This window comes from Tasmannia lanceolata, unplaced genomic scaffold, assembly GCF_043159265.1.
Source record: "Tasmannia lanceolata isolate RefF3 unplaced genomic scaffold, GAP_Taslan_0.1 ptg000007l, whole genome shotgun sequence".
Taxonomy (NCBI): domain Eukaryota; kingdom Viridiplantae; phylum Streptophyta; class Magnoliopsida; order Canellales; family Winteraceae; genus Tasmannia; species Tasmannia lanceolata.
Window position 1 is genome coordinate 3,168,522 of NW_027518684.1, and position 70,521 is coordinate 3,239,042.

Consider the following 70,521-nt stretch of genomic DNA (forward strand, 5'->3'; position numbering starts at 1 on the left):
CGAGATTCTTCTGGTCTATTCTCCGTGAAATCCTTTTACAGTCATTTAGTGCCTGGTGGTGCATCTTCGATTTCTGCAAAGGTATGGAATCTTCTTTGTCCTCCGAGGGTTAGTTTTTTTGGGTGGGCGGTTAGTCAGGATCGAATCCAGACCACAGAGTTTTTATGGAAGCGGGGTATGTCCTTGATTAATCATTGTCCCTTATGTTTGAAAGATGGGGAATCCGTTAACCACCTCTTCATTCACTGCTCCTTTGTTAGAGAAGTCTGGGGATTTATTCTGATTAGATTTGGGTTGACTTGGGTGTTTCCGAGTTCTATTCTGGAGATGATTTCCAGTTGGGATTTGGTGCCATGGGGAAGAAAAGGTAAGGTGTTGTGGAAAATGTGTTTGCTTGCCTCCTGGTGAGCAATTTGGGGAGAGAGAGGAATTCTAGGGTCTTGGAAGGGATATCTAAATCTCCATATCGCATATATATAAAAATTATTTCGTGGATTATTTCGTGGGCTAGAAGTCTCCATTTGTTTCGTTTTGTATCGGCTTATGATTTGTGGGAGGGTTGGAAAATTGTGTGCATGGATAAGGAAGTGTGTTCTAAGGTTTCTCCTCAGTGGAAGCCCCCTCCGCAGGGTCTTCTTAAAGTTAACTTTGATGGGTCGAGTTTAGGGAATCCGGGTCCGGCTAGTATTGGAGGTCTATGTCGTGATGCGCTTGGAGAGGTGCTTTGGTCCTTTTCTGGGCCACTTGGGGTCTGCGACTCTAATGAGGCAGAGGTTAGGGCGATGTATACTGGAATCAAGAGAATTGATAAGGAGTTGTATGATAAGATAATAGTGGAGGAGGACTCTAAAAATGTAATCAGGTGGTTATTGAGGTCAGCGGCTCCCCCTTGGAGGTTCTGGTCTTTTTTCGACGAGATTGAGGATTTAACAGCCGGTTCTTCAATGGTGTTTCATCATGTCAGGAGATCTGGAAATTCCGAAGCAGATTCTCTTGCGAGGTCGGGGGTTCATAGGAATGTACTGGAGTGGTTTGATTTTCTCCCTCCGTAAGGTTTTTATTTTGTTGTTGTTGTTTTTCCTCCTTTTGTTCTTGTACTCTCTTGAGGCCCTTCTCGGTCCTCTTTTCTCTTAATATATTGCTATTTCAAAAAAAAAAAAAAAAAAGCCTCGCAACAATACGGTAGGGGTACCGCCCTTGATATTTGATCCAACAGCAGCTCACTTTTTGAGCTTTTTGAGGAGCTGCTGTTGGATCAAATGGCAAGGGTGGTACTTCCACCGTACAAAGGCCTTATTGTTGTAAGGCCTTACACCATATAATTTCTCTGAGTAAAGAATATGTGTTTTGCATATGAAGTCAAAAGAACAGCTTGTAAATAAAAATATAAAGAATAAAGATAAAATAAAATGAAGCTTGAGAGAGTTTTGAGGATGGGAAACATTTACCATCAAGAAACAGAGTATCTACAAAAAAAATTAGTTACTACAGTATTTTTTTTTACAGTTTCACTGAAAACCCATTAGAATAAAAAAAATTTGTGATGACTCATTGGTGGCTTTGTTCGTAAAGTAACGGGGCAAGGAATTTTGTGAAAAGAAAATTACTAAACTTAATATCAACATTACAATAAACCATCAGTGGTGCATCGGTGGCAATATTTTACATCATTGGCCGACATATATTATTTTTCAGCAAATTTAATGGAAAGGCACCAAAATTTTAACTGGAAAGGAGAAGAAGAATCTGGTTGACTGACTTTTACCCACCACATGAAGAGAACTAGGAATAGCACATATGACCTCACCTGAAAGTCTGAAACTATGCATACCCATCAGACACCCTCATCTTAAACTTTTCAAGGAACCATATTCTAGTCACATGAAAAGCTTCTCAGCGAGCTGTGGCTACTGTCATTTAAGAATTTTGATGGCTGGAGTCATTTGATGCATAACTGAATTCAGATCTCACTATTAATGCAGGAATGCAGATTATCAACATTCGAAAACAATTAATTCGATCGATTAAGTAGTTTTTTTTTTTTTTTATTTACTTTGAGAAGAGTCAAGTTTTTATTGCAATCTATGAATACAAAAACAAAAATGAGAAAGTCCAACTCCATTATTAAGCAAAGGGGATGGGTGGTGATTCTCGGGTACCTTGGAAGCCACATCCAAGGTCCTGTATCTGATAAAATTAAGGATTTCACTAAATCTTGGATAAATTACAATGGGCCTAGTGAGTGTTTATATAAAACACTCAAACATAGAAAGATAATTTTGATTATGGAAAGAGATAAAGATAGAAACATCCTAATTTAACCTAATTACCACATCTAGCTTAGTTGCCTAATCAATCTAGGTCTACCACCAAGATAATTCAACGGTCAATCTCAACCTAATCCAAGTCAGTCCCTTTGTTAGCTCAATGAATAACTTTCCAAGAATTGCCCTCAACTTTCAACCACAACTGTGAGAACCTCAAATCAATGTCACAAATATTGTTCTTGGGAATTTCTTGGCAAGAGAAAATCTCGGGATATTTTATTTTATTTTATTAAATTTTTTTGGCTTTATATCGAGAAAAAAGCTGTAAAAAAAATTAATTTTCAAATATATATACACTTTTTTAATTTGGAATTAGGGTTAGGTGGAAAGTATTAGGATGTTTGAGAGATTTTTAGAGTGAACCATGTTGAAGGGTGCCATTTCACATTCCAAACTCAGTGACCCAGCTCTCTTCTTAAATTCTCCTTCTACATATGAATTATCTCTCCACTTCCTCCTTTTCCGCCCCATGTTATTCTTTTGAGATTTGAACCACGTTGAAGGGTGCCATTTGATTTGTGTGTATTACCTTTTATGTGTTTCCTTTTTTTAATGGTGTACTGTTAGCCAAATTAGTATAAGATGCTCCTAGGCTCTTTCCTTCTAGTGTCCGTCGGAGATGGTCTCTTGCACGTCAGATCAGACCAGCCACACAGGCTCACTTTACAGTAGCTTTTGTCTTCATTCATGAGGTGACTCATCTGACATGCAACAGACCATCTGCTAGCAAATCCCATTAGAAAATAAACACCAGTATGAAAATGACGGTTGATATGGTCATTTTCCCGTGATATTTTGCAATCCGTGGAGAAGCGAGCTCACAATCTTGTCTTATTGCCCGTGTGTTGGTTCAAAGGACTTCGTCTTTTCTAGACAAACGAAATCCCATTTTGCTTGCAGCCATCTGTAATGGAAGGACCAATTACCAGTAGGGGACGAAAATTTGGTGGAATTATCAACAGGACCCATGCTTTTCAGAAATTATTAACGAGGTACAAAAGAGGTCTTGTCAGAAAAAGCTGGACGAAAATGTCTTTTTCTTAAGCAACAGGTTATGCTTTTCCACTTTTCCCTCTTCTCTCTTCTTTCCCTCTTTTTTTTACTTTTTCATTTTCAACTTTGTTTTTTTTACCTTACCAATCATCTTCTTCATCATTTAGCCACCATTGGAGGCGGGAAAGCTCGAAAATTTGAAACGTGAGTTCATTCTCATCTATCTCTCAATATCTAGGTTTTGTTTTTCATTTGTTTTAGGCTTTCTGCATTTCTCCTTCTCCCTTTCAATGGAGGATGAAGAAGATGAATCGTATGGTAGAAAGAAAAAAACGTGAAATTGAACGAGTAAAAAAAATCAGGAAGTAAAAACATGTTCATAAGTGACTTGATAAGCCCATTCGGAATTTGGTAACCCCATTTTGATACTGGATAACCCCAACCCCAGAGACTTGAAAACCCCCTTCCAAAACTCTAGTACCCTTAGGCAATTTTAAGGGACTTGATAAGCCCATTCGTAAATTGGTAACCCCATTTTGATACTAGATAACCTCAATCCCAAATACTTGAAAACCCCCTTCCAAAACTCTAGTACCCTCGGCCAATTTTCAAGGACATGATAAGCTCATTCGGAAATTGGTAACCCCATTTTGATACTTGATAACCTTAATCCCAGAGACTTGAAAACCCTCTTTCAAAACTCCACTACCCTCGGCCAATTTTCAAGGACTTGATAAGCCCATTCAGAAATTGGTAAACCCCATTTTTTATACTGGATAACCCCAATCCCAGAGACTTGAAATCCCTCTTCCAAAACTCTAGTACCCTTGGCCAATTTTCAGGGACTTGATCACCCCATTCAGAAATTGGTAACCCCATTTTTTATACTAGATAACCCCAATCCTCGAGACTTGAAAACCCTTTTCCAAAACTCCAGTACCCTCGGCCAATTTTCAAGCACTTAATAAGCCCATTCGAAAATTGGTAACCCTACTTTTGAGAGTTACTAACCCCCTTCCAAAGAGTTGATAAACCCCTTCTACTACAAAACCCCTTGCCTATAACAACTCTTCTAATGGCATTACAATTCTAGATAGCAGTACCAAGAGGGAAACAAGGAAAAAAGATGCTACTCCAGTGAACTACCCAAAACAGCTGACATTATGTGGTTAGCCAACTCTGTGCGTGTATTGTTTAGACGCATCCAATCATATCGAGACTTTGAATCTTTTTTCTTTTTTTTTTAAATGAATTAGGACTTCAAGTTTGATGGTGTGCAAAAGAAACAAAATGGCCACAAGAAACAGCATAAACTTCAGGGAACGGGAAAAGCTTTGTCAACTGCGTTGAATTGCGAGTTTGAGTTTAAACACTACAATCTTTCGATTTCTTTTCAGAAAAAGAATACAAATGAATTTGCAAGTTTCACACCTGTCATGGGAAATTTGAACGATTACTGAACTGATAGTGATATGGCAGCAGACCGAAGCTTTACACCATCTTCTTCCCATTTTAACTGTGGGGCAGATGCTCCAGCAATGTACACCTGCAACATGTTAGATAAAATAGCAAAATTTATTGATTAGTAAAAATTACAACGACATAGAAAGAAAAAAATATATAGTGGATATCATAGTTACTTTTTTTTTAATGGTAATATATCATAGTTACTAGAAGCTCCCTAGTAGGGTTGGAAGCAAAATTCTTCCCGCTTCCAAACTGTAGCAAAAGCAAGCTTCTATTCTTTTAAAATCAGATTATATATATGATCCATTTCTCAAAAAATACGCCATGCGCATGATATAAATGTACTAAAGCGGATGGGTAGTTACTGTGATCCGAATAAAAATCCTAGAGCGTGCCTACCTATAGACGGGTGGTAGGGTTAAACGTGCAGTCAATGTTGCCGGCCGATATATATATACACACACACACACACACACAAAGAAAAAGAAATGAAAGTGAAGAAAATGGGGGAGAAAATGTCGCACGACCTTGGGGTTAGCCGTCTCATGACACTCTAGTCCAACACACATCACGTGGATGTTGCATATTCTTTTAAATTGTTCATGCATATTATTGCTCTTATTTTCTCATTAATATTGTCTCGAAAATGGTTAGTTCATAATGATAAATGCATAAGGAAATTTTATTGCAAACTTCAGTTCTATTATTATTCCCTATTATCTTGCTTTGAGCTGCTATAGAATCTTGCTCTAACCTTGTTTACATTACAGGTTTTGTAGGTGGGGGTGAAGGAGCCTTTGATAATGAAGAGACCTAGAAATAAAAAGGGGTGTGCAAGAGCGAGGACAGAGTATTTGGTGTGGCCAAGTGGCCTTGGCGGGAAGCCCGCCTTAGTTTAATTCTATTTCAATTGTTACTTGAATTCTTTGTTATATATATATAGTTTCTTTTGTGGTATATTTTAATTGGGACTTATATCGTTTCTTTTGTGGTAGCAATTCGGATTTTGGGAATTTAAAAAATAAATTGCCCCCAAAAATCTGGGAGTTACATTTAATGAATCTGACTTTAATATATTGATTCTCGCTTCAAATAATATTTTTTCTTGTTTGAAAATGTTAAATCTATGTTGATTTATGCCACAACCTTAAATAAAGCAAATCTCTTTTGCAAATGCCAAAAAAAATTTTAAAAAAATAAAGTTCAAGGTATTCACGTGAGCATGGCACAATATAGACCCCATACCGGCCCCGTATCGTTCATATCATCTGGTACACCGTGCATATTGTCTAGATCATCCGATATACATGCTAGTTTTGTCGGCCCCGATACAGGGGTTTATATCGTATCAGGGCCCCCCCGATGAAGATAAGTATTGGTCAATACGTATCTGTATTGGCCAATATTTTGAAGCAACTCTAGTGGAGGTCACAGGCTCCAGTTCTGAAGGTTATCCGGCTTCGATATGCTCAAAGCAACTTATGCTACAGAAAAAAAAATGTAGGAAAATAGTATAGAGCGGTTAACAATAAAAAACAATGCAGAATACCTTCCCACTGCTGACAGCAGCTACTAAAGCAATATGCTGGTCATCTACTCCGAACTCGTAAAAATAATAAGTCCTGAACACAACTCAAGGTGTCAGAACAACATCAAAGTACAAAGAGTACTGTAAATTACAGCAGTTTTTATAATAAGAAGACAGGTTATTAAAACAGTAAGAGGTAAGGAAATTTATACAGACTAAAAGAAGGCTAAAACGGAAAGTTGCAAGTTAGCGTCGAGATATTAAATTCTCCACATTTTTTATTTTCTCAATTGAAACGATATGGATATCTAATCATTCGTTCTAGAGTCTGATTATATGATGACAATGGTTTTAACTTCAGCATAAAGTTACCTAAGGCCTTCAGCTTCCTTAATTTTTATTGTACGGGCAGAGTACAAGGTTGCTCCACCTGAAATTAAAATCAATATCATGGAGGTTGGATCAGTGCTAACTGAAATCACATAAATTAGTGACTAGTCATAAGGTAGACAAGTTTTGAGAAGACATTGATTGTAGCACACATATCAGGAGAATACAGGATAATGGTGTTATCCAGCATTCTACTACATTTCCTAGTTCTTCTGTTTCAGATATATTTGAGAAGGAAAATGATAGGGGAACCGAGCGTATAACCGGCTTGGTATCCGACAACCAAAGTCTGCCATGTGTACAAAAAAATTACCTTTTTATGACTTTCCCAATTTAAGATAAACAAAAGGAAGCAGTTGCTTGTCTCACATGATTTTGGGGCAATAATACATTTTTTCGGTTTCCTACTCGGTCATAAAACAGGTTTCCATAGCATTACTCAATTAAGAATTTCCAAAAGTATCATAGGACTAATCTAACTCCTAATTATTCTTGTGTTCCAAAGCATTCATTTAGAGAACTATTCATGTGACGAAAAATCCTAATGCACATGTATCTGATACAGAACCAATAGAACTGCATTACTTCAGTTCGAGGGTTGCAAGTCATGCTCATTATAAATCAAATATGTAATCTCATCAAACAAGATGAAAAGACACATATCAAAAGACTGGCAATTTCTACTTGGCAAATAGGCTTCTATTGGATCCGCTGAATTCTTCTTAGTCAATCCCAGCTTTCCAACACCTGATGTTACAGCCGAAATCCACAAAGATCATCTGTTTTTCTTTTCATCTGCACTCAGCAAGGCTAGATTTCTTCATTCCAAAAAACAACCTATGAATTTGACTGATATATGAATTAAATGAACCCAAAAATATTACTAAATTGAACCATGGCAATCAAGAATTGCATCTGGCTCTAAGTGTGTCTTTGTGCTTATTCAATTTTGAGATGTTTTTAAACCATTATGAATGGTTGTCTTGCTCATGTGATAGTTTCTAAGTGTGTATTTGTGCTTATTCTAGCATTTTCTGAAGTTTTATCTTTAAATTCTATCATTTGCATATGTTTCCATATGTTTATGTGATTTTACAGGATTTCTACCAAAATTTCCAACCGAAACCAATATGCTTCTGTTTTCATGGTGACTAAAACCAAAATTTAAAACCTTGCCAAGGATATGATATACCTTTGTTGAGGATATAATATTCTTTTTCAATAAATGTGAGGATCATTAATAGATCGCCATATATTTATTAGAAAAGGAAAATATAATAGGATAAAGATTAGGAGTATTCAAGTTATGTCCTTGACCCTTACAAAAGTATCCCTACCTGAAACTTCGATACTCTAGGCTTGGTTTTTTTCTTTTTTGAATGGTTTCAATTTCATTCAATAAGAAAAAGGGAGACAGAGGAGGTCAACCGGAAAGTACAAATAGAAGCCGCAAGGAAAACATAAAGAAGCAAAAAGAAAACAAGGATCATGGGGGAGGAACCAAACATCTCCAACCCTTGCTTCCCCACGCCATCTCTAGCAAGTCTATCTGCCACACTGTTAGCGGACCTTCTGGTGTGTTTAAAAATGATTGACACCCCTTCTACCCGGTCTTGAATCTCGTTGAAGAACTGGACGAGTCTCCAATGAGGAATAACAGATCCACTTAGCCACCGGATGACATTTTTGGAGTCTCCCTCTACTATTGCCTTATCTCTAGGCTTGTTAAGAATCCAAGTATCATTAAATGAAAGGACTCTAAAGCAGAATAAACTGATCACCATACTCTTGAGCCTTTTCCCATAGAAAGTTTCCTACACACCCACCGACCCATCCTTGGCCTTCACAATTTTGTTCCATGAGGTCTCATTTTCTTCTACAAACCTCCAAAGCTACTTGCCTAAAGTACATTTATTCACCATATCAAGGGTTTTAACTTCATGCCTTCCTACTCACTCCAATAGAAAATCTCTTTGCATCTTTTGCAATCTCAATGCAGCTTTATGAGAGATCTTTAACCAAGATATAAAAATAAACCACGAGGTCCGGTATAGACGTTTTCATGAGTTTTTTCCTTCAAACGATAGGTAACATTTCTTCGACAATACAAGCTTCCTTCTACTCTATCGTCGAAGCCCAAAGGGACAACCAGGGAGAGCGTATAAAAACAGGTAAAGCGAAATATGTAATTGGGAGTTTGTCCACTACACACACTAACACCAAGGCATATTCTTTCATTCTTTCTTCAACATTAATGCCCGCCACCGAGCTTTTACCTAAGTTTATTCAAGGCCCAAAATGATCTCGAACCATCTCAAAATAGAGAAAAGGCATCTGTCTCTTCCGGATTATCATTGATCAACAATTAAGTTATCCATGAATCAAAGATGAGAGATCTTGGGAGCATTGCTAGTCTCACCCTTTTTCTATTTGTAGCAGAAGTCCTAAGTTTGTTCTTTATTCGGGTGGAAGAAGAAGGTTTAATAGAGCGTTTTCAAGCTAGTGGGAAGTGAGAGATGATCCCTTTACTTAATGCCCCCCTCACTTGGAAGGGATCACACCAGAGACTTGCAGAAGAAGAAGATGTCATATTCACGCCGGAAGACATTGGGTGGGAAAATCTTGAAGCACCTACTGCTGTGGTTGGGGCCGGGGACGACGACGACGACTTTCTCATGCCTCTTGAAGAAGATGTCCCTACTGGTGGTCCAGGTGGTGATGACGGCGGCGACGACGACGAAGAAGACATCGAGTATGATCATCCGGGTTATGATGACTGAGAGTTGTTGCTACTAGTTATTATCTATGTTTCACTTTCATGTATCTTTTTTTTTTTTTATGTTTTTCTATGTATCAGACTATCAGTTGGACTTGTGCAAGACTTGATGTGTTTAAGTAATGAATATGCCTTTTGGGACACATATTTTGGACTATTTATTAGTTTTTCATCTTTTTCTATTGATTTTATATTTTTTTGGATTTTTCTCATATTTTTTAATATATTTTTTGTGTGAACGAAAAGTTTCGACCGAAATGCACCCAAATGACCGAAATTCCGTTTCGGTGGCCAAAACGAAATGGCGACCGAAACGGAATTTACAACTATGCCAGAGAGCTATTAATTAGTATAAAAAAGGAGATGATGAAATACATGTGCGAGCAATTTCAAAAATCACTCTTCTTCGCTTTAGGCAAGTTGAAGTTTTGCAGTAAAATACTTGTAAGACACATCTGTCAGACAACACTTATCTCCATGTCCATGCAACACTGTATAACATTGGGCAGCCCACTACACATGACCTCAAAATAAGTGAAGTGCATTCCGGATTTGGCTTTTTTTTTGAGACACCACTATATCATGTATTTATGTGTATGATAAGACATTATGAAACATTAGCTATGATTTAGCCGACACTTTTAATTTATTGCTGAAACACGTGTCCTGCCGTGTCTGACACGATACGCGTGTCCACCCGTGTCGACACTCCTTTGGACACTTCTAAATGTATTGCTATGAGTTTTAGAGTTAATGTGAGTGTGTGGACACATATTTGTGTAATAATCAATAATTTTATGTGTATGTATGTGTCACCATTTCAAGATTTTTAGATGTTGCCAGTGCCACATCAGACAACTCATCCATGTCGAAATTCAACTCACGTACCCATATCAACAAATTATAATTCTATATACTTTCCATTTTAGCCGTGTCCCCGTTTCTAAATTTTGGGGGTTTGCCGTGTCTAACACTCCGTGTCAGTGTTGACATGTGACACTCGTGTCCGTGTGCACAGATCATAGAACATTAGTAACCCGTATGTGGTCAAAGAGTAAATATATAGTACTTATATTCCATCTGCACATTTTCACCCCTAAGAAAAAGAAAAAAGACCACATAAACGAACAATATTGATGACAGTAGCATTCTACAACATAGCTTTCTGAAAATGATTGTGACATAGGAAGTTCAGGTTAAACGTTTACCAGGAACAAAGATACGGGCGGCCCCTTTCATTGAACCTAAATCTGTGATATCTTTGGCCTGTGCAAGTCAGTAAACAGTAAATGAATTAAAAATAAAATGTCAATATAACATTGTTTCCACGAGGGTTCCTATCCTCTTAAAAATAAGAACAGTCGTTAGTCTTGCCTCTTGACACCGTGATGCTATATGGGAATACGAAGCATGTAAATTTGGAGTGAATTTAACCATTCAAAGTGAGACTACTTCCTACATTTACATGTCTTTACAGGCCAAATGAGATAAGCAATGCAAATAAAACCATGACCACAAGCAACTACCAACTATAGAATGTAAATATTATGAATCCAAACATCCTCCAACAGCTCTGGGATTTAACAAGTAACAAAGAGCTGCTCCTTTAATTCACAATTCATTATTAAGATTAAACACTAGCATTATATTAAACATGATAATATAGCGTACCACTGCTATGCTACAATGATAATAATATTGTATCAATTTCAAGAGAAAAAACCGTCATGATACCCCTTTGTTTGGACATGTCCTAAAAATGACAAGGTTACCCCTAAAATGTCATTTTCGAGATGTGTCAAACCCACCATGATTCATGAGATCATGGTTGATGGTACCGTAACATTAGCTGAAAACACATAGAAGCATGTTCAACAAACCTCTAGGAATGTGATCTTGAGCTGATTTGATGGGCGAATTACTACACTCAAGGTTTCATATCTGCATCAATAAATAAATGTGAATATTAAGGGAGCAGCTAGGATAGACAAGCAAGGTATTAAATTTTGACGGAAATCAAAATTGGGTAAACTCGAAACGTTACAAAATTTCAACCGAAATTTCAGTAATTTCGTTCAAAATTTTGTACGAGATAAAATATTATTTTATTTTATTTTGTTAGATTTCGTCCGAAATTTCGAAATTTCAGCCGGTGAGGTACGAAACGCATTCCAAAACTGAAATTTGAAACCTTGTAGACAAGTGAGTACGACTAGAACTAAAGAAATCCAACCAGCCAATACAATAAGAAATTCCAAATCTATGCTTCTATTGATAGAAATTTCATCACTGGGGAGGGAAAATGAATTATGGTAAGAAGTGTATACTATAATACCTATTTACAAGTACATATTTCAAATACAACAATATGCTATTAGAACAATTTACAAGTTCGGCATGACACCAAAAAATAAAGAGATTAATGAAGCATAGTCATAGCGGATTTTTGAAATTACGGGAATTAATGAGATGCCAATTGAAAAGAAAATTCTAATGTAATTTTTTAATCACTATAAGTTCGCCAATGTAGGGTTGTGCATTGATAGGTTTGATGAAATTAAATATTTAATATTAATTAATTTTATAAAAATTACATCTCTAATTGTCAGCAAAAAAAAATCTACCAAAACAAAATTCTATTCTAAGTTCTAACACTATCAAACGTCAAGTTCTATCAAAGTAATTATATTTAATTATCATGCTTCTGTTGAGTGCTCTAAGCATACTCAAAATAAATACTAAGTTTGAAAACAATCAAGAATAACATAACAAATTACTCAAGTCTAGTTAGCACACCACAATGAGTCTAGAGTGTGGCCATCCATCACTACATCCCATGTAATGCCTCTTTCACACCGCTTCTTGAGTTAAGTATAAAGTGTATAAAAACTATAACGTATAACAGCATGCATACAATTCAAATTATTCTAAAAAGATGCATGTTAGCCCATACTTTTGTTGAATTACTTTTCAATCCCTCGCTCATGTGTATATCTTTACATGTTGTGAATGAGTGCGGCACAGGATAAGCCAATCCTACAGACAAATCCATGAGTTGCCAATCCTACATACAAATCCATGAGTTTTCTCAATCACCTTAGAGTCAACCATCTTTGGGAGTTGATCAATTCAGACATACCCTAGCAGAAGAGTCCAAGTACCACATATACGGGCTAAATATTCCATTGGAAGGCCTCATGATCCTATCACCACATGATGTATTCTGTCGACTTATCTGGGGTTAATTTGGTCAGTCTGCATTTCTCACACCTCACTCGTTGTGGAAATATAATCCAAATCGGCTTGGAGGGTTTTTTTTTTAAAAATCATCCTATACACGATGTCCCAAGTCAGAAGAAAGATATAAGAATAATGACGATAAAATTATGTTGCACGGCCACATCCACATCCACATCCACACCCCCCACGCCCCACCCCACCCCCACCCCAAAAAAAAAAAACCTTAATAACTGCAACACTTTCATTCATTAATATAAATAGGAGTACCACATTTTTTTCCCTTGAACACTCAGTTTGTTTAATTATAATTTTTTTTTTAATATTACGCTCTGCTTGTTTAATAAGCTCTATACTGAAATTGTTGTATATACTGAATATTACACACTCTGTTGGATCAACAATTTAATAAGCTGTATATACTGAAATTGTTGTATGTACTGAATATTACACACTCCGTTTGATCAACAATTTAATAAGCTGTATATACTGAAATTGTTGATCAAACTGCACTTGCTCACTATAGCTTTGAAGGAATTCAACTCAACGTAAAAGAACTACACAAGAAAGGTCAGATGAACCCAGGTCAAGGTAACAATCAATCCAAAACCCATTCAACAAGAGAGCTAGATAACAAGATAAATTGCATAATCTTCCAAATAATTTCTGGCAGCTCTCCATAACTTGCACAAACAAAAGGAACTCAGAAGTATATACCTATCAGGAGATGCAAAACGTGCACCAAAGACCTTGGGCTTTGCCTTATCCCCATAAAAAGATAATCCAGCATTGTAATCCTATTCATATCAGTCAATGGACCCAAGTTAAACCACAGAAATGTAGTAATTTTAAAATGTACAAAAGGGGAGAACCTCAAACCGTCACACAACCTCAAAACAAATAAATAATCTTACCATTCAAGAGAAAAACAACTAAAATATCTTAGCAATACATTTGTTCTTCAGCCCATGGCACCAATTTTAATGGCATTATGACCATTTGCAGGGATAGTTTAGTAAAAAAAAAATTGAACCGTAGGCGTAGTTTAGTAAATTAAAGAAAAAAAAGACATTAACAAATCTGTTCAGAGATGACATAACATGACTACCAAACCTGCCTAGTTTTTTTTTTTTTTTTTTTGAAAAAATAACCAATAAAACGAATTGACCATGGCCAAATAATTTCTCAAATTAACCGAACCTAACCGCCCGATCCAATGACTTTTTCACCATGAATTCAGCCCACTGCTCCTTTTGGTTCTAACTTCTAAGCTTCTAGCCATCCAATTACAGGCCACTGATCAGACGGTCAGGATCATCCAATCAGATCGATTATTCGGACAACTCTCAATTGATGGTTATATCCCTTAATATGAAAGAGGAAAAAAATCAAATGAGCAAATATACCCCAATAAATTCAGAGATTTTATATCTTATAAGCCTGTATAGTATAGTATTTTTCAAAAATTACTGTATGGCCCACACCATAGGATGATCCAAACCGTCCATTTGATGGGCCACAACGCAAATAGGTTTTGGCCCAAATTTCATTTCTATAGGATGATCCCAACCCTCCGATCTATAGAGGTTTCCATAATATGCAGTTCCTCTATAAATCGGAGGACTAGGATCATCCTATGGAAATGATTTTTTGGGCCCAAACTCTTTACATTGTGGCCCATCAGATGGACGGTCTAGATCATCGTATGGTGTGGCCTGTACAGTATAAAAACTCATAAATTCGAAAGGAAGGCAGAATGATTATTCCTAGGGCTATTTTATTGAATGGAACAACAAGTTAGAAAGTACCATTAAAAAAAAGAGATAAAGAAAGTTTTCAAAAATATTTCTAAAATTTACTACTTTTTGCTCACTAAAAAAGAAAATTAGAACAAACCCTGTATAATTTTGCACACTAAAAAAGAAAATTAGAACAAACCCTATATAATTTTATTTTATTTTTTTTATTATGAGAGACCTTCAAATTATGATAATTTCCCACCAAATAAACCATAATCATGTCATTTCCCTCCATATCTTGTAAAGAAAAAAAAATCCAAGAAATTTTTTTCCATCAGAAATGTTTTTCCTGCAACGGAATTTGAAAAATGGCCTCACCTCGGGCTCCATAACGTCTTCAAATTGCGGCGGAACGCGGATGGAGAATCCGTCGCCAAAGAATTGAAACCATGATTTTGTGCTCGCAATGCCAGAGAGAATCGCTTTTTGAGGCGAAATTACTGAAGAAGAAGAAGCAAAGGCATTGGGAGTTAGGGTTAGGGTTAGGGTTAGGGAGAGGATGGAGAATGCAGCGGTTTTGAGAGCAAAATCTCGCTTGGAGGAGTCACAGAGAGTGTTGGGTTTAAATCTGAAGAAGGGTTTAGGCTTAGGGTTTGGGGGGAGTTTTGGATAGGAGGAGAGGAGGGGAAGAATGGCCATGGGAGAAGGATGACGTCCATGGTGGGGAAGAAGATATGTGGGTCAGGAGCTGGGGACTTTACTGAGATTCTGATGAAGGGTAATTTTGGTATTGTTGGGAGAAATGTGGGGCATTTCCGTCATTTTAAAGGTGAGATCTTGGACATACGCACTCCCTACTCCCTATCATATCAGTCAAAAATTCTCAGACATTTTGGACAGGGACATGTTATCAGTATTTTGATTTTGATGAGGCCACTCCTCACTTTATTAAAAGTACTGCATGGCCACACCATAGGATGATCCAAACCGTCCATCTAGCCACATCCTGATAGGTTGTGCCCAAAAATCATTTCCATAGGTTGACCCTAACCCTCCGGTCTGAATGTTAGAGGCTTGATCTGTGGCCCATTTAATGGACGGTTTGGATCATCCTATGGTATGGGCCATACCGTACTTTTAATAAAGTGAGAGTTCCCTCATCAAAATACAGTAGTGCTGATGACAATTCCCTTTGGATGAGGAGACGAGGAGTTTTTTTATTTAAGTGTGTGGTCGTTAGTCTGGTATTTTTCAAAAAGTACTGTATGGCCCACTCTATAGGATGATCCAAACTGTCCATTTGATGGACGAGGAGTTTTATTTTACAGTGTGTGGCCGGATGATCCAAACCATCCATTCAATGGACTGCAGTTAGACCTGGCAAACGGATTGGGTGAGACCTGGCAAATGAGTAGGGCCAGGCCAGGTTTCACCCCACCAGTACGGGCCGAGTGAACCCGCGGGTCACCCGGTTTTTTTTCTTTCTTTGTTTTTTTTATTCCCACACTATAATAGGATGATCCAAACTGTCCATGTGATGGGCCATAACGGAAATAGGTTGTGCCTAAAAAATCAATTACATGGGATGGTACTAGCCCTCTAATCTATGGAGGAAATGCATATTATTATTTATGGAAACCTCTATAGATCGGAGGCCTGGGATCATCCTATGGAAATGATTTTTGGGGCACAACCTATTTACATTGTATTCAATCACATGGACGGTCTAAATCATCCTATGATGTGGTCCGTACAGTACTTTCTAAAAAATATAGGACTACAGGGCTTACACTATATAGAATCTCGATCGTTTGGGATTTTACGAGCACTTGTCTATCCGACTTGGCTCAATTTTGACGGGACCAGTACTGGTCGGGTCAAATTTCAACAGGTCACTAATTTAGTAATCCGGACTCATAAAATTATGGGTGAGCCCGATCTGTGGGTCCGAGTCACTTTTTGCTAGGTTTAGCTGCAATGTAAGTAGTTTTTGCTAGGTTTTATTTTTCCACATAAAATGCGTATCTACACAAGGAAGGTGGGGGGGGTCTACACATATAGCCCATGAACTTTCTCTCTCTGCTTCTTATGTGGGACTATTATAGTGCCCAAATAATCATTTTCCCTGAGATGATCCCAACCCATTGATCTATAATATGCTATGGAAATGAAACTATGGAAACATTTATAGATAGAAGGTACAATCCAGTATTGGTATAGGATGACCCAAGGTCCCAAACTCTTCATTTGATCGGCCACAACGTAAATATGTTTTTGCCTGAAATAACATCTCCATAGGATGATCCGATCCCTCCGATCTATAGAGGAACTGCACATCCGAGGGTTGGCATCATCCTATGCAAATGATTTTTTGGGCACAAACCTATTTACCTTGCCCGATCAAATGGACGGTTTGATCATCCTATGGTGTGGCCGTACAGTACTTTTTGCAAAATACTGGACCACAAGGGCAAACACCATATAAAATCTCCTCACTTAGGGTTTTTTTGTTCTTTCTAGTTGAGTCTGTTCATGATGGAGTCGAATGAGTGTTTGAGCAGTCCCTCTCTACATTTGATCTCCGCTTTTTTCGCCATGGAACCCACGGATTGCTTAATCTCCTTAGCTCGGTATGTTTTTTTCTTCTTCCTTTTTAAATTTCTAATATAACCCTCTTTTTTTTTTTTCAATTGATTCTCTCCACGAAATCGCAACCCTAAAACCCTAATTTTTTGGCTCATTTGTGTGTAGTCGGTGGATTTTGTATCTGAGTAGCTTTCAGAGGCTATTCTAACGTTTTGAAGTTCCAAGCATTGAATTATAGATTTTTTTCTCATTATTTCTTGTTCTTCATTTGTCTTGTGTCTCTGTAAACCCAAGGAAGGAGGCATTGGCATTAAGTCGTTACGGGATGTTAGTAATGCCATCAAGATCAAAACAATGCATACACTAAATATCAATTCTAATTGATGGAGTGACTTTTTGAAAGCCAAGTATCTAAAGGGAGGAAGCTTCTATCTTATGGAAAGGAAAACAGGTGATTACAGGCAATGGAATGATTTGATTTTGATGAAAGATGAGTGGATTAGTAACAATAGATGGATTATAGGGGAAGGTAATGTTGCCTTTTGGACTGATACATGGTTTAGTAATTATCCATTGATTAATCATGTTTTCAACTGGCGGCACTTAAATGGTTTAGTGCTTCGAGCTATAAAGAGAAAAAGTAAGTTAACTTTTGGTTTTGTATTGAAGGTTATTCCTTCACTTATAACCTAGGAGATATGGCGGGAGTGGTGTAATTGGTGCATGGAGAATTCTTCTAAGATAATCAGTTTGTTAATTGAAGTTGTGACTACCTGGGGAATGACATTTGCTAATTTTCGCTCTCCATCTTCGGATTGCTCTCCCCGGACTGCTTTTCTTGGGAAGAGATGACTCTTGGCTATCCCCAAGCTAGGTGAGCTAAAAATTAAATACTGATGGAGCATCTAAGGACAATCCTGGCTTATCTAGGCATGGTGCGATTCTTAAAAACCATGTTTCTAGGATTATCGTTGCATTTTCTCATTATTATGGAGTGAGAAACAATATCCAGGACGAAATTAGAAGCATTCTAGACGGGCTAAGATATTGTAAAGCCTTTGGATTCTCGAAGGCTCGGGTGGAATCAGACATCAAGGTCTTAATTGCCATGATCGTTTCTAACAAGGACCCTACTTTGTCGATTAAATAGTATTGGCAAGAGCTTCAATCCCTTGTCCTTGATTTGAAGCCTAAAATGACACATCAGTTTATAGGGGGTAGCCAGGTTGCAATTTACTTTGCTAACTGTGCTTGTAAGTGTAAGAAAAATAGTGTGTTTTGGCTTTGTAGAGATCTTCATACATTAGCTAAAGGTAGTGTGAGATGTGATTTCTTGAGAATCCCTAGCATTTTAGCTGGTAAGATTTTTGGGTATTTGTTGTTTTTTTTTAATTTCTTGTGGTAAGGTGGTGTTGTCCTCATTTACTTTTGTGACTTCTTGGGCATTCCAAGTATTCGTGGCAGGCAAGTTTTTTGTATTAGTTTTGTGTAGGGTTGCAACTTGGGCGGGCGGGCGGGTCGCGTTTTCTAGAACCCTACCCTACTCGAGAAAGTATCTCAGGTCGGCCCGGTTTGGTTTTCTTTGAGAAAACCCTAAATTCATAAACCCGACCCTAACCTAGATAGAGTCTCGGGTTGGTTCGGGTCGGGTTTTTATTATTTAGCGCAGGATAATGACTAATTTCAAAGATTGTAGAAAACAACAATTTTTCATCCTAAAAATCTCTAGATTTATATCATCAAGTGTATAAATTTAAGAACGAAACTATTTTTTCACATCACAAACATAATCAGCCCAATGAAAACAATTATACCAATATATTAGAAAATAATTCGCCATGTTATTCAAGAGATATTTAAGAAGGTCATACTACACCTATAAGAGTTGGGTCGGGTTTCGGGTTTTTTTTCTTTGAACACTACCCGACCCAAGATTGAGTCGGGGTTTCAAACCTAAAACCCTACCCAACCCAAGACCCATGATTTCTAAACCCGACCCAAGTTATATTCAGGTCGGGTTGATGCCTTGCACCCCTGGTTTTGTGCATATGGAGGTATCAGTAAAATTTAAGGTGCCGGACCGGGTTTCTAGATAAATTCCGGGTTTAATAAAAACTAGCACATGGTATCCATAACTTAATTATATAAGTGGTATAACATACTATTGCATCAATAATGATTTAAATAACAGCATTCTTGTTGGTTGCATGCTCAACATTTTGTTTATGCCATTGCCATGGCTCATCATGCTGGGTTATGGGGTATGAGGCACTGTTTCTGTTCATTTTTTTTCGTTTAGAAACAAACACAAATCATTTAGGCATGTTGCTGGCTAAGGGTGCTCCACATGTCAAATATCCCATGTGGCACAGCTGAGCAGAGGCATGTGACCTGAAACCTGTTTTTTCTTCTTCTACCTGGCACATGGCGAACCAATAATGTGGTATATGCCACATTATGGTCACCGAGGCATTGTACTAGTTGAACATTTTAGAACTGTAAGAAGGTATTTTTGTGTCGATGCCATTACTCTTCATAATATGCCGTGGCACTGTTTAAATGCATCTAATGGGACACACAACAACATGCTTACTTAAAACATAAACTTCTGTATCATTTTATGCATATGGTTTACTTTCATTTTTATGTTCTTATACAAAAAGATTATGCTTAATTGTACTTTTGGTATGTAGAGAATCTGGTGGAGGCCTAATTACGAAAGGAGTTCAAAGTTTCATTTGGGAGCATTGTTTTAAAAACGTTGTAAGTGCCTTGGCAGGTTAAAGTGGTCGTACATTCTACATAATCTTCTGTTAATCCTATTGTTTCTACTTCCTTCTGTTAAAGTGTACGTCACTTTGCAAATGCTGTGGCTGACAGGCTTGCTAGGGAAGGGGTTGAGAAGGAACGCTTGGAGATCTTAGATTTCTTGCCTCCTTAGTTCTTTTTTAATTTTTCATTGTATTTTTATTCTTTTCCTCTTTCTTTGTACTTGACCATCTCGGTCTTTCTTTAATGAAATTCTTTACTATTAAAAAAAAATGACATAAACATCTTTAACTTTTCAAATACAGCAGGTGTAAGTTAGATGTGCATAATTTCTGTTATTCCTATAGTTTTTATTTTATTTTCCAGTGTAATTATGGGAAAATCACCTGAGCATTTCATCTTGTAAGTATCTGAGGGCATCTCATATTGTTCTTCTTTACTTGCTGATAAGATAATCATTGTGGAACTCTAGAAGCATTTACAAAATAGCAAAGAGATAGGAAAAGAGAAAGGCAAGGAAGATTTTGTGCAGGGGATGCGTCGAGAATCTTATAAGGACAAGTAGAGAGGGTGCACGATAAATAAAAAAATAGATATGATCTTCATATCTTCCTCCATTCCCATTCAGTGTACAGTGAATAAGTTTAGAAGTTCATGCCGAGTTTGTAGGGACATATAATCTTCATATCTTTCTCCATTCCCATTTGGTCTCTTGTGATTGAGCTCTAATATCGGGTGATAGGACTCATCTTCTCTATCTAGTTAGGTATAAGTTCGATGTACATAATTTCTGTTATTCCTATACGTGTTTTTAAAAAAAAAAATTTCAAGTGTAATTATTGGGAAATCACTTGGGCATTTCATCTTGTAAGCATCTGAGGGCATCACATATTTTCTTCATTACTTGCTGATGAGATAATTATTTTTTTGGTTAATTTTATGCAGGCTGGGAAAAGTAATGCACCGACCCATTTATATGCAAAAAGATTTTTGAAGAAGGTTATCGATGCTGTTGAATCTAGCTGTCATGATGTGTTGGACAGCTTGTATGAACAATATGCATACTATATGACATCATCGAAGGTAAAAGTGCCTTTCAATTAAAGATGTGCATCGCATATTTCTCTCTCTTCTCTCTCTTAACAAAGGTACATTACATGGATCTGGAGGTCGTGATTCGTGACTTTCAATTCTTTTTGTGGAATCAACCTTCATGTGAGTCAAGAAATAGCCTTCTTTGAAGTTTTCAATCCACACTACAATCTGATGCTTAATCAATGGTAGTCACGTGTGAAACACAATTAATGGCTACCTTTAAAAAAAAGGAATGAGAGAAAAAGAAACACAAGCACTGGCTATTATATGATAAATGGAAACTATGAATTTTTTAAACCCTGGAATTATTATATTTACTTCCTCATTATCAAACTAGGACTCACTATAATTTAATCATTTGTATGTGTTTCCATTTGTTTTCGTGATTTTACAAGATTTCCACTGAAATTTCTAACCGAAACAGAAATGTTACCGCTTCCGTGTAACTGACCAAAATTTAAAACCTTGCTCGTAAGTGACACTTCCAAAACCTAGAAGTACTACACATGAATACATTTTATGTCTAGAAGCACTACATCTAGAAACAGAAATGTTACCGTTTCCGTGCAACTAATCAAAATTTAAAACCTTGCTCGTAAGTGGCACTTCCAAAAACCTAGAAGTACTACACATGAATACACTTTATGTCTAGAAGCACCACTTCTAATTTACTACTTGAATTTAGACGAACATTTTCCATTTTTTATTCCTCTCAACCTTTTCTTTCTCTTGTCTTTTTTTTTTCAAAGCTGTTTTTTCCGTTGGTACGGTTGGAGAGAGAGAGAGAGAGAGAGAGAGAGAGAGAGAGAGAGAGAGAGAGAGAGAGAGAGAGAGAGAGAGAGAGAGAGAGAGAGAGAGAGAGTTGGTTGTCTTTTTTTTTTTTCTCTTCTAAAATTAGAGCGGAAAAACAGAGGGAGAAGGTGCATCTTCTTTTCTTTTCGAAAGTTATTATGGGTATAAAAAGAGAAAAGACATAGCCTTTTGGAGAAATACCAGCTGGTAGTGTATGAAAATAGTACAAGTCCTTGTATTTTAAAAATGAAATGGTAAAGACACTTCTTGTTGAACAAGTTTAAGGGATCCCATACCCATTCCCGCTTTGTATTAGGTGTGTCTATACATTTCAGGGTAACATAGTCCCACATGCAATAGCATCCCGCTAAATTCATGAATTTAGTTTCTCTTCATCTCTTAATCTGTTGCAGTCATGTCTTCATCTCTTAATCTGTTGCAGTCATGTTTACTTGGCCTCTACCTCCTTGGAACTCACATAAGGAATTTCAGTCTCCACTTTTGGCACCACTCTTCCTTAACACATGCTAAAACCTTGATATAAAGGTCCCTCTGGTACAAGAAAAAGACTGCTCCCACTTTTTTTTTCACTTTATGCCATTAAGACTTTGCTGAAGTCTCAAAACCTCCTCCTTTCTCTTCCTCCTTCCTTATCCACCCTTCGTTGCCTCAATTGACCCCCATTACTTATTTCTGGTGGAACTTTATATTTTAAGTAATCGGCAGTCAATTTCAGTTTAAAATTCTAGCGTATGGGGTTTGTTTGCAAGTGTTTGTTGCAATCCACAATACTCCATCAATCAACATGCTCATATGAGAAACTGCTAGATACAATTGCGAGATGACTGAAAATCAAAAACTATTCTGAGTTGTGTAGCACTAAACAATCGTGATTCTAAATGCTGGTTGAAATTGACATGAAATGGCCGATATATTACCGTTTCCAATCTTATTAAAACGAAATCCTTCGGTCGGCATGTATGATTTTGATAATGTTTCAGTCATATCAACCGAGACGCTATGACTTTAGTATGTAAGTTACAGAGCTTTGGTGGACATGTTGAAAATATAACCAAAGTGCATTGAGAAAATTTTGTTTTCACATTTTTGCTTTTTTTCAATTATGGTGCGAATGTATCAACTAATTGTTGATTTCATACATTTTGCACATAGATTAGTGCATGAATTTTCATTTTTCATGGATTTATGGTTTGAAATTGGGATTTTATTATTATTTTTGAATAAAAACTAACCACATATGTATCTTAGTTTCTAATTTTATTACCTGTGAGTTCTTGCCCGATCTACGGATTGACCGAGTCATTTTTTTTCTTCATTTCGAAAATTAATTATTTTATTAATTTTTTTAGAAAAAACTTTAAAATTGGGAAAAACCATATTTACAATAAAAAAACTTATCATATATGCATATTATGGTATTAGTTTCTAATTTTTTATTAGCGAGTTATTCTTGCCCGCTCTATCGATTAAACGAGTCAGATTTTTTTTTTTTTTTTTCATTTTTAGATTTAAATATATATTGTACTTTGTTTATAAAATTAAAGAACGGAGTGGCTTTTTTCTTACATTTTGTGTTTATTTGAAGCATACGTGTATGTGGTTGTATACATTTTCAGTTTAGAATGAACCTTACTATTCTTAACATGTACGATAACGAATGTCATTAGGTGTTTGATCTTGTTAAACTATTTTGGATGATTGTCTTGGTTATGTGATGATTTCCAAGTATGTATTTGTGCCTATTCCAGCATTTCTTGAAGTTTCATCTTAAATTTCATCATTTGCATGCATTTCCATTGAAATATGTTACTAAAACCGATACTTTTCCATTTTTGCGGCGTTCGACACATTCCAGTACCGACATTTATTATCATGCTTACATTTTTTAATCCCTATCTTTTCCTAAGTGCATTTTTTATTTTCTTTTTGTTATGTCCTATGCCTCACATGCACACCTTGCAAATGCACCAAAGGGTACCCAAAAGCTTCTATTATCGAACTCTATATTTCCTATTGGAGCTTGAGGCTGTTCGATCTAAATTTGGGCTTCCTGTTTTGAGGTTTTGAAGTTGGTCTTATTAGCTTAACACCTGCTTGGAATGCTATATTAGTTGTTTGTTATTTCGTGTGAATAAAGTTTAACTTGACTAATGGTGCTCAAATTTCTTTGAGTAGGATGATAATTTGCTAGGGACCATTGGAAGGGTCTACAAAAGAATTTCTTTTCTCTTTCCTAATGGTAAGCATGGCTTTGCTTTTGTTATGTTACATCCTCCTTGCTTTTGGTCATGTTGCTTGTGCTTTGATTTTGTTAATGATTTTCTACTTTTGTAGGTTTTTCTAAAGACAAAAACTTTCCACGTTCAATGAAAGTGGTTGTTCCATTGCAATGTGCCCTTAACATGCTTGAAGGCGATACAGGGTATGCATCTACTATTTTATTTTCTAAACTTGTGTTTATTATCTGTGAGACTATCTCATTGTTGAAGATTTTTTCGAGTGCTATGATACAATTTACTTAAGAATATTTTTATCACTTTCTAGGTACTTTTAGTTCATACTAATACTGTTTCTTTCTGGATTTTATTCACAGAGAAACTTTTTTGCTCTTGTTCGGATGTCAAGTTCTTCCAACCAGTGGCTTAGTTTTTGTTTTTATTCGTGAAATTACAAAATGGGGGCTACATTTTGGTTGTTATGCAATTTATATCAACAAATTTGAATTCGTATCTCGACAAATTCATGCTTCTGTATTGAAAAACGTAAATTCCTTTCTCAATAGATACATGAATAACCTACGCTCATGAATTGATCTTATGATCTGTGATTCATTATCAAAGAGTCTTTACTTGGTACATATAATCACGACTCGATTTCATTGCATATGTTAATTTTATATTTGCTTATGTTGACAAATTGATATTGCTCCAAGCTCCTTTTTTTCTGAATGGTAAAAGAGAGGGGTGGTACACGAACACCAAGCTCTTTATAGTTTTCCACTGTTTTAATAAAACCTATATGAATTCTTTTAATCAGAAAAAAATTACTGTGAGTTACAACAATTTCACACAGTGGAAGAATGTCCTTGATTGGTCCCAGTTTTAAACCTTATGTATAGGTCAGAGTTTTAAACCTTATGAATATGATTTGTGGGAACACTTAAATATTTTTTATTATCTATTACAAGGTATTCAAAATAACACATTTCATTTCTTCCCCATGTACTTGTGTCTACAATAAAATTAGACTGTACTATATGAATAGTTAGATGGATAGTGCTTGTCCACTCCATTTTTACTCCATTGTCTCCCTCATGGGTTTAGTGGGTGCTCGATCTCTCTGTCACCCAACCCCTGTTCAATTATCAGGCATCCTCTTCCACCGTACCTTCTCTTATATCTCCTTCTATTTAACCTCTACTTGTCTCTAAGAAAATTTCCAATGATTATTTCCTTCTCTGAAAATGCCAGGTTTTTCCATTGCTCGGGGACATGGAATTCTTGATAGCAATTCTCTTCATCCAGGAGAATATGTGAAAACATCTGAAGGACATGAAGATGCTACAAAGATCTGATGGACTTGCAATCCAGACTTTGAACCTTGCATGCTTAAAGACTAAAACTTAAATCCCAAGTCACTGTTCATGTCACTATTCATGTGAATCGACACATCGCACGTGATTGTACCTGTTTAATATTGAATATATCAACAAAGCTCAAGCTCAAAAAAAATAAAAATAAAAATCGTCCCATGCAGAATTTTGAAGAAAGTCAATGACAATGCCTATAAAACTGAGCTGCCAGATGATGTTGACATTTGTGTTCATGTTACTATTCTGTTTGTTCCTCTTCTTCCCTTCCTATTCCTTCTGGTTTGACCTACTAAGGAGCAGAATAATAATCCTTTCTCTAAATAATATCACAAAACTGTACATTGCAATTTGATATTTTATCTTCCAGGACTGCTGCTGACGAGGACGATTGATGGTCATGAAAACAGTGTCTTTTTACCTTCTCTATCCTTGAAGTTTACTGCTAAAGTTGATCATTGCCATTGTTAGAACAAAGACATGGTGTCCAGGTGACATCGTCGATTTTGCTCGTCTTAGTCCCTCTTCTTTTAGTTTTTGTGATGTTTATGGATGAAGTTTCAAGCATTAGTCACAATTCACAATATTAGACACAATAACATGTCCCTAATGGAAGTTTCTAATACAAAGTATGTGGTTGCTCATACCTTTTTAAGGTTAGTTCTGAGCTGTCTTTGCAATATGATAAATTATACGAGTTATACATGGTAGATGATTGTATCTATTTTTTTTATTAGTTTCCATTTCTTGGGTAAATTCTAAGCAGTGAAATCTTTAGAATCTGTGATCACTTAATTGCATGCTTTTATCTTCTGAAGAAATGTCCAGCTCCAGAATCATAGAAATTGTATCAGGTGAAGAATTACAAATATATATATATATATATATATATATAGAGAATAGAGTTCCTAAGGTGTCACCTCATATAGCTTATATGAGGTGGCGCTCACAAAACATAAGGGGCCCACATTTTTGGGGTGATCCAAACCACTCATTTGAAAGGCCCTTAGATGGATATAGTGCCTACAAAAAATCAGGTCCATAGGATCATCCTAACCCTTCCATTTATGGAGGTTAAAAATAGGCAAATTTATGGAGGTTTATACCCATCCATTTCAACCTCCACAAATGGAAGGGTTAGGATGATCCTATGAAGTTCATTTTTTGGGCACACCCTATCTATGTGAGGGCCTATCAAATGAATGCTTTGGATCATCCAACCAAAGTAGGCCCCTTATGTTTTTAAGCGCCACCTCATATAAGCTATATGAGGTGACACCTTAGGAACTCTATTCTCATATATATATATATATATATATATATATATATATATATATATATATATATATATATATATATATATATATATATATATTCAATGGTACATTTTTTTTTATATTGCCATTTACCTCTTGCTGCTTTTCCAAAGTTTATGCTTAGCTATTATATCTGTTGGTTTTTGCTTTTAAGTTGGATTACACTGGAACATTAATTTGAGTTGGGCTATTCTGGAACATTCAAAGTATCACATTCTGTCTCTTGGTGATTGGTTTGTGTAGATGTTCTATTTGGCCATCAAGTCTTTACTTATCGGAGTTTATACTTTCATATCCAGAGACTTTCTCAAATAAATCGTGTTTTGAGGTAAGGAAATTGTTGCTAGATTGTTAGTCTGTATGTTTAATAGCTAATATCAGTTCATATTATCATTGCAAAATAACTATGTTTCTATTAAAACATTACGTAACTTGCATGTTTATACGTCAGATCCTTATCTTATATTTTATACTTTGTGTAAAGAATTTCAGAGTTTTATATTCATAATTTATATTTATTATATGTAAATAAATAGAAATAAACATGGGTTCGTGTAATGGCCCTTTTCACAGTTGGAATGGAGAGGGGTATGTTGGCCACCTTAGGCTGGTTTCTCTCTTCTTCACATGGGCATGATTGCATGAATTCAAAGACCCAACGCATAGACAAGAAAACCACTGTTAAATTTGATTCCCATATCCATTAAACTCAATGTTGCTTGGAAAATTACAAAATAAAAGGACAATGTCACGTTGATTTAATGCTCACATAATATCAGCACATTCCATGATTGATATTTACACAGTTTCACATCAAAATACATGAAATAACATACATTGGGAATGCATTGATCATCTGTCATTCTTAGTAGCAATTGGACTGATACAAACAAATAAGGTGGAGGGGGATGTGAAGGGAATGGTGGAGATGATGGGGAGAATGATTGGGTAGTGTTTGGAGATGAGGATGCTCACCGCACTTTGATCACATGGGAAGTAGATGATGCTCACTGCACCGGTTGCAAGAGGAGAAAGAACACACTGTTCTATTCACTCCCCTCACCAACATGCACAACTTCACTAGCTGTGTGATGTTCTTGGTTATCAACGAAACATAGTAGAAAATTTGCATAATACTCTCATCCTTCACCATTTGTTACTTATAGCCTAATTACACCTACCCCAAGACATATGGGTGTCTTTATCAATTCGACCCCCTTCTTTAGAGAATAACCAAGAGAGTACTGCCCATGGATGGACACACCGGGTGTCACTATCATTTCAGGTCCATGATGAAATTGGCCAAAGAAGCCCTTGCATGATCATGTACTTCTTGACCCAATGCAACAAAAACGTTCAACTCACACATACATGGGTGCCAATGTAATTTCTTCCCCAATGAAGAAATATTACAAAATATGTCCATCTCTTGGCCCCTTTGGACACTAGATGGCCCGTGGGCCCACATCCTAGAAAGAGATTCCCATTCCAATGTCCCCACAAGTGGGCCACTTCAATACGATCCAACTGCACGAAAGATGCTCAAATACACAAAAAGGGCCCAACACAGCCCGATCCTTACACATCCACCTGGTCCACAACACTTGATCAATGTTCCTAAAAAGGAACATTACAGTTCGAGTCACGGAAACAGCCTCTCTGCAAAGCAGGGGTAAGGCTGCGTACATCTAGCCCTCCCCAGACCCTGCAATGGCGGGAGCCTCATGCACTGGGATGCCCTTTTTTAATTTCTATATATTATATGTAAACCACTATATAGCTAATTAAGAACTTAACATACCATATAAACTAAATGTGACTATTGGAGATTGCTATTTTTTTTTCTTTTGAGAGCCATAAAAGCCTAAGCATGTTGGTGGCTGCAACAGATTTTTTCGCAGAATCCTTAACATCTATGGTTCACTCATTATGCGCTAGGCTTCCAGTTTTCTTACTGCAATGTGTAATAAATTTTGGTAAAATCTCAGGAATGCCTTTGTCAATTGTAGTTTTTCATTGAAACATTCAACACTTTTAGAGTTAAAAAATTTCTCTACTAATCAAAGAGTTTATGGATTGGGTGCACTCATTATTTCCATCACCCTTGATTTATTAGTGGTGTTGATCATACCCTTTGGCATTCCATTCTCTTATACTCTGATTCAACATCTTTTTAGGGTAGGACTGTTATTTGTTGCATGCACATTCTTTTCCAAGGAAAAAATGATGGGACAGAAGTACAAATGGGGGCCCTTAGTTCAATGATCCATACCATTTGTATACTGGGCCTTTGCTGTAGACAGACCATGCACGGAAATCCACCCCTACTCATGATCCTGAGCCTCCAATTTGTGGAAGCTTTCCTGATGGATATAGACCATTGCCTTTTATTTTCTTATCATCCATTGAAGGCGATAGATTGGAGGCTCATTAGGGGGGTGGATTTTTATGCATGGTCCATCTATTTAAAGATCTAATGATAAATGGTTTGGATTAGTGAACAAGTGGTATATGCACATGCATCGTATAACTGATCTTTAGGGAAAATCGTCTTTTTTAAGGGTTAGGGAAAATCATCTTACGATAGGGAATCAAGTAGCAGCTTGAAAAATGAATGGATAAAAATTAATGATCAAGAAATAAAACTGACTATCATAAAAAAATAACAATAATAATGGTCAAGAAAAGCTCTTTTGGTGCAAAAAATGGCTGGAGGAAGCTATAATCCAGTACTTTTCCATCATCTATCAGTTGGAAGGGATTCTGCCCTGAAATTATGGCGATATGCCAAGATTATCCTCAATTGATGTAGAATCCTTACATGCTAAGTTCTCCACTGGTGCAGTGAGGTTGTAGAATCATGAAATCAAAGGACAAAAGAACTTAAGAGGAGAAGATGCTGTTCATTTTCTACTTTTATTCAATACTAGGAGTATAAACTCAATCATCTCCATTAAAAAATTCATAAGAAATCTCAAAACCCTCTTTATGTGTTTATTGATATAGTAGAAGCTGTTACATAAAGCCAAAACACTAAACCAACCAAATTTATCCCACAAAAGAAAGAACATGCGAAGAGAACATGCTAAATATAACTTCCATAACGGCATTTCTGCAATTTGCTTGTCAAATCATTGATCGATTAGAAGATTTGTGATATGTCGATTGATGGTCAGGTACCTCGTTCGATAGATTGGCTCATTGATTGAGCCAATTCTTTCCCATCGGTGGGTAAATAAGGCTTCTCCTCGTGCCTTTAATAGATTTCTTCTTGGAGTGATCCCAAACCTCCATAAAATTCTGTGCTATCTGATCTGCATCATTCTCCCTAGGTTGGAAAGAACTTGTCGCCATGGTATAGAGTTAAATTCTTGACGTTAAAGACATCATGGGTAAGAATATGGCTTGGAAGCATCAATCAGTAGGCATTGTCATTTATCTTTTCATGTATCTCACAAGGACCAATCTTTCTTGGAGTTGGCTTGCTATATATATTTTTTGAATGATTGTTGGCTTGCTATATTAACCACTTGGAAAGTGATCTTTAGTGAGGACGCTTAAACAAAATCTTCAACTGCAAATACAATCATTTGTTTATGTTTATCTGCATGAGCTTTATAATTCTGTGGCGCACTCTAACTGATCACATGAATCTCGTAAATAATTGCAACAACTTCCTCCGCTTTGCGATGCACCCGCTCCATGTTCATTAATAGGGAAAGATCATGAGCGGTAGGTTAAAACCAAAAATCACTTCAAATGGACTGAATCTTTTAGTTCTGTCCGTAGTTCTATTGAATCTGAATGTTGCTTGAAACAAGACGTGGTCCCACTCTTAGAAGCAGGAATGTTCCCTCATGGGTGCCGATCCCACCCTAGAACCGCGATTCAACGCTCCTTAAGGAGCTTTCAAGGAGTGCGACCCCATGACACTCCAAACCTATTGGCGCTTCCATCTGTTCTGGTATCTTCGAAATCTGGTGCATCAAACTCCTCCGACTCTTTTAAGTACTTCATTGGAGCAAGCACAAAGGCGTGTCTTCAGAAGGCACGAGGAAAGATGGCATGAAAATGAAGATGGTTAGAAATTACGACCTTTTGATGTGCTTAAAGTTTGAAAGATATATGAAGATGGTTTGAAATTACGATTGATGCGCATGAATTTTAAAAGACATGTAAAGAAAATGTTACATAAATGCTCCCATGGCGCTCCCAAACTTAGACTCTTCAGCATCCCTAGGCTTCTTTGCCCCCACTCCCGCACCCGCTTCACGCTTTTAAGACCTCACTTCTTTAGATTGCTTTCAACTAGGCTATGAAGCAAGTTGCCAAGGCTTTGATTCACTACTTCCGTTTGCCCATTAGTTCATGGATGATAGGCACTGCTTAAAGATAGTCTGGTACCAACAAATTTCCAAAGACCTCGCCAAAAGTGAATAATGGAATTCGATACTCCATGCAATCGAACAATCTCACGAAAGTATAAAGAAGTAATATGTGATGCATCCTTGCCTTGCGACTTATTACAAAATGTGCCATTTCAAAAATCGATCCACTACCGCATATACTTAATACATACCTCTTTGAGTCCTTGGAATATCCAAGACAAAATCTATGCCCTCATATGTCCATGGAGCTTCTGATTTATGCATTGGCATGTAAAGTCTGACATTTTTTTAATGGCCATGTAAATCCCGATATCAGTTGCGGTTCGCTTGGAGGAGCGGCACATGTAACAGTTATCAACGAATTGAAACATTTCTTTAGGCATGGATGCACAAAAATAATCTTTAGAGATATAGCTGTAGAGTTTTATCTCTTTCTAAGTGTCCTTCCCCATGAGGATTGTTAGAAGGGTAAGTAATTATCTACCCATTTAAGGGTATTTCAGTCTTTCCCCTTGTACAACACTACAACCCTTATATATTATGCTTGTGGGAGGTCAGTTTTAGATTAAAGTAAAAAAAAAGAGGGTCTGAGGAAACCGTTGAACCGCCCCTAGGGAAAACCGTCGTCGCCGCTAGGAGTTGTGGTTTGGTGTCACTAGGGCGTCCCGTTGCTCGTCACTGCCAGTCCGTCGCCGCCGTCTTGATGTCGTAAGCCTTTGATTTGTCTATATTGTCCTCCATTTGGCCCTAGAAATCTGGATATAGGGCTAGTTTGGTGCTTTGATCACATCAGAATGGCGTTTTGCTTGAGTCTATATGATTTGGAGGCTCGGCACCCCCTATAACCATCTGTTTTTGGATTAGTTCCATGAAGTGTCTTAGTGATTTTCTTTGTGTTGCTGCCTGTTGTTGTGACTAGTTTATTGTGGTTATTTGAGGATAGTGGGTTATGGCCACCTCTACTGGTTCAACTATGGAGATTCAAAATATTCAGATGACATCCATTAATTTGGATGGTTCAAATTATCCTCCATTTGAAACCTTTCTCCTTGCCCAAGGGAAGGTTTAGTATATCGAGAAGGATCCTCAGATAGTGAGGATAAGTCTTATGGGAAGTGGAGGCAGGAGGATGCTGTGATTAAGATCCTTCTTTGGAATAGCATGGAATCCAAAGTTGTTTTTCCCATGATGTATCTCATATCTTCCGAAGACATTTGGAAACGAGCTGAAACCTTATATTCAGGGGTAAATAATTTGGCTAGAATTTGTGATGTGTACTTGGAATTCATGAATTTAAAGCGTGCAGACAAGTCTGTTACTGAATTCTATTCTCAGTGTGTAACTCTATGCGAGGAACTTGATATGTACTTGCCATTCCCGACTTATGCCATTGTCTTAGCCAAGCGTCAGCAGGATTTGTGTCTCATTCAGTTTCTTGTTGTTCTGGGGCTAGAGTTTCTCCCTATCCGTTAGCAAATTGTTGGTTTACGATATCTTCCCTCTCTTGATAAAGTGTTTTCTCAAGTGAGCCTTCTGGTGAGCATTCATCCCTAGCTGCTCAGTTCGGTGGTGATCGTGGTGGTCGATCTGCTCGTGGTAGAGGCCGCCATGGTCGTAGTGGCCATGATTCAAGGGGAGTTGTGGTGCTAGAGGCCGTGGAACCTGCTTCTGCACTCACTGTATAGGGGTTCCGCTCTACCAACTATTGTTATGATATGCATCTGGAGTTACAACCTTCATGATATTCCAATCATGCTTCAATTTTTGCACCTAAGGGCTCAGTGCCACTGTCATCTGAACAGATTGAACAAGGTGATTCTTGATAAGTGACATTTCTCATGCTTCAACTTGGACCTAGTATTACTTTTGGAATGCTATGAAGATTAAACCTATCCATATTGTAAGTGGTTTAATCACATACCCTATGAGCGGCCTATGTAAATTTTTGTCAAAGCATCATGATTTTAACTACTCTTCTATTTATGCGAGAGTTTACTTTATTGTTTATGTTTTCTGATTCAATATGATCTTCATTGGTTTCCTTTGCTTTTCTCTCGTGTAAATGCCTTCTTAATAGAAATGTCGTTTCTTTATTGTGACGGAATAAACTATACAATGCCTAATAATTAATGTTACCAATATGTGGTGATTTTTCACTTAATTTTTTGGAAAATAGGTTGGTTCCGGTGTTGGTTTGGTTGGTATTGCTCTTACACATGCAAATGCCTCCAAGGTATGATATCCATGCAAACTGTGAAGTATTTCTTTAATCATGATATCCCGTATCGATCAACAGCTGAATCTCCTCAAGCCCGATTTTGTAATAGGTCTTGGGGCTTAACAATTTGTGGTTGGTATGGTGGATGATTTTATTTCCTTTTCAAAATATTTGTAATTAGTCTTTACACAAATGCACCATACACACAATGCACGTCCATCTCTCTCTCTCTCTCTCTCTCTCTCTCTCTACACACGCTCACACACATATAGGGCTAGAGCTCATATAAGCTAGTCCTCACTAACATAGGGGGCCCACATTGTTCGAATGATCCAAAGCATTCATTTGATAGGCCCTCAGATAGATAGGGTGTGCCCAAAAAATCAGCTTCATAGGATCATCCTAACCCTTTCATTTATGGAGGTTAATTACCTGTCCATTTTAACCACTTGGAAAGTGATCTTATGATCCAAGCCATTTCTCTATTAGACCTCATTGTAGATGCCCCATGCGTCAAAATTTACCCCCACCAGACAATTCTTACCCTTCAATTTATGGTCGTTAAATGGGCAGTGAGATAACAAAGAAACAATGAGATCAGTATTACTACCACAAATTGTAAGGTTGGTATCGCCCGATGGGAATGGATTTTGATGCATGTCGGCAAGGCCTACAATATAAATGGTTTTGATCAGTGAAAAATTGGGCCCTAGTTTACAATTGTCAGTTCATATGGTTTGTTGGAAAAATATGTGCTTCCATTATATAAGAACCCATCTTTTTAACATCATTTGAAGGGCTTTTCGAATTCTACAATGAAGAATATTGAGGATATTTGATTATGACTTTGTTCCATTTATTGCTTTTTTTTTTTTTTTTTGGGATCTTACGGGTTTGAAAGATGGGATTTTAAGGGGGAGTCTATCCCTGAATTAACCGATTTGATTAAGATTTGAAATCATGCAATCAAAAACTCTACTCCAGAGATGTCACCTATCCTTTGCAATTGAAATTGACTGCTTTTGGGTAACATTTTTGGTTGTTTGCTGATTGATCCGTGTCACAAGTCACCTTTGGAAACTTCTTGGAAATGCATAGTGCCTCTTTTGTTATCATGATATTTCAATTTTTCAATATCTTTGATGATTTTGAGTTGTTTTTATGTTTATACCATGGGCTCTTCATCAAATGATTCATATCAGAATATATCAATGAGTGCAAATGTTGAGACTTACTCCCTGTGGTCTTTCCATTTCAAAAATTTAGTGATGGAATGCGCTTTTGGACGAATGTTGATTGCACGAGCCTTGAACCAACTTTGGTGGATGGGATTGATTATTCTCTATGCAATTATACACCGCGTTACTGCATACAAATATCGCCAAGATTGTGAGTTGGCTTTTGAGCTTTGTAGAAGTGGATACTATTATTCGTCTAACTCAATTTAATCAAGCTAAGTGTATGTTTGGAATTTCTTAAAGAAGAATTTTCATGAAACAATTCATGCTTTAGTTCTCATATTTGTCAACTCGAGCAAGACACGATTCAAAAGAAACTTGATGATAAATAAACGCTATTCTAATTTTCCAGGGTAATAACTTTCTAACCATCTCTGTTTCCGGTAAAAGGACATTAGCCAGCACGAGGTGAAAGTTTCTCTCTCATAAGAAGGAACATAACAAAATAACAATACCCTTGGAGGGATGACACAGACCTAGGTCTAACGGTGCAAGCCTTTCTATCCATCTTCTTTTCCGGCAAAAATACATTAGCCAGGTCTGTCTCATAAGGAGGAGCACAACAAAATAACAATACCCTTGGAGGGATGACACAGACGTAGGTCCTCATACATTGTTATGAACTATTTCAAAAGGTGCCTTGGCGACATGGTGGCTTATGGGAAGGAACTATTTCAAAAGGTGCCTTGGTGACATGGTGACTAATGGGAAGGATAACTGGATACTTTTACCATGCAGACGTGTATCAAAATTTAAAGAAGACAGAGAAGAACCATGAGAGATCATGCTTTTATTCGTATTCAATCCAAATTTCAACATAGAACTTAGTCGCCCTTGTGTGGATGACCTAATCTTCCATGTCTCAGAGACTGCATGTTGTTCCATAAAAATAAAGGAAACAAATAGGTGAGGAATTAATGCCCTTATTAACATCAAGAGTAAAGACTTCTATGCTTATGTCCCATCGTGATCATCCTCCCCGTACAGAGGTCCTGAATGACAGCCAGAAGAAGAAAATGAGACATATCAGTTATTTTTTAGTCAATTGTCCTACATACATTAAGTTCGTAGAGAGATGGGGAACAACAAAGGCATTATTTCACGAAAAGGATTCAGCACGTGAATTGTAAGCAAAACAGTTCCAAATCTAGAAATGAGGATTTCACCATTAACTATGACAATTCGTTGGTCACCAATGTATTTCTGAATGTTCCTCTAGTCATATGATTGGAGGCACCTGTGTCTAAACACCATGTGGGATTCGGTGATCCTAATGGGCTTCTAGAGAACGTGAAAAACCATTTGGAAAGAGCAGTGGAAATGGTACTGAGAAGAGCGGTTGCATTGGTCTCTTGAATTAGCTTCTGAATTGCAACGATAAGTGGTGGAATTGATGGTGATCCCTTAATGTTATCAGGTGGTTAGAAGGAAATACACCTGCACCTTGGAGATTTGGAAGTTGGATGGACGAGATCAGGGATCGCATTGGAGGGGCAAGTATAACCTTTCAGCACGTGAAACGATCTGCTAATGAGGCAGATAAGCTCGCTAGGGGGGGTGCAGGGAAGCAAGAGCATGAGTTTTTTTATTTTCTTCCCCCATGATGTTTTCTGTTTATTTTTGCGCTCTTGGTTTTTCTTTCTCTTTGTTGTTCGTAGTTGTCCATCTCGGCCAGCTTTGTACATTCTTCTTCCTTTGTTAATGATATCTAACCATTCAAAAAATATATATTTGAAGGTGCTCCCTAATTATAGGTCGTGTTGGTTTGGACGTGGTAGGCATACTGAGCTCTACCTCTACCACCATGATTAGGCCCATGAAAATTCATTTGACTAAATTTTCGGGCACACCCACGAGCCTCTGCCATTGAAAACATTCATAGTTGATGTGTCTAGGGTGGAAACTATAGGAACAGTTCCTGTCTTGCAATTGTAGGCCAGATGTCTTACATTCGTAGGATTGCAACTTGCTTAGGTAATGTTGATGTTGTCTTCCTTTATCATTGTGCTTATGGAATACCGTATATTCTGTAAATGAGGGCGCAACATCAATTGTTACCTGTGTACGTATCCAAGTTTCGACCACCTCAAGCAGATCTTAAAGAGCAAACTATAAATCAAGGAGTTGGTTGTGACTAATAATATTTGCTTGATCTGGTCTCAAACCCAGATCGAAGATTCAGGAGAAACTGCATGAATCTTGTACGTCCTTGGAGTTTTAAAAATTCTTTAGATGTGCTTTTAGAAAGATTGTGCAAGACAACATGTGAATGTCACAATCCGGAATAGTAAGATTGTATATCCTTTGGGGCGTTTTGGATACACGGATTTTAGAATCTTGGATTTCCTCAAAATGTAGATGGGAGACGGGAGAAGAAGGAGACTAGCCGTCATTTTCTGATTTCTCGCCGTTCTTTTCGTCAGCAAGACAGTAGGAGATCATCCCATGTTTCGGGGCTTTAGAAATCTGAGGATGGGGGACAGATTTCTAAATCCTGGATTTCTTACTTAAAATCCAAGATTCTAAAGAGAAGTGAAACGGACGGTCTCCTTCTTCTCGTCTCCCATCCAGAATTTTGAGGAAATCCTATACTGTAAAATCCGCGTATCCAAATGGCCCCTTACTGTCTTGAGAATACTGAGTAAAGTTGTATTCCTCCCTAAAGAGACATGCATGATTAGCATGACCGTAGATTTCCCTGAGATAAAGCCACATCTCATGGCATGTTTGGTAAGAGCGTAGATATAAAGCAACGAATCAATTTCAAAATCCAAGTTATAGCGTGAGCATTATTCATCTTCCACTGAGCAAAGTGCTTTTGCAGTTGTAGTCTTCACTGTAGTTCATCAAGCATGTGCAATAGGCCCTTGCCCTCAACAAATATGCTAAAATGGAACTTCCAAAGTATTTTGTTCCATCGAGCTTAACAAAGACACACTGATTTATCAGCAATAATGAGGATGAGAACAGATCGGCTTAAGATCCTTAAACACAATCAAGTTTGGAAAACACCAAAGCACAATGAATCTGATGTGCGATCAACTAGTTGGAAAGTATCTTAAGTGTTGAAACCTTTAGTGCTTAATTTTTAAGTACTCAGTGAAAGTATCCAAGTATTGAAACTGTAAGTGCTTAATATCATAATTCTTATCAGTAGGTTTCTTGAGGAACCAACGATCCGTTTAGATCCAAATCATCCAAGCAAGGGAAGAATGATGGGATCAAAGGAGTGGTGGAAAGAGGAAATAGAGTAGATCGAAGAGATGGAGGAGATCAGAAATTGCAAGTATTGCCCACAACCACAAAGTTGGCTGCAAGCAATGATGGTGCAGACAACCACAAAAGTGGCTGAAAGAGAAAATAGTGCAGGCAACCACAAAGGTGGATGAGCGCAAAGGTAGTGCAGGTGACGGAAGCCATGCGAATGATAGTTCTGATGACCTCGATGTGGCCAGTGGCATGGCCATATCATTCTACCATTATCCACAAGTTGATGGCTAGGGTGACAGAAGCCTTGCTAATGTCCTCGATGCGGCCAGTACCATGACCATGCCATCAAGTAGAGGAGCCAGAATCATTAAGAATCTCATAACTCTTGTGCTGGCCATGTAGTGGGAGGGTTGGACTTACGCAAGAGGCTCCAGTCCATCATTCAAAGTGCACCTGATATAGGGTACTTTTTCTTTATTATTATTATTATTATTTTGAGGGGGAGGGGGGGGGGGGTAAGTGCACCTGCTTTAGTACCCATCTTCAGATTCCCCTTTCTTTTTTAACTGTTTAAATATATTATGTAGGAGGTAAAGCAACTAAGCAAGACCATTAAGATGGTCAAGGTCCTCAAGGATGCCTTAAGCTTTGGCTATTGGATATATTCCTCCTTGAGCTTTGGGTATACAGTAGTACCAAACCCCTACAGCTGCAATTTTTAGAGTGTCTGATATTGGGTTGTTTAGCGTATCGGCTGACACAGATATGCCTTGGCAGATATGATACCATTATTTCAAACCATGATCGTATGTGAGCCAGGTCATATTGTGAAATGGCCTTAGCCATTATTTGATGGATCGAGCCTGGGTAACCTGGGCCCGGCCAGCATAGGAGGGGTTCTTAGGAATAGTGTGGTCTTTTGCAGGCCCTTTTGGGTTTGCCGATGCAACGGAGGCCGAAGTGAAAGTAGCACATCAAGGTTTGAAGTTGTTAGCTAGGGACCGGGTGCATAACGTTCTTGTCAAAGGTGACTCTTTGAATGTCATAAGGTGGCTCAAGAAATCCCAAAAACCACCTAGGCATTTTGACCACCTATTCAACCAGATGTATGATTGGAAGGGTAGATCCTCTTGGCCATTTCATTACATTCGGCGCTCTGCTAACCACGTGGCCGACCGTCTTGCTAGGGAGGGAGTTTCCTTGGATGTGCTTGCACTTTTCGATTCACCTCCCCTAGCCCTATTTTTTTCTTCTTCTTTTTCTGTTTCTTGTTATGTGTTTTGTATTTTTACCACCTTGGTCTTCTTTTTCAATAAATTTGGCTATCATTTATAAAAAAATAAAAATTATATGCTATTTGAAACTCTATGTGCAAAATTGCCAAAGGAATGAATAAATCAGTTTAATGCAATTCCTAGAGCATTTTTTTTTTTCAATTTCAAGTTCTAGTCGTTCTGTATTTTTTCGGTATATATTTTGTCCTTATTGTGGATTCTTGGATGTAAGCTTTGGCTATTTGAAACACGTTTTGTTTCGTGTACATGCATTATTTACTTATAAATTCCTACCGTGATTGCCTTTGACTATTATAACGTTTAAGTTATTTGGAATATTGCTTTACCTGGCAAGGTAATTTTCATGAAAATGGATTATTTTATGCAGATTATATTGAGTGATGGGGACCTATCAAGCTTGGCAAACATGAAGCTTAATTTGGAAATGAACCAGCTGAGCGCTGAAACCAAGATGTCACAAAGAACTTTCCAGTATCCCAATTTGGTGAGTTGTGTACTGAGGGCATTACTTTTTACTGGAGCAAGATTTTACACCTCTAATTTCACGTGAAGATGCAATGAAATCTATTATTTAACTGACACTTCGAATTTATTGCTGACAGACGTGTCGTATCGTGTCTGACATGACACCCGCGTCCACACGTGTCGAAAGTCCTTTAGACACTTTTAAATGTACTGCTCAAAGTGTCAGTAACTTTATATGTATGTACATGTATGAGTGTGCCACTATTTCTAGAATTTTAGGGGTTGCCATGTCAGATACCTCGTATCCGTGTCGAAATTCGGCACACGAATCTGTGTCGACAAATCATGATTATATGTACTTTCTATTTTAGCCATGTCCCCGTTTCTAAATTTTGGGAGTTTGCCGTGTCCAACACTCCGTGTCCGTGTCAACACTCGACACTCGTGTCCGTGTCCACAAATCATAGAATGAAATGTAACTTAGCATCCCTGTTTCCTGCCCTAATTGCGTATCTGTAATAAGCTCCAGCAACAAAGTGATCCCGAGACAACCTATATACAAGCTAATAGTTAGGAACCTTTTATTCAGTCTGTTTCATTTGAGAACATTAAATGCGTGTGGAACACATTAAACTTAATCAAATAAAGAGCCCGCGATTTAGTATTTACAGGAATCCCTGTAGTTTCGCTAAACTCTTGCTTATAACCTAGGTAGTATCTTTAATGTCATTTGTAAAGATCTTCTTGCAAGTACACTATTTTCCAGTATCATTTTTAATTTTTATTTTCAAATGGAAAGGGGTTGTTGAATGTCAGGAATGATACAGTTTTGAAAGCATGTCCAAACATTTTCCACTATGTAGTTATTTTTGTAATTATGCACCAGGGCAAATAAGGAGTTTTTATATGGTGCCCGAGCGTGAAGTTCAGTCCAGGCGGTACGTCAGAAGTACCACCCTTGATATTCGATCCAACAGCAACCTCTTAAAAAGTGGGCTGCTGTTGGATCAAATATCAAGGGTGGTGCTGCCTGCATTGGACTTCACGCTCGAGGCACCATATAATTTCTCAGCAAATAAGATAGTTTTCGGCCAGATAAGTATTTTTAGTGGTGCATGCAGGTGCTGAGAGAGAAATCTTCCAAAGATGGAAGCCAAAAATGTATTTTCTCAAGTAACTTGAAATTGACATGAGTTGTAATTTTCAGGTAGAGTGCAAATATATGCCTTGGGAATCTGTATCTGAGAGCGAGCTCCAACAATTCAAGCCTGACATAGTGTGAGTATTTTTTCCCTTTCGTATCATTGGCAATATGTAATTCCCTCATTTTCTTTGTACAGTTTGGGTGCAGATGTAATCTATGATCCATTGTGCTTTCCGCATCTTATTCGAGTTCTTGCCACTCTCTTGAACCCAAACAAATTCAATCCTCATCAAGGGAAAGAAAGTTGCAGTAATAGTGGCGGCCATAGATTTGGTACCCATGAAGGCCAAATAAGTTTCAATGATACTCCAACCAGTCAATCTGAACATGGTGCATCAAAGGAGGGCCCAGTGGCGTACATAGCTACAGTCATCCGCAATGTAGAAACATTTAATTATTTTCTCAGACTAGCAGATGAAGCTCACCTCAATGTCGTGGATATAACTGAAACACGTAAGCCTTTGAATTTGCTTCCTTACATGCTTTCGTATGATCGATCAAGCATACATTTATACACAGTGTCCTTTTCATGCAATTGAAAGTTTGGAACATTGTAGTAGTGTTTGACTTGGTAGCAACATCTAATTCTGGCATTTGGGTGATAACATTTTGGGCAATTTCTCAATGGGAAAGTTGAATAACGAGGACCTCCAGTGAGTTGGGTAGCGCATTGGAATTTTGTGTTAGGCCCCTTGTGTCACACCAAATAATCAACATATACCTGATAGTCTGATAATCTGGTAGAAGTTAACCTTCATGTTTCTGAATAGTATTTGTGGTTTCTCTTTAAATCATTGTTACATTTTGGCTGGCTGATGCTTATCAATATTTTAGGTGGCCAATGAGATTAGCATGTCTTTCCATAAATGAACAGTAATAAACTCTCTCTCTCTCTCTCTCTCTCTCTCTCTCTCAACTGTTTATATACAACACTTTGAAATAATGAAAGCCAATTAGTTGATTTGTTTTGGTTTCATCAGAATTGTATATATGCGTATACGAGAAATTATATGATGAAAGGCCGTATAAACACTTAAAGGTGGTACGATAGAAGTACGACCCTTGATATTTGATCCAACAGCAGCTCCTCAAAAAATGAGCTGCTGCTGGATCAAATATCAAAGATAGGATGATGAGTACGTGTTCTTTCATCATATAATTTCTCATACATATACATCCAAGTGCTTCTATTAGTAACGGGTAAGCAGCACATAATGTCTCACAACGATGGGACATCTATTTGAACTTTTAAATTGTGTTAAATCTTCCTAGTCTAGTCATGTCTGTGCTTGCAAAGAAGTCTATTTGGAGAAAAAAAGTTCTCCCTTGTTCATAAATTGATTTAACGGGATTTGCTGGTTCCATCGCAAAAGGCATTTCGCAGGTGGTCTGTCGCATGTCAGACCAGCCACCTCATGAATAAAGACAACAGCTGTTGTCTCCATTCACGAGATGGGGCAAAATGCCTTTTGTGATGGACGCTAGCTTAACAGAGCCATTCAACTTTCATTATGTTAGGGGAGTCAAGTGATCCAGATCAAATCAACCTATGTCTTGGTCTCCCTTATCGTTCAGATCCTTCTCAGGGCTTAGGGTTAGGAGAGGAAAGAAGAAACTTTAGAGAGTTGTCATTGTGTCTATGGTTTTGAGTAGGGTTTTTAAATGTTTCAAAAATTCTATTATGAAAATATGAAGGATATTTTCGTACATTGGCGACCTCCTTTTTCTGGCTGTACGAAATAATTTCGGACATTAGGATACGGATCGAATTGAAACGGCTCGGATCTAGATGATGTTCCCTAATCATTTTTCATTAACATTCGGATCCTTTGAATACATCGGATCGTCTGGGTCCATTGATGTTCCTTTCACTATTTCTTTGATTTAACTTGTTTTGCTCTGCCTTTTGTTCTTGGGGAGATTGTTATAGTTACTTCACCTTTGGTATTGGTTTTTTCATTTGGTGGAGGTTGTCATTTCTAGATTAGCAGTCTCACATTGTTATCATTTTGATGTGCTCCTCAATAAACCCAAAAGAATATAAAAAAATGGAAAAACAAATTCCGTAGTATCAGTAGGTGTCAATGGACCTAGACGGTCCGATGGATAGTCCGAATCCGAACCATATTCGACAGGATCTCGGCACATTAGAAGGATCCATGGACATATTTTGGATCCTCTTTGTAATATCCGAAAAATTTTGGATCGTGATCAAGACATGGCAAACAAATCCGATGGATAGTCACGATCTGAAGTCCTTTAACTAAAATACCCTCAACATATTTCTTATATTGAGTCTTAAAGAAGGGGTATTTTCATAAAAGTGAAGTAAATATTGCTTTGCTTACGACTTTCCACTTCCCTGCCTTTTTCACACATTGTTTTCTCTTACTTCCCTCAATTGGTTTTTCTTCCTGTAAACTTGCCACTCACCCTCAAGAAGGATTAGTAACTAGAAAGTTTTATTGTCGCGCACCCCTGAACATTGGAGTTCTTTTCAACAATAAAATCCTATTCTTCATCAAAATCATGGGTTGTTACTAGATATAGTGACCAATTCTTTTTTGGATTGAGGAATTTTTGGGAGTTCATTTCAAATGAAGAAAGTTGAGATTTTTTGTTGTTTTGTAAGTAGGACCTACTAGGACACTCCGACGGACGGTCCGATTTGAAATGGATCCTGACCGGGACACAAGAAGTAGGATCCGAAGAACACTTCGAATCTGATCTGACCGATAAGGAATTTGAATGGATCATGACTATGACATAGATGGATTCGATCCGAGTGGATCCATTGACACCCCTAAGTATCCAAATCCTTTATGAGATTTAGGGAGACTAATTGACACATTTAGGCCATGTTTGGCCGCCACGAAAAATTATTCCATGGAATATTCATGGGCCCAATTGTGTGTGCGGGGCAGAGGACGAAGACGAAGAGAATTGAGTTGGCAAGAGTGGAGATAGCATATAAAAATCTCTAAAATCTAGTGAAAAAATTTGCCTAATTAGAGTATGTTTTTTGTTTTGCTGGTTTTTATGAGCTTTTCATGCTCCTCTCCTGCCCATCTCTCACAACTGGCCCCATGAATATTCCATGGAATATTTTCTCGCGGTGACCAAACAGGCCTTGAAAGAAAGAAGTATAAAAAATAAAGAGTTCAATTATTGAAAATGAAAATAGACATAGGAATAAAAAAGTGAACATAAAATAGACATAGCAAAAAAAAAAGAGAGAGAAAATAAAACCAAACATTAATAATTGCGGCCTCAACCTCTTCCGCCCGTGCTGACTCGCCGGTTCATCACGGCCATGGCCCCGGAATGGATCGCTCCCGCGCAGATTAATTGGGTGCCACTTAGAATAATTGTTAATGTCTCCAAAGCTATCTGCAAATAGACTAGATAATTAATTAAAAATCCTAATCATTTTTCTTTTATTTTCTATCTTTTTAGTTCAATAATTATTCTTTCCATCTATGTGATATTAGATTATTAGTCATGAAAAATGTACAGAGAGAGGAGTGCCAATATCAAAACAAGGGAGTTTGGATATTGGCCCTCTAGACTAAAAGGTCCTCTTGCAATTTTAGTTTTAAAAAAAAAAAAAAAACAGTTTAAAAAGACAGAAATCTTCTTGTAGTTCTCACCAAAGATGAATTCCTCCTCCCTACATTAATCTCTTTACATGCCAACCTGCAAACACCCAAATAGTCAAAATATTGGTCTTTAATATAATCAAATATTTTAGGCTACTGATATTGGCACTACCAAGTTTTGATAATTGCAGTAACTCATTGTCTTTTATTGTTTAAGCAGCTGTCAAAGGTTATTATAGCTCTCAAAAGCCAATTAAAAAAGATTTATTGACATTTATGTTAAAAGAAAAACAAGAGGGTTCTGACAATGGCTCTCTAAATTAATAGGTCTGATTGCAATTTTAGTGGGAAAAAAAAAATCTGTTTAAAGGGGGTGTGGGTACTATTTCTCAAAGAAAAAAAAGATAGTGATAGGAGTGCCAATATCAAAACAAGGATTTTTGGATAATGGCACTCTAAACTGAAAGTTCCTCTTGAAATTTTAGTGGGAAAAAATAGTTTAAAGGGGTTGTGCCTTGTGGGCACTACTTCTCAAAGGAAAAAAAAATATTAAAATAATTATAGAGACAGGAGTGCTAATATATTAGTTAATGAAAAAAAATGTAACATACAGGATTGCCAATATCAAAACAATGGGGTTTGGACTTTGGATAATGGCCCTCTAATCCTCTATACTAAAAAAGAGTCCTCTTAAAAATTAAAATAACATTTCTGGTTTGACATAATTATTATCTTGGAAATACTTATTTTTGGGAGTATTCCAGATAAATAAGTTTCAATTAATTTACCCCATAGCCAGAAGAGTTAGACCCCATGTAATGATGGAAGACGCGCCGGCCGAGAGTAAGTTTGGCACATCCCACCGGAGAATGCTATTGATGCCGGAAACTGAACTGGCGATACCCACAAGTCCGGCGATTAGTGCGAAAATGACGAAGAATGCAGTCGCCATATTACCCATCGGAAAGTATATCGGAAATATATGTGCCGGAACTGGTAAAATTGGTACTGCAAAATTTAATGGGCAAACAAGAAAATGGCATGTTAATGTCTATATTTCGTATAGTATGAAAAGACCGACCTTTTAGGAGTAAGTTTTTTCTATTATGATACTTCAAAAAAAAAATGAGTTAGTTTTTATTAGAAAAAAAAATGGAGTTTGAATGCCAGAATTATTTTGGTTCTTAGGACTTTTGGGGAACAAAAAACTTCCTAGGAGATTGGTGGGAAAAAAAACTCCCTAGAAGTATCCGGTAAAATAAAAATCCCATGTTTGGTTGACCGTACCGGACTATGGTGGGAAAAAAAAATCTCGGTAAAATAAAAATCACTTTGATTGCTTGAATTGTTGGGAAGAAAAAAGTTATTCTTTTGGTTATTTTGGTTCCTCGGATTTCGTGCGGGATTATTTGGGTTCCTGGGATTTTTTTTCCAGCTTTGGGTTTCGTGCGGGGTTATTTTGGTTTGTGGGATTCTTTTTTGCCCACTATATAACTAGCAACCAAATGTGGGTTTCCTGCGGAAATTCCACAAAAGTCCCAAGAACCAAAAAATTCTGGTATTCTGAAGACCTGTGTGCCTGAAGTCCAGCATTTTTTAAAAAAAAATGCTGGGGCCCACATCATAGGATGATCCAAACTGTTCATTTGTTTTTCCACAATGCAAATAGGTTGCACCCCATAAATCATTTTTATAGGATGATCCTAACCCTCCAATCTATATAGGTTTCTATAATGTGCACTTCCTTAATAGATCGGGGCTTACGATCATCCTATGAAGATGCTTTGGTGGATACAACCTATTTAGATTGGGTGATGATAAATTCACACTCCCGTAGGATAATTTGCACCCCTTTAACATGAATTCATGTGCCAGACTTTAAACGCCTTTTCACGATAAAGGGCTACTTCTTTCGAATTACCTGTGTCGTGTGTGTGTTCAATGCTGAAATTAATGGCCCATCCCGCAATCATGGAGATCACAGCGTATAATATGAGATTGAGGACGAGGAGGAAGAAAGCTAACGATTTGGGGCCTTGATAAGCCATGGCAGAATGAAAGAAAGAAAGAAGGAAATGCCTATGGCTTTGCCAGTCACCGAAAGGGTATATATGGTGAGGAAGATAGTATGCTTTTCTTATTCCTTCCTCTTAATGTTGTGAGAATTTCAGAATTATTTATATATCTTTTTAGAGGTGTCTTGAGCTCAAAGGGAAGGCTAGAATTCCTTGTTCTTAGAGTATGCTGTTTCTCCTTTTCATAATTGAGAAGGAAAGAATCTCTTTTCAAATTGAAATAGGAAATGATATCAGCACTACCATGTTTTACTAACTGAATAAACCCAGTTTGTCTTTTCTTTTTTAATTGGCTCGTGAGAGTTGCGAATTGTAACAACCTTTGATAGCTCTTTAAATACTAAAAGACAGGATGGGTTTGTGAAAATATCAAAACATGGTTGTGGTGATATCATTTCCCTATCTATATTCTCTTGTTTTGATAATGTCATTCTTACTTCAAATACTTTCTTATTAGCTGTTGGTGGAATTGATACATCGGTAGGGGTGCAACTCAGGCCGGGTAGGGGTGCAACTTGGGCCGGGTTTAGGCCAACCCTAGCCCAACCCGAGCCTTAGGTCGAGGATGGTCAACCCTTTACCTGATCCGCCTCTAAATCTCTCAATCCTAACTTGACCCGTCTAACACGCTTGTTTCCCAATTTGGGCCAAGTTGGGTCGGGCTGGTTCAGGAATTAGCCTAGGGCACTCCTATTGGTGGATTTTTGCAAAGTGAAGTGCCGAAAAAGTAGAATGCGCCAAAAAAAGTGGAAAACGTGTTGACTTTGCAAAAATCAACCAATGGGGGCACCCTTGGAGCCGAGTTTTGCAAGGGCGCCCTTCATTCTATCATTCATCTTAAAATTATTATAACCATATGTTATTCGTTGCACTAAAAATTGCAATTAAATTTGTGTTTTAATAATCAGTTTTTGGCTTAAAATCAATTCTCAAAATCCAATGTGGTGCAACTTCGTTATAGTCCGATGTGGTCGGGGAGCAACTCGGGTCGGGTTCAACGCAAGCCCGTCTTGTTCTACCCAAAAACAAAAGGTCGGGTTGTGTTTGGTATCTTTCGGGTCAGGTCGGGTTGAGGGCTTGGGCAGCCCCACCTGAATGAAACCCGACATTTTTTTAACGATATATATTTTTTTTAAGTTTTTAATTTGTACATTTAAAGCTTAAATTGGTTGGGTTGGAACTCCACTAGAAAAAGAAAATGGCTCCCCAGGTTGGATCGGGTTGAACCTCGAAAGGTTGGAACTCGGGTCGGGTTGGGTTCGACCCGACCCGAGTTGCACGGTTGCACCCGTAGGATGTGGTCGCGCCCTATACAAAAGCTTTTCTCCCCTCACTAAAAACTGTATTTCATTCTGCTCTCTTTAAGCCCTCGAAGAGAAAATACCAAAAGAAGGATTTTTTGCTTTTTCTTCAAGAGTAAAAGATGGTATCTCTTTTTATTTATTTAAAATTTCTCTGTAATTCCTTCGTGTGAGTTTCTTCACGAATCTTTGCTTATCATTTTCTTTGTTTCTCTGTATTTTTTTTTGGCAGTTGTTCTTCTCTTATTTCAAAGAGCTAGTTGGCAAAGAAGTAACGGTTGAATTGAAGAACGATCTCGCAATACGAGGGATTTTGCATTCGGTGGATCAATACCTCAATATAAAGCTCGAAAACACTAGGGTTGTTGATCAAGACAAGTATCCCCACATGGTATTGTCCTTTTATACGATCTTTCTAGGGTTAGGGTTTTTTTTTCTTTTTGCTTGAACTTGATTTTGATGGATTTTGTTGGAGATACGAGAATCTAAAGCGCTTATTATTAGTAATTGGTGTGGGAAACAAAATGGTCCGAAAAAGAAAAGGGTATTTGATTGAATGCTAATAGATTTAGAATTTAGGGTTTAGGGTTTAGGTTGGTTTTGATGATTCTTGGAGATTATTTTTTAAAGTATGAAACTTTCTATGATCTTTCTAGGTTAGTATGTACTTTTCTGTGATCTTTCTAGGTTTAGATTAGTATGTCCTTTTCTATGATCTTTCCAGGGTTTTGGTTTGTTTTTTCTTTTCTTTGAACTTGATTTTGATGGAATGCGTAATAGATTTAGAATTGAGCTTTTAGGGTTTAGGTTGGTTTTGATGTTTTTTTTAGAATTGATGGATTTTATTGAGGATTGAAGAGAATCAAACACATTCATTATTAGTAATCGGTGTGGGAAACACAACGGTCTGAAAAAGAAAAGGGAATTTGAGTGAATGCATAATAGATTTAGAATTTAGGGTTTAGGTTGGTTTTGATGATTTTCGGAGATTATTTTTTAAAGTAAGAAACTTTCTATTTGGGTGATTGGAATTCGATTTCAGAAGCTTGATAGTGTGAGAGAGCAATTTGCTACTTAGGTGAATGAATTATGGAGTTGGTTTAGGATTTAGTTTTTAGATTGATTTGAAGATTTTGGGTAATTATTATTTGAAGTGCGGAAATCTTTTTCTGTGATTAGAAAATGAGAAAACAGTTGGGTATTTGGCTGAAACGAATAATTGATTTAAGGTTTGGGATTTTAGTTTTAGGGTGCTTTGAAGATTTTGAAGGATTACTGTTTGAATTGTGGAACTTTTTTTTATATGGCTGATAAAAATTTGATTGCAGAAACAGGACAACAAATAATAATCAATAATGTTTGGGTGAGTGAAATATGGAACTCTAAATTTTGGGGTTTATGTCTTGGGCTGCTTTGATACTTTTCTTCTTTCTTCTTGTTTATGTTGTTGAAGATTTAAAATGATTTTTTAATTATTTTTATTGGGATCTCATCTTGTTCCCTTCATTATTCTTTTATACTCTTCAATAAAGTTTTGCTTTTATCTGTCCCGAAAAAAAGAAGATTATGAAAATTATTGTTTTAGAACAGAGGGAAATGATGCAGAAAGCAGGTTTTTGGCAATGGAATATGTCTTGGAGCTGTTCCTCAGATCTGTAGTTTCCTGATGGCTTTGAACTTGCTTCATAAGAGCTAGGTTTCTTCTCATTATTTTTGGCTGTTACATCTATCATAAAGCTTAGCTTTGTGTTTACAGTAATTCAATGTGCGAAAATCTTGAGCTCGAGACTTACCATTAAGCATGTTGTAGAAGGTATTGGGGTTTTTAGGGTAACTTCTTTGTTTCTTCTCTTTTAATTTTTTTTTTGTTATTTGGTTATTTTATACGATGCTCAATTATTTTTTGTTCAGTGGGTGAACGATCTGATGTGATGTTAAACAGCATTGGTGGGCTTTACTTTCTTTGATTGTTGTCTGGGTTATTTCTTCGTATTCTTCTTTCTGCTGGTTTTGTTGCTCAATATATTTTTCTGTTCTTTCGATTCATATCTTTTCTAAATGATGAGGAAATTTTATTGAAGGCAAAAGCCAAAATGTCCACGACCAAGATGGTCAAATGTGAAATACAAGAAAGCAAAGAGGATCAAAATAAAGCGAGAGAGAAAACCTCTCTTGGGGTAACGATCAAATACAGTTAACTAAAGTTGTTCCATCCACTTTGAGACAATGAATCAGCCTCTTCGTTGAAAGACAATCATCTTTTCGATTCATCTTTTGAGAATAGTCTTTTTTAATCAGAGTGAATGTATGACATTGATAGTTCTTTTGCAGAGGAAATTTGTCATTCAAGTCGCTATTAGATTTATCTTCCAAGTCAAACTAGGTCTCTAAGAGTTAAAAGATCAAGGTTTAAGATTATTTTTAGGGTTTACATGAGAATAAGATTTCTTTTTCTTGAGGGGTGATTCTGTAGACTCTTTGTTTGGATGGTGTGATGCTATCCTGTGTCTATTTTGAATCCTTTTTAAAGGATCATTATTTCAATTTTTAGATCATTCATTGATGAAATTTATGGCTGCTCGAAATTTGTGATCTTTGGATTTGTACCAGGAAATTTTGTTACTAAAATAACTGCTATAGTTCCATAAAAGTTCCCTACCACAATGATCCACAACGTTGCTATAGCAGTAACATGATATTGCATTTTGCTTCACTATTGTGGAATAGCTTTTGATCAATTTCATACAAGAGTGCTCGAATTTTTTTCCTACCTCAAATTTGTGTTGGAGGAGGTTCTGATCCCAACTTGAAGTGGTCTAACATGAACTTGAAGTTGACTGATTTACAATGTGAAGGAAATTGATGTGATCTTAGCTCGAATTTGAGAAATTATTGAAGATCAGAAGGTGATTATGTGGGTTGGAAAAGAAAACAAGCCAGTGATCGAATAGGTTTCAAAATAAACCAAATGAGAATGTGATCCAGTGAACATGTTTAACAGAAGTGATGTGGCCCAGGGTTGGAGAAGTAGAGGATAGAGGGGAAAGGAGAAGAAGGGGAAGAGTAGGACCATTCAAAAAAAGGGGGAGGAGAAGAAGAGTAGAAGAGTAGAAGAGAAGGAGAAGATAATAGAAGGAATAAGAGTGAAGGCAAGAAATTAGAGGGGAGAAATAGAAGAACAAGAGGAGGAGAGAAAATGGAAGAAGAAGAAAAAGGGGAGAAATCAATTTTCTCAATTCATTAATTCATCATCAGAATCTAAAAACCCTAATACATGAGGGCCTATATATAGGCAATTAAAATAACATGGAAATAAAATTAACATGAAAAATAAAATAAGTTGAAAAATAAAATCCGTAAAAAACTAAAACGTGGAAATAAAAGTTTTAGAAACTAAATGATATGGAAATAAAAAGCCTAAAAGTTTTAATGGACAAATATGCCACTTATTGAGCCTACAATACGCATCAATGTAGGGCAAAATGCGGAATGCAGAGGCGGTGCAACGCGGAATGAGTTTTCAAACACTAGTGCATGGTAGTCCAATTGGCGTATATCTTTTAGTGCAGCGTAGAGGCGTGACTGAAGGTGGTTGATTATGTGGGTTGGAAAAGAAAACAAGCCAGTGATGATCGAATAGGTTTCAAAATAAACCAAATGAGAATGTGATCCAGTGAACAGGTTAGATTGGACCAAAATTGAATCTGAGTATCTCAAGTATGTAACGGAAGTGATGTGGCCCAGGGTTGGAGAAGTAGAGGATAGAGGGGAAAAGAGAAGAAGGGGAAGAGAAGGACCATTCACAAAAAAGGGGGAAGAGAAGAAGAGTAGAAGAGAAGGAGAAGATAATGGAAGAAATAAGAGTGAAGGCAAGAAATTAGAGGGGAGAAATAGAAGAATAAGAGGAGGAGAGAAAATGGAAGAAGAAGAAGAAGAAAAAGTGGAGAAATCAATTTTCTCAATTCATTAATTCATCATCAGAATCTAAAAACCCTAATACATGAGGGCCTATATATAGGCAATTAAAATAACATGGAAATAAAATTAACATGAAAAATAAAATAAGTTGTAAAATAAAATCCGTAAAAAACTAAAACGTGGAAATAAAAGTTTTAGAAACTAAATGATATGGAAATAAAAATCATAAAAGTTTTAATGGGCAAATATGCCACTTATTGGGCCTACAATACACATCACTGTAGGGCAAAATGCGGAATGCAGATGCGGTGCAACGTGGAATGAGTTTTCAAACACTGGTGCATGGTAGTCCAATTGGCGTATATCTTTTAGTGCAGCGTAGAGGCGTGACTGAAGGTGATTGATTATGTGGGTTGTAAAAGAAAACAAGCCAGTGATGATCGAATAGGTTTCAAAATAAACCAAATGAGAATGTGATCCAGTGAACAGGTTAGATTGGACCAAAATTGAATCTGAGTATCTAAAGTATGTAACGGAAGTGATGTGGCCCAGGGTTGGAGAAGTAGAGGATAGAGGGGAAAAGAGAAGAAGGACCATTCAAAAAAAAAAGGGTGAAGAGAAGAAGAGTAGAAGAGAAGGAGAAGATAATAGAAGAAATAAGAGTGAAGGCAAGAAATTAGAGGGGAGAAATAGAAGAATAAGAGGTGGAGGAGAGAAAATGGAAGAAGAAGAAAAAAGGGAGAAATCAATTTTCTCAATTCATTAATTCATCATCAGAATCTAGAAACCCTAATACATGAGGGCCTATATATAAGCAATTAAAATAACATGGAAATAAAATTAACATGGAAAATAAAATAAGATGAAACATAAAATCCATAAAAAACTAAAATGTGGAAATAAAAGTCCTAGAAACTAAATGATATGGAAATAAAAATCCTAAAAGTTTTAATGGGCAAATATGCCACTTATTGGGTCTAAAATACGCATTACTGTAGGGCAAAACGCAGAATGAGTTTTCAAACACTGGAGCATGGTAGTCCAATTGGCGCATATCTTTTAGTGCAGCGTAGAGGCGTGAGTAAAGGTGATTATGTGGGTTGGAAAAGAAAACAAGCCAGTGATGATCTAATAGGTTTCAAAATAAACCAAATGAGAATGTGATCCAGTGAACAGGTTAGATTGGACCAAAATTGAATCTGAGTATCTGAAGTATGTAACGGAAGTGATGTGGCCCAGGGTGGGAGAAGTAGAGGATAGAGGGGAAAAGAGAAGAAGGGGAAGACAAGAAGGACCATTCACAAAAAGGGGGGAAGAAAAGAAGAGTAGAAGAGAAGGAGAAGATAATAGAAGAAATAAGAGTGAAGGTAAGAAATTAGAGGAGAGAAATAGAAGAATAAGAGGCGAAGGAGAGAAAATGGACGAAGAAGAAAAGGGGAGAAATCAACTTTCGCAATTCATTAATTCATCATCAGAATTTAAAAACCCTAATACATGAGGGCCTATATAGGCAATTAAAATAACATGGAAAATAAAATCCGTAAAAAACTAAAACGTGGAAATAAAAATTCTAAAAGTTTTAATGGGCAAATATGCCACTTATTGGGCTTACAATACGCATCACTGTAGGGCAAAAAGCGAAATGCAGATGCGGTGCAACGCGGAACGAGTTTTTAAAACTGGTGCATGGTAGTCCAATTGGGGTATATCTTTTAGTGCAGCGTAGGGGCGTGAGTGTAAACAATTTTTATGAGAGGAGGGGGCAGGGTAGGGCTGGCAATTTCACCCGGAAAAGCGGGGATCCGCCCCGCCCCGCTTGGGGAGGGGATTCCCCGATTTGAGTGGGGAAGGGGAAGGGGATTTAAAAAATTCCCCGGTGCGGGGAGGGGGAGGAGAAGGGGATGGAGTTCGCCCCGCCCCGCCCCGCATTAATGCCATTTTTTTCTTGTATTTTTTTAAGTGTGGTTTTTTTAAAGAAAACTACTAGAAACCCCTTGGATCAAAACATATCTACAAGATTCCCCCAAAATTTTCATAATTTTCATTAATACAGTTTTGTCCCTGAAATAGCTTTTTATGTTTTCTTTTACCCATAATCCATTGGGCATTGTCCCTCATTATATTAGTATATTACCCTTAGAAATCCCTAAAATCTCTCCATCGAACCATCACTGTAAGGCAACATTAAATTCTTTGAAAATCTCCCTCCCCCAAATAAAGGCAACATCTCTCTGATGAGTGATGAGATTTTATATGGTGTGCGCTCGTATAGTCCATTATTTTTCAAAAAGTAATGTATGGGCTACACCATAGGATGATCCAAACCGTCCATTTGATAGGCTACAATTTAAAAGTACTTTACAGGCCACACCATAGATCATCCAAACCGTCCATTTGATGGGCCACAACGTAAATAGATTGCGGCCCAAAAATCATTTCCATAGGATGATTGCAACCCTCCGATCTATAGAAGGTACCATAATATGCAATTCCTCTATAGATCAGAGGGTTGGGATTATCCTATGGAAATGATTTTTGGGCCACAACCTATTTACGTTGTGGCCCATAAAATGGACAGTTTGGATTATCCTACAATGTGCCCATCAAGTGGAAGGTTTGGATCATCCTATGCCTATGGTAGTATGGTGTGCCCTTCAAATGGACGGTTTGGATCTTCCTATGGTGTGGCACGTACAGTACTTTTTGGCAAGTGGGATTGGGAATTAGGGATCTGCTAGGGACTATTGATCAATTAAATGAATCTGAGAGCAACCACCTTTGTCCCCATGTTAATAAAATGAATAAGACAAAATCTTAGCCTATGTGGGTTGTGTGGCTACTCTCACATGCAACAGCCAAGCCGCAACATGCCTGAAGTGATTGTCCCTAGCAAATCTTTAGTTTTAAACCTAACATTTAACAAAGTAAAGTGAGAAAGTAAAGTGATTGTCCCTGAAGGATGCGGGGCGGGGAAGGGGAGGGGATGGGGATTAGATATTCCCCGTGGGGAGGGGGATTCCCCACCATCCCCGTAGTGGGGAGGGGAAGGGGAGAGGGAAAATTCCCTGCAGAGGGGAAGGAGTAGGGGACCCCAACATCCGGCCCTGCCCCGCCCCGTTGCCGGCCCTAGGGCAGGGGTGTGTGTTGTGGGTCTTAGGTCATAGGAGAATTCTCTGACAAGCAGAGGTAGATTCTCTCTTCTTTTTGATCCGTGGACCCTTTTTATGTCTCTGCTCATGAAATCAACAAGAGAGCTTGGGGACTTCCTCAACTTGGCTATCCTAGATTGGCATGTAGTAAATGCCGCTAACAAAGGTTTTCCGCGATGGGAGCTCTTGGGGCAATCTTGGAATGGTGAACGTAGGGCAATTGTTAAAAATTACTTGGGTGAAGTAAATATCAAAGCCTTTTTATACCTGATGGGTGTGCCGATTCGAATGAAACAGATGTGCGGGCTCTACTTACAGGTTTGCATATATTTACTGCATACCACCCATAGTATCACCACTTTGATGGAAGCTGTTGTGGCAATCCCGAACTGACGACTGTTGATGGAATTGTTCGAAATTCATTGGGGGAAGTAATTAAAGCCTCTTTTTTTTTACCGATTGGGGTGCCGATTTGAATGAAGCAGAATTTTGGGCTCTAATTAAGGCTTTGCGTATATAGTGTATTTATCCAGGCATCCTTATTGGAGTGAGATTCAGAAAATGCGATCTAATGGGCATCCAGCGATTGCCGGGGCGGTTGATTGCTATTATTTATTCACAGGTTCAGAAAATGCTTCTTAAGTACCCACAATCAAGTTTTGTAAGCAAATCGATTATGCCTTTTGGGCTTTTATTTCTTTGTAATTCTACTATTTGATCTTTACTACAGTAGTTACAACTTACTAGGCGGTGATATCTCAATCAACACATTCAATTTTAATATGTCTGTTTGTTTCATATTAAATTCAAATTGTAACATCAGCTTAGCCTAGGCATCTCACAATGGTAGCATGCTCGTGGATTACAGTTTTTTTTTTTGAGAGAAGATAACGATATATTCCAGAGAAAAATATTACAACAGGGACGAGTAGTCCCCAGAAAAAAGGCGACGTCAGCCCACAAGAAAAAAACAGTTACAATAAACTTTGTAAAAGCTCCAAACACGACACAACTACAGATAGTAAGGAAACACCCTCAGTAGCTAGCGAGTCTGCCTCAGAGTTCGCCGATCTTCTTCTGTGAACGAGCAAGGGATGTAACACTGATACCAAATCTCTGATTTCAGATAGAATATTGAAGAAACGCCATGGTCCACCCATCCAATTTGAGGCCCAATCAATAACATTCGAGGAATCTCCTTCAATTATTATTGGTCGTTTTAAGCATGGAATTTTGCATTTACCTCAGTTTCCTCGGCTACATAAGGTATACATCACTTGGTGCTTGGAGATGGATTTGATCTTCATTTTTTTTTTCTTTTGCAGATGTCGGTGAGGAACTGTTTCATCAGGGGCTCTGTTGTGAGGTATGTTCAGCTCCCCCCAGATGGAGTGGACACTGATATCCTTCACGATGCTACAAGGAGAGAAGCTCGTGGCGGTTGATTTCTATCGTCACCTTTTCCAGCTCCCAGAGGAGAAAAGAAAGGAGGTAGTCATTGGATTTTTTTTTAATCAAATGCTGCTTCTGATTTGTTACATGTATCATTAGCTAGATTGCTATCTATTTGCCTAATGATACAACATTCTGGCGTTGTCTGCTTAGCTGGAACTGTTACACAATGTTCATAACTTGGTTCATGGTTTCTACTTGTTAAACGACCTGATTTATTGGGGTAGACTCGGTTCGATTCTACTCGGTTCATTTTAAAGTTAACTGTCTGCTTAATATTTTAGGGTGATGGGGTTCAAACATTGAATTGTAACCCTTTTCCAATTGAACTTTGTTGCATTTATCAGAGTTCCGATATATAAGTATCAGTCATGATGGCTGAGGATTATCATAGCGCACCATGTGTGTTCACTAGACCTTGGACACATGTAGGTGATGGATTATTTGATCATGGTGGGTTCAGTGAATGGATTAGATTTAGGCGGGCGTAACAGATCACTGTGCTCCAAGCTTTTCTGTTGTTTAGTTCTTCATGCACTTGTGGATTCTGGAAAAAGTTGGGGCACCCATTTTTTCTTACAATCCATTCAAAAATAATAATAATAATATAAAAAAAATCCTACAATCTTTATGAGTTAAGATTGCCCATTGATTAGTAAATATGTTTGCCTTAGAACTGTTTATTGAAATGATCTCATTGAAAAGTTTACAAGGACAATCAAATTTTACTATTTTCAGCGAGCTGTATGCTGCAATTCATTTTGGTTTGGTTTCTTTTCCTCTTGTAGGTGTACTGACTTCCTCCTATTTTTTATTTAATGAAATTTACTAGTTCGAAAAAAAAATGAGTGTAGAGTATCCATTTGTATTGACTTCCTCCTATTCTTTTCCTCTTGTTAGTTTGCCAAGTGGTGTAAAAGGGGTTGAAGGGGGGTGGGAGAGTGAGATAATTGAGAGGGGAGGAGTGAGGAGATGGTGCAAAGTGGCTGAAAAGTAGGAAAAATGAAACTCAATTTTGAGTAGTGTTTCTTTTCTATGTTTTTAGCCACTTCTCACCCTCTCCTCGCTCTTGCCCTCTTAATTCCATCTCCCGCCCTCCTGGGCCTCTCATCACTAGATAAACTAATGTTCCATGGAAAAAAAATTCATGACTGCCAAACATGGCCTTGATGAAATTTCCTTGTTAGAATAAAAAATAGTATGTGAATGTAAAGTATTAAGTATCCTTTTGAGAATACACTACAACCATGTCTTTTTCCTGAGGCTAGCGAAGAGTTTTAATGGGCATTTTAGTCTAGAACTGACATAAGTTTAATTTTGTCCTGTAATCAGTTTTGGAGTCGCAATCGGTTCTTAAAATCCAAAACAAAACATACCATTACGAGCTGTCTTTTCTATGGCATAGGGTATCCTCACCTCATTTTAAAGAGAGAGTGCGCGCGCGTGTGTGGGTGCGGGGGGCGGTGATCCCCTAAGGATGCACACAATCACCCATAAATCACGTGTATCAGGTAATGCCGAGGGACTCAAACCCACGATGCGGTGATCCCCTAAGGATGCACACAATCACCCATAAATCATGTGTATCAGGTAATGCCGAGGGACTCAAACCCACGATGCTAGCTGACGTGCCAACCTGTCCAAACAGCCTTACGTGGATTTTAGAATACAGGTTTTGGTTTGAAAGCAGTATATTTACACTGGATTTTACTTCTATTATCCTGGATTTTAAGTAAGAACTATAGATTTTAGATATCTCTTCTGAGATCTCTAAAACCTGGAAACACATGACGATCTCTTACTCTCTTGCTCAACAAAAAAGGGGGGCGAGAAATCAGAAAACATGGGACCATTTTCCCAAACAGGATTTTTTAGGAAATTCAAGATTTTAAAATATTTTTATCCAAAGGGTCTCTAAGGACCATTTTCTCTGATCTTCTTTGCTGCAAACTGCATTATATTTCCCATTGTGATTATCTATGCTTTCATTTCATTGCATAATGGGAATTTTTTGTTGAATATGGACGGTCAAAACCATATAGCTAACATTCTTTGATATTAGGATCTCGTTCGATATTAGGATTGTATTGCCGTGATTTTTTGGGTCATTAAGAGATTCAAAGCTAAGATTATCATATGGACGGTTTAGATCAGTTGAAGAAGTGAATCAAACACACTTTATTGGATGTTAGGATTGTATTACTGTGATTGTTTGGATCATAGGAGATCCAAAGCAAAGACTATGAGATGGACGGTATATATTAGTTTCGCAAATATACCGTGCCCTAAAAATCTTCTCCATACAATGATCCTAACCATTTGATTTGCCAAGGTTTGTATGACAAATTTTTTTTTTTTTTTATAAACTTTTTGAGCAGCCCATTTTACACCAAATATATCAAAGGGTTATGATCATCTTACGGAGAAGATTTTTTGGTCAGGGACCTAGAAATGAATGGTTTGAATCATCCAAATAAGTGGCCCACACTGTACTTATTCTGGGTGTATAATTTCTCTTATTTAAACCTCATACATATAATTTAATGGCAAAGTGTTTCTAGTCGGCCGACTAGATAACATTATCCAGTCCGTCGGTAAAAGGGAGTCCAGTCAACGAGTTTTTAAACACTGCTCTTAGCATAACCATTACATACCGTACATAAAAGATACAGGAAAAACTCTTTCACAATTTTCCTAATGATTAAGAAATTCAAAGACCCACCAGAATTAACCCATGGGTCCTATTGATAACATCCATACATATAAAAAAACAGACAATTCAAGTTCCAACTGATTCTACTTTTTTTTCAGGTATATAAATACGAGGTGTTCGTAGTTGTAAGAAGGGAAGGGAGACAATTTCTTACTTAGATGTATTTAGCAAACCAGTCCAGCATGTCCTGATGGGCCTCTTGGGCGTTCTTCACAGCCGCTTCATCATCATCACTGTATCTCACAGTCCATCCATGTGCAACCCCAGGAAAAATCTTCACAAAGCTATCAACCTGTGGAAAGCCATCAATAATTTGTGAAGTAAAGAACCATTTAGCTTGTCAAACATTTTTTTTTTTGAAAATTATTTAGCTTGTCGAACGTAAAAAAGCCATTAGTACTTAGTAAAGAATCATTTAGTTTGTAAATAGAGAGAACATTATAACCAAAGTTAGTGGTTCATTGAATGAAATAACGCATTGTGAACCGGTACATGCAAACGGGTTGACGATAATTAGCCAAAAATAGCAAATTACAAAAACCCACACGAAAGAAGAGTGATTCTACACCCAATTTTGACTTATTGAGCTTCTTATCCCTAATTCCTAAATATATTTATAACTATCCCCTTTTAGGTCTAGACTTCTCACATCTCAGATACAGAAGGTTTAACAACATCAAACACCTAATGACATGTGATGTCGTGCATGACTGATAATTCAGTGGATGCCAAATTTCACATGTAATTCATATAAATATTTATACACAATACATACACTATGTATCACACGCAAATTTTTTTTTTTTTTTTTTTTTTCTGGTAGGCCACACGCAATTCATATAAATATAATTATGTAACATATACTGATAGTAAGACACTAATACACTTACGATTTTGGTTTCGGTAAGCGTTACAGTTTCTACATGTCTTTCGTAGGGCTGGGAATGGAAACATTTTGGTCATTTCATATCGGTTTTCGGTGAAAATTTAAAACCATGGATTTGAGTAATTTACTCCGTGTACACCTTTGTTGGACATAATCAACAGAGACAAGCCTGAAAAAAAAACATTAATCCATTTTTTTAATTTAGCACTACTAATATACTATTGAGTACAGTTTGAATGTATTTCCACTTACAATGATACATTTTTTGACTTTTTACTTTTAAGAACTAGAGTTTAGCATATACAGTAACAGTCTTCAACATTATTCTATATCTGTATCAACATGCCAACATGTTGCGCCTCAAAAGGTCCTGTTTTTGACACCTCACGTGCCTATGTTAAGTGACACGGTAGGTTGTTTTTTTTTTTGAACAATTCGTGTTCGGATATTAGGAGGCCGAACCATTTTTTATTAAGGGACCACAAGGAAGTGAGAAAACATCTTTTTTTTTTCCTGAATGGCAATGAGCAAAGGCTTAGCTGAGTTGGAGCAAAGGCTTAGTTGAGTTGAGTTGAGAATGGCAATGAGCAAACATCTTTCCGAACATTCTCACCAAGGAACCTGTGAGTATGCTATAGAAACAATATTTCTGAGTGCGAGATATGTATCGATACTTCCTTAGCTGCATCTCAAGTTATTACTCATTAATTGATTAAGTTTTTTTATAGGCATGTCTTATCTATTTTTCAATGGCTATACTTAAACCAGCACCATACTACCGACATGTTTTTTATCATAAAAGAGTTAGGAAAGGGCCCTGATTTCTCCTTCGGGGATGGTGCCACTTTGAAATTTCAAATGCACAACGGGAATACTCACTAGGCAGGCTGATTAACAGTGTCAAAGAAGCATTTGAATGGAGAATTCATGGGGCTTTCTACTCCACATTGTGAGTTTGTATGGCTATTGGATATTTCTTATGAGATATACACTGATGGCAGATTATATTGCTTCCCAGTTTCCTTTTGTCTCATCTATGAAAAGTTCTAATGCATCACATGTGTTTAACACATTAACAAAGATAACACAAAATTGGCATTTTCCCTGTTAATATATAGTCAAGAGCTTAGTCACATCCGAATAGTAACAAAAATGAAGAATAAGATAGGAGTCAAGAAAAAAAAGGATACGAGTCAAGAAATGGTAGCCAAGTTTTTTATTAAGGGGCCGTTTGGATACATGGATTTTAGAATCCAGGTTTTAGCAATTTCTCCGGCATCCTGAGATTGCTAAAACCTGGAAAAATGGGATGATCTGCTACGCTCTTATTGACGGAAAGAAGGGCGAGAAATCAGAAAACGACGGCTGGTCCGCTTCTTCTCTTGTCTCTCATCTACAATTTTGAAGAAATCCCGGATTCTAAAATCCACGTATCCAAACAGCCCCTAAAAATATAAGAATTTCAAGATATCTTACCCCAGATGTTGCAGATAAAACCTCTTCAAACTTCTTTAGCAGTTCAGGAGGGGAAGACCTGTCAATCTCAGCTCCCAGTACAGAAATATGACATTTAACCTCTGAAACATACGCAAAAGACAGTTCATATTATCTAAAATTGTAATAGACTATGAGACATATAGGAGCCGAATGCATAATAAAATCATTCTCAAACCAACAAATTGAACAGTTGAAACTAAGTAAACCAAACATATGATTTGGAATGTTGATTAGATGCTTACCTCTGATATCATCAACGGTGGTAAGTGATGGATGTAATATAACTGCGGCTTGAATTTCACCAGCCTTAGCTAATTCCACAACAACCTTAGCTGAGAAAAACATAAAATGCTAAATCTTAACCAGGTCTAACATTAATATGGAACTATTTTAAGGCCATTTTTGTCACAATAGCTCCCTGATATGAGAGCGCATGAGAAAACAATATGGAGTATGAAATGGGTAAAATCTCACCGCCCCAGCAAAAGCCTGCAGCTCCAATTGCAGATATTCCTTTACTTTTTAAATCTGCGACAATTTGTTTTGCACTTTCAAATGCTTTATCCTACAAGAATGATATGGTGTCAGATACTACGTTGAGTTCTTTTCATAAGCTTCAATTACATGTAATGCCAGACCCCACCAAGGGTCGGAGGTGTGCGATCAGGGGATCTACGGCCCGGATTAACCAAAAGTACACACACCTCCAACCCTTGGGGGGCCGGGCATTACATTACAGCACCAAATAAAGCTGCACCGATGGGATAACTTAAGATAGCCATGGAATGATAATTTAACCGTTATCAGCATTGGAAAGAAGAATGTTGGCGCAGAGCTTGTAGCCCAATGGTTGAGGCTTTAAATCAACCTAGACGTCCCAATTTCGATCCCAGCTTACGGGAAAAAAAATGTTTCTAGGTATAAAATAAATGGATCCACACCTCTTCTTAGGCCCAAAATGCATAAAACTGGAGTGTAGATGGTATCAGTAATAGAGGTTTCTCCCAATGGCTTTATCAATAACATTGAAGGGGTTAGATGGTTCAGAAATTGTGTATGCTACAGGAACATCAACCAGAGATCATCATATCTCATCAACCACAAACTCAAGGATGGGCCCGATTTTTTTTAAAATGGTAAATGCATTAGATAAGCATGGATCTTAGTTAGCAAAATTACACGAGCATGCTTGTATCTATGTAACAGCTCCTCCCAGCAATCCAATCAAATCACAACCATTGAGTCATGCATGAAAGCATAAGATGTATGCGTATGATATGACCTTTTAACTTCTTTTTTTTGTAGGTAAGCTGGGATCAAACCAAAGCAGGAATTAATGCAATGTTAGAGTTATGGAGAACCACTTTGGAATCCAAAGGTAGACTGAGTAGGACTAAGATGGAGTATATGGAGTGCAACTTTAGTAATGTAAGGAGGCGGGACGAGGATGGAGTAAATATGACTGACAGGAGGTACCTAAGAGGGATATCGTTCAATATCTTAGTTCAATCCTACAAAAGGAAGGAAAGATTGGCGAGGATGTTAACCTCAGAATAAGAATAGGTTGGTTGAAGTGGAAGCATGCTTCAGGAGTTTTGTACGACCGTAAAATACCTACCAAGTTGAAGGGAAAGTTTTATAAGACAGTTGTGAGGCCAGCCATGCTGTACGGCTCAGAATGTTGGGCTACCAAGGAAGCAGCATGTGCATAAGACGAGTGTAGCAGAGATGCAAATGATTAGATGGATGTGCGGCCACACAAGGTTAGATATAATTAAAAATAAAGACATCCGCAAAAAGGTGGGGGTGGCACCAATTGAGGAGAAGATGAGAGAGCACCACTTAAGATGATTTGGGCATATCCAATGTAATAGAGAACATGACCGAAAGTAAAAAGAAGCGACTCGTGCCAAGTTGATGGAGTAAAAAGAGGAAGGGGTAGACCAAAAACTGCTTGGGTAGAAACAGTGAGGAAAGACTTGATGGCTAGGAACATAACAGAGAACATGGCCTTAGATAGGAGAGAGTGGAAGAAAATGATCCATGTAGACAAACCCAACTAGTGTCAGGGTTAGACTAAGTTAATTTGAACCGGGTAGACTCTTTCACCTTCTTAATGGAAATTTTCTAAAGGATTCATCAGCCGATCCCAACTAGTTTGGGACAAAGGCTTAGTTGAGTTGAGTGAGGCAAGCTGGGATCAAACCTGCGACTTCAACATTGAGATACAAAGCCTAAACCATTGAGCTACAAGCCCAACCCCGATCTTAACTTATATAAACATATCTTGATGGTAAACAGCTGAAGTGTCATGGTCCATTGAACACTTTATCAACATAGGACCATTTCATTCAAATTTAAAAATATTTAAAAAAGATCAGACTAACCGGTCCATGAGATGATATCCACTCTGGAAACTGAGATTTATCAAGTACATAGGGATCACCATAGAAGAAGTCCGCAACCACAACAAAGTATCCAGCAGCACCAACTTTGTCTGCAAGCTTCCTTCATGGTAAGATGCAGCTGTTATTAGCTTCTAAAGAATAATGGTTTACACATATAATATAAGAACCAGCTCGAAAGATATCCTCAAAAGGATGTGAAAACAAGCCTTAGAATAAAAAAGAAAAAAACATTAAGCAGGTTTATGAACTCTGTTAGAGTATGTTAGTAGTCCATTGAGTTTCCATAATAGTAGTCTAGTCTTTTCTCATTTGTTGTAACCCTAATCATGTTTATATATATATATATATATATATATATATAGAGAGAGAGAGAGAGAGAGAGAGAGAGAGAGAGAGAGTAGTTCCTACTCCCAAGAGTAGATAACTTATCTACTCCCTAGGCTTAAAATACAGTAGTGCCCACATTGTTCGGGTGATGAAAACCATTCATTTGATGGGCCCTCACATAGATGGGGTGTGCCCAAAAAATCAGCTCCATGCCTCCATGTGATCATCCCAACCCTTCGATTTGTGGACGTAAAAACGGACGGGTATAAACGTTCACAAATCTGTCCATTTTTTGCCTCCACAGTTCGAAGGGTTGGGATGATCCTATGGAGCTAATTTTTTGGGCACACCCTATCTATGTAAGGGCCCATCAAATGAATAGTTTGGATCAAGGAAGCAGGATTCTTCCCTGGGAGTGGGGCACCGCGATTCCCCGGTTCGCGAATCCAAAACAGGAATCTTCTCGAATCCCTAAAAATTGGGAATCCCGGTTCGGATTCACCGGAAACCTAATTCTCACTTTTGGGAATCACGGTTTATGATTCCCCGGAAACGTGATTCCCACTTTTGGGAATTGCAGTTTAATGTTATGTGAAATGCGATTTTCCGGCGATTCCTCAGAGATTCCTTGGCGATTCCCAACTCCCCAACGACTCCCCGACGAATCTCCGGTGACTCTCCGGCGACTCTCTAGTGACTTCACGATTCCCGCTTCCGACCATTCCGGGAGCCTTCGATTCCCGCTTTCAATTCCCACTCTGGCAACCTTGATGCATATCCTATGACTTTTATATATTATTCTCCCATTCCAGGAAAGGAAATGCTGATTCTGAAATTCTGGTTGTGGAGAGCGTTATCTCCAAACATACATCTTGAAGAAGCATAAGAAGATTGAAACATTCTTTAGGAAAACTAAAGAAGTGATATCCCCAGTATTAGAGAGGACAATTCCTCTAGATGGTGATGAAGTGGCTCCTTTGTGTGAATAGGACATGGAAGCTCCAGCGAAGGTTAGAGTGAGACAGAAGCCCATCTTTTAGTGATGTCTCAATAGAAAACTTTCAACCAAAAATGCTCAAGAGTAAGTTGAAGCTCCTCACGATAGATCATTTGCATAATCGTTAATGGTTCATCATCACCCAGTGTTGCATGTGCAAGGTGACTGAGGGGACCGTGGATCATTTCTCCATTCATTGCTCATTCGTGAGGAAGATTTGGCAGTTTGGCTTGGGCTTTTTTGACGTCAGATGGGTGTTACCAAAGCATAACGATGCTTGTTTGAGATGTATAGTTACGCCATGTGGGCCTCAAGGGATAAGATCCTTTGGAGTCTTTCTTTAGTAGCTAACTTATGGTTGGCGTGGAAGGAGAGGAACACAAGAATCTTCAAAGGGGCCATGAAGCCTGTGCATGCGATTTGTCAAGGGTTGTGGGTGAGAGCGAGTTCAGCAGTTTTTTAAAGATTAATCTTCGCATTGCTTGGGATGCAGTTAGGGTCAACCACTCCATGCAAGATCGTCTTGTTCCTTAGTGGTCTTCAACACCTCATGGGAGCCTTAAGGTTAACTTTGATGGCTTCATTTAAGGTAATCCGGGGCCGACTAGGATAGCTGGTATCCTTAAAGGCCACACAATTCTATTCGATGGGCCGTTTTAAGAGCCCATTTGGTGTGATGGGCTCGAATGAGTCAAAAGTCCTTTTTTTGATAGGTACGCTGGGGTTTGGCGGGGACCCCTACTGGTTTATTAAAATGTGAAAGGTATTACAATCAGCGAGCACAACATTAACCCTATCACAAGAATAGGGATATAAACTAAGAGAGCAAAGACAAGACCTATCGTTACGAGCAATATCTAAGGAAAAGTGAAAACACAAAAGATCTCAAGAACCACATTAACCCCTGATGTTCCAGGACGTCTCTCATCCTCTGACTCAACACTCCCCGCTATTAGGGGGGATCCTAGTTGAGGAATGGGAATGAGTCAAAAGTCTTTGCTCTGAAGATGGGAATATTGATCATCGAGTGCAGTTTTTGGTTCATTGATTGTTGAGGGCGATTTGCTTAATGTTATCCGATGGGTGCAAGGTAGTGGACCCCTAGCCTGTCTATTTGAGCTAATTCGCATGCACCCTTGTGGCCCCAACAAGATTAATGATACTCTCTTTCACTAATACTATAGTTTTAGTTGAAAAAATAAACAAGTAAAAAAATTAAAACTTAATGAGAGTTTAATTGGTACTCAATGCAGGGCGATATTCATTAAATTATATGGATGATGATTATGGTATGAATGAAACATGCAGCAGAGTATTTAGAGAGTAAAAATGGCATAGAATGTCTGAAGGCAACTAAATAATGTAAGCATATAAAGAACCGTACACAAGTGAAAAAAGAGTCAATACTAATAACAAAATTAGCATGACCCATGTAAAAATTCATCATGTTCAGCATCTAATGATGTTGATTATAAATATTATAGCAATTTAGTTCAAGAAATGAGACAAGAGGCTACCTCAAGTTCGGCGCTTCAAACCCTGCAACAGGTTGAGGCCAATATTATCAGACAAAAGCAAACAAATGCTACAGATAATTGATGATGAAGAGATGATAATGGTGCTATATCATTATGAAAGTAATGACAATGAAGTGACCAAAAATCTACCCATGGAGATCAAACTCCACCCAGATTTTCTTTAAGAGAGAACCACCAATTTGACATACTCAAAAGACATGCAAAAGAATAAGGAAAAAAGCATTCAAAGGGCATAGCATATTGAAAATCCAAATCCAATTCCACAATCCGAGATCAAATACTCCCACACTAAGCACCAAAAATGAAATAATAATCAAAACTCAGATGGCAAAACTCCAGGGCATATTGAACATCCAAATCCATTTACACAATCCAAGGTCAAATACTCCCACACTAGGCATCAAAAATGAAATAATAACCAAAACCCAGATGGGAAAACTCCTAAAAAGACAACACTGAAAAAGAAAAACTCAAAAAAGAAAGAAAGAAAAGGAATTGCAATAAAGAAATTCATGTGGGTAGGTACCGAAAACGTCAGAAATGAGAAGAACTGCTTTGTTGGAATCCGATGGGCCAGTGATGTAGGCTTTGAGGCCTCCAATCTGTTCAACGGACCCTTGTCCAAAGCTTGAGTTGAGTGTGGGTGGGTTTTCACAGCATTGAGAGCTTGCCATCTCTATCTTGCCAATGTTCCCACAAAACTCAGAGAGAGAGAGAGAGAGAGAGATACATATGGAAATCTAGGAGTGTTCTTATTTATAAGAGAGCGACTAGTGGGATCAGCGGATTCGATCACACCCACGTGGACACATGAGACCAAAAAGTGGGTGTCAGGAAAGAACCTAAAAGACAACATCATTTTAGCATTGTAAAAGAATGACGTCACTGCTGAGGTCAGCACTTGTAAAGCGGTGCCTATGATATAGATTAGATTGGTACCAATATGATTATAAAAAGGTCAAGGCCCTCTTTGTTTTGAATTTTGAGAGTCCAACACTGATTATTGGACTCATAATTGAAAATTTGAAAGTAAATTTGACTTCAATAATCAGTTTTGTACTCACAATCGGTTATCAAAATCCAAAACAAACAGGCATAGACGTAATTTTGAGTCCAATATTCAGTTTTGGACTTCCAATAGGATTCACAAAATCCAAAATAAAGGAGGACTTAATTTTGAGTCCAATAATCTGTTTGGGACTTGTCCCTCCAAAACTGATAATTGGAATTTTGAGTCCAGTCCAGCAATCGATTTTGGGACATCAATCTGTTCTCAAAATCCAAAACAAGCATGGTCTAGTCTTGTACTCTTATTAGTATTAAGAGTAATGACAGATACAAGGGAGCCCTTGCATAAAGAGCTAAAAAAGGGCTCTAGACTGGATCCACATCATCAAATGTAACTGATTTCGGATTTTACTTTTTCAACCAATTTAAATTTTAACTGAAAATGATGTGGATCCAATCCAGAGCCCTTTTTTGGCTCTTTATGCAAGGGCTCCCTTGTATCTATCATTATCATTGCTCTAGTATTAATTTGTAGTAATTTTGGTCTTTTGCAAAATAATCCGTCATCAAGGACATTGCTAGATGTTCTGATCGTTTCCTCTTCAGCTCTGTTTCCTTCGACATAAAATGAGCTCAGAACAAATTTTACACCCATTTTTTCACTTAAAAATGAGCTGGGAAAAATGCCATTTTTTCTATGTAGAAAAAAATTAGGTTAATTTTGTTGGGAGGCAAAATGGAAAGTTGCATGGCTTTAGGTTTTTGGAAAACCCAAGAATAAAGGGCTCTCGATTTTTCTCTTGTGGGTGGTCGGCTGCAAGGGTGGAGGCATGAAAAGGAGAGAGGAAAACGAGAGAGAGAGAGAGAGAGAGAGAGAGAGAGACTGTGGATGTAGGAATCTTGGCCATGTAAATCTCAGTGTTCATCTTGTGACTTGGTTTTACTATTTACTTTCTCATTTACTTGTGCACGATCGGATTGGATTTGCCTAGCGGATTTTCTCAACAAGCCTAAAATTTATTTTAAACACATTTTATGTCCAAAGAAACAAAGGTCAAGGAGAAGGAGAAAATCTTTTGGAACATTTCCTAAACTTGGTGGTCCAGCCTTTGTCAAACCAAAAACCCTACAAGCTCTCTCTCTCTCAAAAAAAAAAAAAAGAAAAAAAAAAAGAAAAAAGAAAAGAGAAAAGGGGTGATTCAACTGCACTTTGAATACGGTTACCTTGTTACGACTTCACTCAAGTCACTAGTCCAGCATTCAGCATCTCCTTGCATCAGGACTTCGGGCTGTTGTGTTTTGCGGGGCATTGGTATTGGGTATTGACTTGACATCGGTATGGAAACGGAGGCCAAGGGCCATAGGCGTGCACACTGAGTTCCTGGCCACTGCAATTTGACATAAAAATCCCAGAGAGTTCCTGGCCACTGCAATTTGACAGAAAAATTGCACAAATCCCATTCAGGTGCGATCGGAATACTCGTCATACTCGTCGGCCCTGATGGTGAGGCATGTGCCGACGTGGGTGGTGGAAATGGAAGTTGATGTGCTGAAGAGACTGAGTAGGGGGCTGAGGCAGTTGAATGAGGAGGAGCTTGGTCTGTCTCTAATGGTGTTCTGTATTATTAGTCCTCTTAGTCACTTGGAAAGAAAAGATTAAAGAAGATAACTAAGATGCATTAAGAAAAATCTTGCAATTGTATTTTTGAAAGAAAATGAGCCAGTTTGAATTGCAGGAATTTTTTTTTTGGAAAAGTATGTCAAGGAATTATTTTATTTTATTTTTTATATTCTCTTCCTTTTTTAACGCATGAAAAAAGATAACTTGAGCCAAATCTATTCAATATTTATTTAGGACCTTCAATTCACGATAACATTCCTCTAAATTAACCACAATCATATCATTTCCCTCTAAATCGTGGAAAGAAAAAATTTCCCATCAGAAATGTTTTGCTTGCAATCCAAACAGGGTTCCTGAAAAAGCAAGGAAAACAGCAAGGGAATGAGATGATCCCACAAAGAGGAAAGAACAAGAAGGAAAAACAGACACAAACTACACTGCATTACAATAAAGGATATCTCCAGCAATGATCACCTCCTTATCAACACCCTCTTTAGCCAGGTCATCAGCAATTTCATTGGTGCTCCATGTAATACATGAGGAGATTGGTAAATTTCTAGAAAGGTCTCTAATCTCCAACGAAAGATTGGCAAGGTGCGATGGGCTTGGACATTTGTTGGCAGCGTAAGCAATGGTATTTGAGGAGTCTGCCTCTCACCTACAAGAACAATCTGGGAGGGAATTGAACACCTTAGATCCTTTGAAGCAACCACTGAATTCAGCTCCACTAGAATTTGCTACACCAGTGGAGAAGGCCATGAGCTCATCTCTAAGAATTCCCTTGATTCAGACAGGACCCAGATTACCTCCAGAGCTACTGTCAAAATTCAGTTACGATGAGCTACTGACAGAATTCAGTTACCACGAGTTTGGAGCAGCACCCATCCGGCCATACTTTTCTACTTAAACGACTTGCCCCGTACTATTTCGTGACACATTTTCCATTTTTCAGAAAGATAACGATTTTATTAATCAAACTATTAGTAGAATACAACCATGGGACAGGCCATCCCCCAATGTACAACGAATACAGTCCAACCATCCCAAAGACTACACCGTAAAACCCTTTAAGCTTGCCCCGAATGCCCCATCAGAGCTGTCAAAACAGCCCCAAATTCTGCAGAAAAGAAGATTTGCAGCAGGGCCCCTTTCTTGTGTGAAGGCAACACGGTATCAGCAGCACCGCAGGTCGTAACTGTGCAGACTCCTCCAACCCAGTGCCGTAATTCTGCTGTACGATCTGAGTCTCATCCCTGTCCACACCATCTTTGGCCTGTCACTCGTGCCACTTTTTCCATAATCTCCTACATAGAGGCCCCCAAGGCACAGTGAGAAATCATCATCCAAGCAATCATGGAACATTTGATTCTCAAAGGGCCACACTAAGAG

General features: G+C 37.7%; 6 protein-coding genes and 1 pseudogene across 12 annotated transcripts in view; 3 read left to right on the top strand and 4 right to left on the bottom strand.

Annotated features, from left to right (window-relative positions):
* The first annotated feature begins 575 nt into the window (after positions 1 to 575).
* Positions 576 to 2,028, top strand: LOC143881253 (uncharacterized). The gene is made up of 2 exons (XM_077384241.1): positions 576 to 1,030; positions 1,983 to 2,028. The coding sequence occupies exons 1-2, from the start codon at positions 576 to 578 to the stop codon at positions 2,026 to 2,028; spliced, it is 501 nt and encodes a 166-aa protein (XP_077240356.1).
* On the bottom strand, positions 1,574 to 15,199 carry LOC143881449 (tagatose-6-phosphate ketose/aldose isomerase, putative (Mog1/PsbP/DUF1795-like photosystem II reaction center PsbP family protein)). 6 transcript variants are annotated; one of them, XM_077384518.1, is made up of 8 exons: positions 14,836 to 15,199; positions 13,436 to 13,515; positions 11,362 to 11,422; positions 10,690 to 10,747; positions 6,688 to 6,745; positions 6,337 to 6,409; positions 4,752 to 4,866; positions 1,574 to 1,910 (listed from the first exon to the last, which is right to left on the bottom strand). In XM_077384518.1, exons 1-7 carry the CDS (start codon positions 15,154 to 15,156, stop codon positions 4,774 to 4,776), a joined length of 744 nt encoding a protein of 247 aa, XP_077240633.1. In that variant the 5' UTR covers positions 15,157 to 15,199; the 3' UTR covers positions 1,574 to 1,910; positions 4,752 to 4,773. The 6 variants fall into 6 exon arrangements, with proteins under 6 accessions (XP_077240633.1, XP_077240636.1, XP_077240638.1 ...); XM_077384521.1 differs by having other exon boundaries at positions 1,579 to 1,815; XM_077384523.1 differs by having other exon boundaries at positions 1,889 to 1,907.
* A 1,735-nt stretch (positions 15,200 to 16,934) lies between these two features.
* LOC143881450 (S-adenosyl-L-methionine-dependent methyltransferases superfamily protein) lies at positions 16,935 to 41,488 on the top strand. Its single transcript, XM_077384524.1, has 10 exons — positions 16,935 to 17,087; positions 19,737 to 19,806; positions 20,758 to 20,895; positions 23,896 to 23,959; positions 24,055 to 24,142; positions 26,869 to 26,953; positions 33,190 to 33,246; positions 39,342 to 39,458; positions 40,647 to 40,717; positions 40,780 to 41,488. The coding sequence occupies exons 1-10, from the start codon at positions 16,990 to 16,992 to the stop codon at positions 41,180 to 41,182; spliced, it is 1,191 nt and encodes a 396-aa protein (XP_077240639.1). The 5' UTR covers positions 16,935 to 16,989; the 3' UTR covers positions 41,183 to 41,488.
* Positions 41,489 to 43,787: 2,299 nt separating this feature from the next.
* LOC143880800 (AWPM-19-like family protein) lies at positions 43,788 to 46,380 on the bottom strand. Its single transcript, XM_077383782.1, has 4 exons — positions 46,164 to 46,380; positions 45,031 to 45,250; positions 44,294 to 44,339; positions 43,788 to 44,033 (listed from the first exon to the last, which is right to left on the bottom strand). The coding sequence occupies exons 1-4, from the start codon at positions 46,288 to 46,290 to the stop codon at positions 43,914 to 43,916; spliced, it is 513 nt and encodes a 170-aa protein (XP_077239897.1). The 5' UTR covers positions 46,291 to 46,380; the 3' UTR covers positions 43,788 to 43,913.
* A 1,158-nt stretch (positions 46,381 to 47,538) lies between these two features.
* On the top strand, positions 47,539 to 56,363 carry LSM2 (Small nuclear ribonucleoprotein family protein). Its single transcript, XM_077384526.1, has 3 exons — positions 47,539 to 47,743; positions 47,851 to 48,009; positions 56,011 to 56,363. The coding sequence occupies exons 1-3, from the start codon at positions 47,741 to 47,743 to the stop codon at positions 56,128 to 56,130; spliced, it is 282 nt and encodes a 93-aa protein (XP_077240641.1). The 5' UTR covers positions 47,539 to 47,740; the 3' UTR covers positions 56,131 to 56,363.
* Positions 56,364 to 58,755: 2,392 nt separating this feature from the next.
* Positions 58,756 to 67,227, bottom strand: LOC143881451 (endo-1,3;1,4-beta-D-glucanase-like). Its single transcript, XM_077384525.1, has 7 exons — positions 67,030 to 67,227; positions 66,483 to 66,504; positions 63,621 to 63,741; positions 61,708 to 61,798; positions 61,476 to 61,565; positions 61,213 to 61,313; positions 58,756 to 59,142 (listed from the first exon to the last, which is right to left on the bottom strand). The coding sequence occupies exons 1-7, from the start codon at positions 67,175 to 67,177 to the stop codon at positions 59,005 to 59,007; spliced, it is 711 nt and encodes a 236-aa protein (XP_077240640.1). The 5' UTR covers positions 67,178 to 67,227; the 3' UTR covers positions 58,756 to 59,004.
* A 1,482-nt stretch (positions 67,228 to 68,709) lies between these two features.
* The window catches only part of LOC143881453 (pentatricopeptide repeat-containing protein At5g19020, mitochondrial pseudogene), a 5,183-nt pseudogene continuing 3,371 nt past the window's right edge, over positions 68,710 to 70,521 (bottom strand). The window contains exons 1-2 of the transcript XR_013251951.1: positions 69,607 to 70,521; positions 68,710 to 69,485 (exon numbers count right to left, since the gene is read on the bottom strand). The exon at positions 69,607 to 70,521 is cut by the window's right edge and continues 3,371 nt beyond it. The product of XR_013251951.1 is annotated as a pentatricopeptide repeat-containing protein At5g19020, mitochondrial pseudogene (transcript). The remainder of the gene's footprint in view (positions 69,486 to 69,606) is intronic.

Bases quoted from the DNA above. Each gene is read 5' to 3' on its own strand.
- LOC143881253 (XM_077384241.1), top strand. From the start codon at position 576: ATGGATAAGGAAGTGTGTTCTAAGGTTTCTCCTCAGTGGAAGCCCCCT. The intron at 1,031-1,982 runs GTTTGATTTTCT...CTATTAATGCAG, and splicing joins CATAGGAATGTACTGGAGTG to GAATGCAGATTATCAACATT.
- LOC143881449 (XM_077384518.1), bottom strand. From the start codon at position 15,156: ATGGCCATTCTTCCCCTCCTCTCCTCCTATCCAAAACTCCCCCCAAAC. The intron at 10,748-11,361 runs GTTTGTTGAACA...TGACTTGCACAG, and splicing joins TCAAGATCACATTCCTAGAG to GCCAAAGATATCACAGATTT. The intron at 4,867-6,336 runs GTATTCTGCATT...AACATGTTGCAG, and splicing joins CTGCTGTCAGCAGTGGGAAG to GTGTACATTGCTGGAGCATC.
- LOC143881450 (XM_077384524.1), top strand. From the start codon at position 16,990: ATGATGGAGTCGAATGAGTGTTTGAGCAGTCCCTCTCTACATTTGATC. The intron at 24,143-26,868 runs GTATGCATCTAC...TGGTTTGTGTAG, and splicing joins ATGCTTGAAGGCGATACAGG to ATGTTCTATTTGGCCATCAA. The intron at 26,954-33,189 runs GTAAGGAAATTG...TTTGGAAAATAG, and splicing joins CAAATAAATCGTGTTTTGAG to GTTGGTTCCGGTGTTGGTTT.
- LOC143880800 (XM_077383782.1), bottom strand. From the start codon at position 46,290: ATGGCTTATCAAGGCCCCAAATCGTTAGCTTTCTTCCTCCTCGTCCTC. The intron at 45,251-46,163 runs GTAATTCGAAAG...TAAATTTTGCAG, and splicing joins TGAACACACACACGACACAG to TACCAATTTTACCAGTTCCG. The intron at 44,340-45,030 runs GTAAATTAATTG...GGGTGTTTGCAG, and splicing joins CTAACTCTTCTGGCTATGGG to GTTGGCATGTAAAGAGATTA.
- LSM2 (XM_077384526.1), top strand. The intron at 48,010-56,010 runs GTATTGTCCTTT...TTTCTTTTGCAG, and splicing joins AAGACAAGTATCCCCACATG to ATGTCGGTGAGGAACTGTTT.
- LOC143881451 (XM_077384525.1), bottom strand. From the start codon at position 67,177: ATGGCAAGCTCTCAATGCTGTGAAAACCCACCCACACTCAACTCAAGC. The intron at 61,566-61,707 runs GTGAGATTTTAC...TGTTTTTCTCAG, and splicing joins TGCAGGCTTTTGCTGGGGCG to CTAAGGTTGTTGTGGAATTA. The intron at 59,143-61,212 runs GTAAGATATCTT...GGCTTTCCACAG, and splicing joins TTTTATCTGCAACATCTGGG to GTTGATAGCTTTGTGAAGAT.